This window comes from Triticum aestivum, chromosome 5B, assembly GCF_018294505.1.
Source record: "Triticum aestivum cultivar Chinese Spring chromosome 5B, IWGSC CS RefSeq v2.1, whole genome shotgun sequence".
Taxonomy (NCBI): Eukaryota; Viridiplantae; Streptophyta; class Magnoliopsida; order Poales; family Poaceae; genus Triticum; species Triticum aestivum.
In genome coordinates, this window is record NC_057807.1 from 156,542,375 (window position 1) to 156,614,463 (window position 72,089).

The 72,089-nt window shown below is 46.6% G+C and overlaps 1 protein-coding gene across 1 annotated transcript; it reads right to left on the reverse strand.

Annotated features, from left to right (window-relative positions):
• Positions 1 to 4,557: 4,557 nt before the first annotated feature.
• Positions 4,558 to 14,121, reverse strand: LOC123110904 (nuclear pore complex protein NUP1). The gene is made up of 9 exons (XM_044531540.1): positions 13,761 to 14,121; positions 13,375 to 13,418; positions 12,564 to 12,679; positions 10,659 to 10,821; positions 10,088 to 10,360; positions 9,073 to 9,156; positions 6,872 to 7,414; positions 6,428 to 6,777; positions 4,558 to 6,102 (listed from the first exon to the last, which is right to left on the reverse strand). The coding sequence occupies exons 1-9, from the start codon at positions 14,047 to 14,049 to the stop codon at positions 4,878 to 4,880; spliced, it is 3,087 nt and encodes a 1,028-aa protein (XP_044387475.1). The 5' UTR covers positions 14,050 to 14,121; the 3' UTR covers positions 4,558 to 4,877.
• Positions 14,122 to 72,089: the final 57,968 nt, after the last annotated feature.

Here is a 72,089-nt window from a genome sequence, read left to right on the forward strand (position 1 = left end):
ATATAACACATCACACTCGCGGCATAATGTTACTCAAATATTTTGCTCCTGCAAAGCTCCAAAGCGAACACTCCTCTTTGATCTTAGCGACCAACACTCCCACCGGGACTACAGTTTTGCGGAAAACTCGAGCATTTCGTTCCTTCCATATTTCCCAAGAGATGAGCATCATCAGCGAGATAAGCGGCCTTCTCGACGAAGTTTGCTTTGTGGCATTCTGAGTCCACCAATCCTTAACCGAGTCCAGAGCAATCCACTCATCGAGTCGAACATGATGAAGCGCCAGCCAACCTTTGATCATGCCCCAGACTCGAATGGTATACCGACATTGGAAAAGGAGGTGGGCCGCCGATTCCGGAACTTGTTGGCATAGCGGGCAGAGATTGCAATTCGGCCACCCACAGCGGAGGAGTCTGTCAGCCGTCCAAATTCTATTGTTGATAACAAGCCAAGCGAAAAACTTACACTTTGGGGGCGCCTAGTTCTTCCACACATTTTGATTCATATCCGTGTCCACCAAGCCAAGAAACTGAGCCCTGTATGCCGAGGCTGCAGAATAGTGGCCATTGGTAGTGAGTTTCCAAGTGATGGAATCTGGCATGTCTGGGTTTAACTGAATGTGGGTGAGTCCGTCCCAAAGCGCAACAAACTGGACGATGTGCTCAGAGGCCTGGGAGATCCAGAAGCCATTGAGCAAAGCCTTATGAATGGAAGAGTTCTTCTTTTTGGAGATGTCGTAAATTTTGGGAGCAATATCTTTGGGTCTGATGCCATCTAGCCAAGCTGACTCCCAGAAGGAGGCACGAAGACCGTCACCCACCTGAACCTTGGAGGTCGACGCAAAGATGTTTTGACCATTCTTGCCGCAAGGGATGCCCAAGCCCGACCAAGGCCTGATCGGGTCCTGCCAGTCAAACCACAACCAACGGAGACGAAGAGCAGTTGCAAACTTCTGAAGATTTAGGATCCAAGACCCCCATGCAACTTTGACTTGCAAACTTGATCCCAGTTGACCTTACATTTCCCACCCGTGACCTTGTCACAACCAGCCCAGAGATAAGCACGTCGGAGGGCATCGATCTTTTTCACAACTTCAACCGGAAGATTTAGAGCCGTCATGTAGAAAATGGCGATGGCCGTGATGACCGACTTAACAAGAACCATCCTTCCAGGGGCTGCAACATGCTTTCCCATATAAGGAGTGAGCTAGGCCGCGATCTTGTCCTCTAAAGGCTGAAAGTGAATTCTCTTTAGGCGCTTCACAGTCAATGGTAATCCAAGATACGTCACCGGGAAGGTGGATCATTGAGCCGGAAAAGATTGGAGAATATCCGGAAGGTCCACATTGTCGCATCTAATTGGGGCGACCAAGCTTTTGGAGCAATTTGTCATCAAGCCCGAAATATCTCCAAAGCTCTTAAGGGTAGCAGCAAAGAAATTGACGTCCTCCTAGAGTGGGGCAATGAAAACAGCAGCATCATCTGCATAAAGAGAAGCCCAGATCGGCATATGTCCGCCAATAGGATGAAGGTGACCTTGCGAAGTGGCCTTCTCCAGGATGTGATGTAATGGATCAATGGCCAACACAAAGAGAATGGGGGGATAGAGGGTCCCCTTGTCTGAGCCCACGTCCAAGTCTGAAGGGGTCGCCCGGCACACCATTTAGCAGAACGCGCGACGAGGCTGTAGACAAGAGGGCAGACACCCAGCCACGGAACCGGGGTGGGAAACCAAGATGGTTCAGCAAGTCCAGGAGATAGTCCCACCGCACCGAATCAAACGCTTTCTTGATGTTGAGCTTGAACAAAAGAGTCGGGGTCTTGTTGCGGTGCAAGCGTTTGACAAGGTTGCGCACGTACATGAAATTGTCATGGATACATCTCTTTTTAATGAAAGCACTTTGAGCTTGAGAGACCAGATCATTCATATGAGGTGCCAGCCTTTTGGATATCATCTTAGCAATGATCTTTGCAATGGCATGAATTAGGCTTATAGGGCGGAAGTCGGAAATATCATCGGCACCATCCTTCTTCGGAGTGAGAGCAACATCAGCCGAGTTCAACCAGTGAAGGTGAGCAGTCTGAAGATTGGAGAAATGATTGACTGCCAACATGATGTCTGGCTTGATTGTGTTCCAGCACGCTTTGAAGAAAGTGGATGTGAAGCCATCCGGTCCGGGTGCCTTGTCTCCCGGCAATTGAAACACTGCAGCTTTGACCTCCTCTTCAGTGAATACCTTGTCCAGACCCTGTAGATTGCAATTAGGAGTTGGCAGCAATCCCCCAATTGACGTCAATGTTACGAGCAGGGCCTTTTTTGGCTATGCTCTTGAAGTGGCTATGAACAATCTTCTCTTTATCTTCGTGTGAGGTGACCCGACCCTGATTGTGTTTGAGGCGATGAATGAAGTTTTTCCTCCTTCGATGATTGACACGGAGGTGGAAATAACGGGTGTTGGCGTCTCCTTTGAGGTTTGTGATCCTCGAGTTTTGTCTTTTCCTGGATTTTTTGAGCACTGCCAAACTAATGATCCTTCTTTTTAATCTTTTCCGAAGGTCCCTTTCCTCTAGACTTAGCTCTCTTTGTTCTTGTGCGAGGTCAAGGCGAAGGATAACCTCAAGAGCCATGTGGAGCTGAACCTTGGAGTTCGAGAAAAGGGTCTTGCTCCAGGAGCGCGGTTTTTGGCCTGTTCTCTTTAGCTTGTGAAATAGCCGCTGATATGGTTCGACGTGACAAGAAAATTCAGTCCATGCCTCGAAGATGACACGTTGGATCACCCTGGCATCTTTGTCCAGTAATTTTCAAAACGGAAGGATTCAGGCTTCTTTGGTCCGACATCATTAGCAAGTAGAAGTGGGCAATGGTCAGAAAGTGATGAGGAGAGGGCATGCAGAATGTGCGTGGCAAACTCGATGTCCCAGTCTTCATTGCAAAAGAAGCTATCTAGCTTGCTCATCGTCGGGTTACTTTGTTCATTGCTCCAAGTAAATTTTCTGTTTTGCATGTGTATCTCCTTGAGCTCACATGTGCTGAGGGCGTTGCGGCACCGCACGAGACGGCTACGGTCCATGTTGGCTCGGTTTTTGTCCCTGGCACGATAGATTTGATTGAAATCACCGTTTACTGGCCATTTGGTTCTAGGCGGAGGCTTTTCTGAAGTCAGCTCAAGATAGAAAGCATCCTTGTTAATGCTACGGGTTGGTCCATACACTGTGGTTAGCTTAAAAGTTTTGGCGTCGCCATAGTTGTTGATGGCCACTGTCGCTGAGAGGAAGTAGACACCAATTTGCACATTTGTCACCGTGACCGCAGAGTCATCCCATAGCAGCAAAATGCCACCTTTTGTACCATCAGCAGGTCTTTGGGCAAAGCTCTTTAGGCGCTGTCCACCAAGATACGCCGCTAAGAAGGGGTCAACAGATTGAAGCTTCGACTCTTGGATGCATACGAGTTGATAGGAGGAAGAAGCAATGGTTTCATGGACGGTAGCGCGGCGATCTGGGCAGTTTAACCCACGTACATTCCAGCATAGGATTGATAGATTTGTGTCTAACATAACAACACAGGGGACTGGACTAACATCACCAGGACTAACACAATAGCCATGACAAGCTAGACACGAACAGATCATCTCTGGTCTCGCCAGGACCAACATCAGCAGCGCATAGGTGCCGTTGCAAACAGACGTACATATAGGACTTGGTTGATCTAACATGAGAAACTAGACTACATCTTGGTCAGAGCAGCGGTGCTCAGGCTTCACTTGCAGTGGGCGCGCTCATGTCAGGGCCTCCCTCTCCGCCGTACTGCACAAGGGCATCCTCTACAGCCGTGGCAAGATCACAGTCCAGCATAAAAAGAGCACGCAAAGCAGCAATAGTGATGTCCGGCAAGCGCCCCTGAAACATGTCAGCCAACTTGGTGATGGCCACTTGCCCTTCTTTAGAGACGATGCCCATACGACGGCCATTTCCGTTTGCAGGTTTTAGGTAGCGGCCAAGGGATGGATATAAAGCCTGCTTGATCGAGGCAAGAACTAGTCAGGTATACTATATGTGACACTTCTTTTCTTGTCGATCGTATGCGCATTATTTTCTTGTGAGCAACACAATATGATTCATGCTACAAGATGTGATATTCTGAATTAGAGTTCAACACAGGAAAATCATCCTACTAAGTTATTACCTTTTTCGATAAAGATTAGGCTAGTGCATAGTTAAGTTTTTCCCATATAGTTCTCGTATATGTGCATCTTTCTTTTCTTTGATGCTTTCCCAGTTTCCCTCATGTCCGCAGCGGCCGTGTTTCCTCGGCTTTCCTCGGCTTTGCAGGCGGCAGTTGGACCCTGTAATACGAACAATACAATTGGCGGACGGGAACGTTAGATCAATCTCATTAAACTGGGAAGCTAAAACTCTGGACGAGATGCAACCAACAATAAGTTGTCAGTGTACTGCAACCCGCAAATCTGACCCTTCTCATTACACATACCAAAATTGTGTTTCCCTACAAGAACAATGCATGAATCAACTGAAGAAGGTGCAAGGATCATAGGACTGAGCAGTAACAAGAACAGATACCCCGAAACATTACTTCAATATACAAATGTTTTTGTAATGGTACATCAGGGAACAAAATCATGCAACAAAATTCAGTTCAACAAAATAGACTAGAGAGAGTCCACCATAGGTACTGTGCCAAAAACGACACGGGCAATCTCATGCCATATCAGTCAATATCAAGTGAACAAATGTGCTGCACTACACTCGCCAATCGCCAGAGCCCTGGAAGCCAACCATGCAATTTGCAATGTAGGCTGGTCCACAGGCCAATTTGACTGCAAGTTCTGAGCCTCAATCAACTTTGAACAGAGTAGCCTATTTCTTTCTCTTTACCTTGACAATTCTTCTGCCAGACTTGTCATTGTCGCGGACCGTGCCCATTGAAAAGACACCTGACGAAGCTTGACTCTGCTGGCCAAACTGGAAAATGCCAGGTGAGGTGGTTGAGGTGGAAGCAAATTGAGTAGCTGGCGTGCTGAAAGCTGGAGTTGACAGTGAATTGCTCTGAAAGCCGCTGAAAGCTGGAGTTGACAGTGAATTGCTCTGAAAGCCAAATGGTGGGGTCGTAGCAGAAAGAGTCTGGTTATTCCCCACAGTCATCTGATCAGTTCCTGTACTGAAGCCAATAGTTGGGATCGTGCTACCAAATAGTGGTGTTGAGGGTGGTGGATCTGGTATTGTAGGTGCAGCCGAAATGAATGAAAATACAGCGCTAGAGGGGCTAATGGGCATAGCTGAACCATTATTCGGCATGCCAAACGAGGATGGAGCAGTCGTGATTGGACTGCTGCCAAATATTGGTGACACCAAGAATGCTTTACTAGACCCCAAAGCAGAAGAAGCCATAGATGGCAGAGGCAGTGGAGTAGTTGTAGTCACAGAGGTCGTGCCAGAGGCAGCTGTGGAAGAAACTACAGAGCTCGAACTGAAAGGGCTAGGGCTCAGAGGTGCTGAACCAAATGGTAAACTTCCCATGTTTGATTCTTCCGGAGACATCATATCCGACTTACTTGCTGAACTCTGTGTGCACAATGAATTGTTATTTCCTGGTTGGGCGAACTGGTTTCCAGACAACAACGTTGATTCAGGTGAGGTTACTTTGGACTTATCCAGAGAAGCAACCAAATTCACACTACCAAACTGCGGAGAGAAATTAAATGGGGCACTGCTGCTTCCTGCCTTGGATTTGTTCTGGGCAGCTAACAAACTTGCACCACCAAACTTTGGTGAGAAATTGAAAGGTGCATTGGCACTTCCAGATGTTGGTGCTCTAGCAGATTGGGAAGAGGCAGTATTTGTAGACAAAAATGAGTTGTTCGGTCTATTAGAAGCCAGAACAGCAGAGGCAGTTGATTTTGATGTATGTTCTAGCCCATTACTTAAGGTTGTAGGGTTGGAATTGGCAACAGTAAATACAGGGTTACTAGTGAATGATGCAACATGTCCAGCACCCTTGGAAGAAACCGGCGGAATTTCTCCATTTAACTTCTTATTGAGCTTGTCTGAATTTGAGCTTTCTTCTGAAACTCGTTTCAAAATCCTGCAAAGACAAATAAAATAATGTCCAGGCTTCAACAATTTTTGAATAAATGGAGAGGTGAATAAACATGGCAAGCTTCAGAATTACAGACCAACAGTTTGAACATCAACTGAGCAGATACCCTTCTAACTGGAGAAGTGGAACCAAAAATGGCACAAGACTAACAAGCTAATAGTGCTCTAACATAAATGGAGGAAACAAAAGTAGCATTTCTTCATTGCAGTATCTACTGGATAACTGATGGTTGTTCCAATTTTATTAAGCAGGAAAATACAATAACACTTCAGAGTAAAAAAAATGCCTTCTAGCTCGATCAGAATCTGACCTTGGAGCACTTTCCGGGGAAGTAACTGGCACACTGGGTAGTGCAGAAGATTTGTGCTTTCCAACATGTAGTGCAGGTGGAGATGCCATATTAGGCGTTGGAGGGGCCTGTGAGTGGGCACCCGGTGCAGCCATGACAGGGAATGAGAAGCCATTTGATGAAGCCAGCATTTTGGTTCGTTTTATTTCACTAGATAACACCAGATTGGAAGGAGAATAGCTTCGCAAAGAGGCTGTTGGGGGATTCTCCTTATTTGTTGTTCCCGAGTTGTTAGCAGTATGTTCCTGGATTGGTGAGTAGCTTTTCTCAATTTCAATACTTCCACTGCAGTGGTCCACCTCCAGAGAATCCTATAAGAAAAACATTAATCGCTACATATATATCTCAAAAAGGTAGCTGCAGAGTATAGAAGATAGTATCATATTTTTAGTCATATGGTCCTACCTTGGGTGAAGTTATTAATTCCGAGGATGATTTACTTTCTAGGAGGGCAGAACCGTTTGACATAGCATCAACAGTCTTGCCATCTATTGCAGCTGGGATGAATGACGAAGAAGATTCCAAAAGGCTGCCCTGAGATGGTATTTCCTTTCTCCGAGAAATAGAATCCTCAACATCCAGGGCATTTCCATGTTTTTGCTTCGTTTCTGGTGTGCTTTCCTTCTCTGGAGGTGAAGGGACTAATGTATCAAGCTGTTTCAATATCTTTGCGGCCATCTCAGTTGATTGAGCTGGTGCTTGAACAAAACTGTTGCCACAGATACGTAGAGTGCCATCATCAACTTCAGCCAGACGCAGACGCTTTTGAGTTTGTGTGGAGTGTTCGAAACCTTCATCCAGTTTGCTTGCATCACTAGCAGGATACTCACGATAACCAGGCCATGTTTCCGAGAGTGATGATACTCTGTTATATCTTTGGTGCATTTTGCGTATGGGGCCAACACACACAGTCTCATTGTTGAGAGCAATATTCTTCCTCTTCAGGAACTGCTGATTTATAAATAATTACTAACAGCACAACGCAGCGTACAAAATAAGCCAGTAATATTGGTAGAACATCAAAAGGCACATAAATTAGATAACTTAATTGCATAAGATTGGGAAAATAGCACAGTAGCCACGTAGTTCAAAACTGCCAACATAGGCTCATGAATTGAATCGCAGTTGCTATATCTGGCCCATGAACCTCATGCAAATCTCTAACAAAACCATTTTGTACAGGATGCTAGGGCTCTTAATATTTTTCGCCTATCCCACACTGATGGATTTTTAACCTTTTCACGAAAACAAATTGCTGAATGTAAATGCAATGGATGTTACTGTATTCAATGCTTATATATGGTTCAGGACAAGGTTTACGAGTCGACTTGTCGTTCCGAGGTAGAGACTCATAGACTAATCGAGACTAGTCTAGACTAGTGCTAGACTAGTCGACATGGTACTGTAGTACTCAGCTACTAATACCTAGTGGTAGTATGTAGTATATACTAAGTTACTAACAGTACAGTATGCAATAAAACCAGCCACTGTCTAAATCATTGAGCTATGTAGTGTTCTGGCCCAAGTGGGTATGGAATAGGACCAGCCACTGTCTAAATACTAGCCCAGCACCACGCATCACCCCCCAGCTGGCCCATTTGGGCCCAAATGGCCAGCCTACTTAGCCCCCAGCCACTGGAACCCTAGCTCCCGACCTCTCCAATCGCCGCCGCCAGCGCCATCACGCACGAGAGCACGCGCGCACGCGACCCGCGCCTCCTGCCGCCTTCCGCCGGTCCCGGCCACTGCCGCCGCGAGCCCGCCGACCACCACCATGCCTCCTCCTTTCCTCTCCTCTCTCTCTCTTCCTTCTCTCCCGTCTCAAGGCCGCGTGCCCCTACGGGTCACGGCCATGGCCGCCGCCTGAGCACAAGCTCCAGCCGGCCGCCGCACCTGGCTGCGCCATCCGCCGTCCCTGCGGTGGGTGGCGGCGGCGGCGGCAGGGCAGTGGGTGCTGGCGGCGCCTCGTCCCAGCTGAGGCAGCTCTCTTTTTTGAGTCGCTCGACTCATATATGTCGACTAGTCCAGACTAGTCGTCGACTAGTCCATCCACGGCTCGACTCGTATTTGTAGTCTACACGAGAAAATGAGTCGACATCCACTCTGCGACTCGTAGACTAGTCGAGCGACTAGTCTAGACTAGTCGTTCGACTCGTAATCACTGGTTCAGGAACGCAAAACCAATACAAAATTAGTGTTGGAATTGAACATGTTATTGGACAATGAAGCACGGATTAACATTATTTATGTAGAATCATGCTTGTGTCGAAATACCTGGTGTCAACTACTGACAGCAAAGATAGCATTTTAAAACCTGAATGAGCTTATTTTACACAGGAAGATAGGTAGGGTGCAGTCAAGAAAATCTGAAAGCATGGTTTATGGATGTATCATCCTGCAGCTTTAAGGGGAGGAGTTAACCGGTGATAAAAATAAGCATGTACGCTTAAATTGCTGAATCCAGATTCTAAGATTTCATCTCATGGCTAATCCCTATGAAAAATTTAGAATGTAGTACACTATCAACTCAATGTAATAGCACAGAAACTAACAACCAACACAAAGTAAATATACTACAAAACAAGTTGTGCTTCACCAATGAGTACCTGCCTGCCAAATGTATGAACGCTGTTTGCAGTCTGATATGATGAAGATACAGTACCACATATGTCCCTAGAAGAAACAGGACCCTGAACAGATTGATTGAACACAAGTTAGAAAGACTAGACCTACTAGAGATGGATATTATGCTTGAGCAAGGAAAATATGTTAGGCGTTTTGCCACTGCCTAACGCTTAACTCACTTAGGTGTCGCCCAGGCGTGCCTGGGCATTCTGTACTGACGCTGCACGAAATGGTTATAGTGTGAAGAATGTATAGGCTGTAGTGTGGTATTCAATTCTTTCAGCTGTTCTGCAAAGTAAGTATTTCTGCCATCTTATCTCCCCTAGCACTTGACTACAACACAAGATAGAGACAACAACGCACTCGGTTTTTCTATTCATGAATCTCTTGTTGGCTGCAGTACACATGGACCCTAAGCTGAACACTTTCTAGTCTTTATTCTGGATACAGCTGCATTCTACTACAAGCGCATATATACACAGCAAATTAGGGAGCCTCCCTCACGCCACCTCCTCACTGCAGTGATGCCAACCAGCCACAGCGAAGCTCGATTCCTTGCCAGAATAGGTCAATTTGTCGTCAGAGTGGCTGAATCCTCGCCAGGGAGGATACATATACATACTTGCTGGGAAGGTCAAATCTGGCCGGGGAGATTCATATCTCGCCGAAGAAGGCTTATTCCTCACCGGGGGACCTTGACGGCTGATTTTTTTGTACTGCCAAGTGCCAAAGCAAAGCACGCCTAAGCGAGCGCCTAGGGGCGCCTTTTTTTTCCTTGCTCGAAACAAGGATAGAAATAGATATTACGTGCATTGGAACCAGACAGGACATCATTCTATGACACAGCAGAAAGAGTAATGCATGTGGTTTCAATACTGCTCGAGGGATTGATCAAAGGTACAATACATAATTAACTTGCACTTCCGATATTCCAAGTAATCATACCATAAGCATAAATTAATAATATACTGAATAAATAAAATGAGGAAATGAAACCTTAAAATAAGGAGATGATGACATTTTGTGTATTGCTGATTTATTTGGAGTCCTATAGTTGCTTCCAAGGCGATCAAAGGGTGTGGAAGCAGACAATCTTGAAATTCCGCGAAGTGGGTCCTTTGGAGATTTAGCTATTTGTATTGTGCCAGATTCTATTGATTTGACAGAAAGGGAGGAGGGTTCATGCAATCTAAGGCGTAACGGTGCCCCCTCTGAACATCGTGAACCCATATATGCTTTTGCAAGTTCTGCAGGTGAAGCAACTTGATCCTGCAGGAATGCATAAGGTTAAATTAATCATGTGATCAGAAGGAGCATATCGACAGTACAAGTAACAAATGCGTCAAGATATAAAAACCTATTGAGTCAATAATATGATAGAAGTATCTGGTAAAGTCCAAATAATGATATGTTTACTTAACTTCCAAATAGCAAATAGTAGTAGTTCCAAACTTTTAAGCAAAATTATATTATATAGTATACGGTTAATTGCAAGAAAGTCTAATTTTTCATCAGTGAGTCAAAAACACTTTGAACATTTAAAAGAAAGCATGAATTGCATACTCACAGCGATACTGTATGATTTAATGGAGAAATCAACAGGTAAGTCTCTAGATCCCTTTTCCTTCTCGGGAGACAATGTTTGCTTTATATTATTAACTTCTGACTGCATTGTATTGGATCCAACAGTTCTGGATCGCAACAACCCAGTCAAATATTCAAACTCACTCCTACAGAACATACAGACAGTTATTCCGGAGAGATCTTTTAGGGCTACATTTCAGAGATAAGCAAAACAATGTGGAACACAGAACTTAAGCCAAATCTCTATCTCTACCTACTAATAAACCAGCGATTGCTTCTGGTCGTACGTCATTGGCAGTTTTGCATAAAAGCCCCTCCGTTTTAGAGAATTTAACCCGCGGTCTGAGAAAACGCTTCGATTTTGCAAAGACACCCCTACATTGATCCCATCCCTCTCACTCTGCGCTGCACGGGGCAGGTGGAACAGGGCGACGGCGGCGGCGTGATCTCCGGCAAGCGGTGGGAGCGAGCGGTGGGGCCGGGATCTGGTGGCGGCGGCAAGCTCCTATAGATCGGCGGTGAGCAAGGGAGAGGGATTAAGAGAAAGAGAGGTGCAGAGGTGAGAGAGAGAGGAGGGGGAGTAGGAAGAAGATGAGCAGGGGGCGGTGGGGCGTAGGAGAGAGGGCGGAGGGAAGGAGAAGGAGATATCGTAAGGGGGCGGCCTGTGTGGTTGCTCCGGTGATGGCGTCCGGCAGTGTTGGGCGGCGGTTATCGCCCTTGCCACGGTCGGGGAAGTGGAGCAGAGCCGTTGGTGCGGCTACAACACGGGCGGCCGGGGGGAGCATGGGGGCGTGCGGCAACAATCGCCCTTGCCACAGTCGAAGAAGAGGAACGGAGTTGTGGGTGCAGCTGGAATGCGGGCTGACGTCGTGGACTGAGGGTGGAAAGAATAGGACACATATATGCATCACCAATCGAAAAACATCTCTCAGGAGGAAGAAGGCCAGGCTGGTTCCATCGAGGAAGGAACCAAAAAGAGAAACAACAAAGAGTCTACGTTGCCCAGATTAACAAAAGGGTCGCAGCCGATCCTGAAAAAAGGGATCATCGCAACTAACTAAATTGGTGGCCGGCTTGTGCAGCAGCGGAGCAGCCTAAAGACCCCTGTGACACTACTAGCGGCGGGGTGACCTGCACAGCAGGGCCATTCACACGATGGTCAGAGAAGGACGAGGACAGGACAGGGGGGAAGGGGAGGAAGGAGGAGCGAGTAGTGGTTGCGACCGCCGGGTCCAAGTCGGCGAGCGCATTGGCGGCGTTGCCGAAGCCCGGCTTGACAGCCGCGCCTCCCCGTCCCCACTGCCGAGGCCGTCAAAACGCCACCGACGCCGTCGCCGCCACAGTCATGGCAGCGCGCGACTCCAAAGCGACCGCCCCTGCCTTCCCTCCGCCGCTTGCGCACTCGGAATTGGTCAAGAAACCTTAACAGAAACATTCTTCCTCATGTACTATTAGTGCATTTCATCAGGACAAGGTGATGTGAATTTCCTAAATATCATATCCTTAGCTAGCAGAACATTGAACATTTGAAAAGTTCAGAACGAACTGAGGCCCTGTTTGGTTCATAAGTCCTAGGACTTTTTTTAGTCCCAACTTATAAGTCCCAAGTCCCTAATAAGTCCCTACCTGTTTGGTTCCTGGGACTTAACATGGACTAAAAGACCATATTACAACTATAAGTCCCTATAAGTCCCTCCTTGAGAGTCTTATTTCATAAGTCCCAAATGCCCACTTTAAGTCCCTATAAGTCCCTCCTGTTTGGTTTAGATGGGACTTAAAGGGACTTATTTAAGTCCCTACACCAATAAGTCCCTGTAACCAAACACCCCCTGAGGTGAGTACCACACTAACACTGCTCAAATGCTATATTAAACTATCCAATACTTGCCTTGTAAAGGTTTTCTGCTTCAACAATTCTTCTAGATCCATACTACCATTGAAACAAGAACTTAGAATGTCATCTCCATCAATGGGAGAATTTTCAGGATTATCAGTAGACAGATTCTGCATGGACAGCAATAATGCTTGGAAACTCAGTATTACAGGAAATTATGAAGTCCAATAGGCCAGACAAGTAAAATAATTAGCACAGGAACAGTGTAAAAGTGTAACCTTAGAACAATAAGAAAATAGAGAAATGTGTCCTAAGGTTGGGCACGCTATTAACTGGTCGAAGAAGTAATAATTAATAAATGGGAGAATATCTGGTGATAGATACCACACCTTAGTTGTGCTGCCGTGCTACCAACAAACGGTAGCACCTCTAAGAAGTTTCGAAAAATTCTGAAAAAAATTGAAAATATATATGTTTTTTTTTGGTTTTTCTGCAGGTAGATCAAATATGGATTTGAAGTTTTGTGGGACTGTAGACATATATTTTGTCATCAATATTCTAAAAAAATCAGAACTTTTTGCAGGTACTACCTTGCCATGGTAGCATAGTACCACCTAAGGTGTGGTATCACTGCTTTTTGTCTTTTGAGAACACTTGTGAGATACTGCTGAAAGATAGGCGGTTTAAAGAGCTTAAACTCGGTGTCTAGGCAGGATAAATGGTAAATTTAGTATACAAGCCATTTAAAAGAGCTTAAATTCAGCGTCTAGTCAGGATAAATGGTTAAACAGTTCACTAGTACCCAACAAAATAAAGAATATTAGAACAACGACGTGTACAACATGGAGTTACAGAATCAGCTTACGTTAGCAGTCCCTCCTCCGTTTTCTTCTTCTAGAATGTCGTTCTCTACATTCCAAAACCAGCTTGTGTGAGTTTGGTGGAAACCACTAACAATAAAATGAGAATTATCTCCCATTTCACAGGATAGATTGAACTAGCATCTTATTTACTGATTGCTGGTAAATAAATCGCTAATCTGATAAAAACAGTAACCATGGTTCACACCATCGACTTCACCTATCGGCCGCCATGTGCATTGGCAAGCTATGATGATAAGCTGGAAAAACTTAGATGATTTGATCTTTACAGGATGATAGAAAACACTTCGCTCTAGTCGCAGATCAGACAAGTCAAACCGCCAACACAGCTATCGGAGAATGCACGCAAACAAATCAACAAGGCACCAACCTAAAGGCGGCGGCAGCGGCGAGCAAGGAGCGTCGACCAACTCTGGTTCCGAAAGCGTAGGCGCGGCGAGCTGAGGAGGCGGCTTGCGAAACACAGAGGAGAGGAGGCGCGATGCGCCACCGGAGATGAGACGGGCGAGCCAGCCGCTCCCTTCACCGCCGCGTGACGCAGGATGAGTAGGAGCAGCCGGGCGCGCATAGGGTGAGGCAGCTGCGACGCGGGAGGGAGGGCGCCTACGGATCTTGCCTCCCGTGGCGGAGCCGCCGTCGTAACCTCCCCGAGACGCCATGTTACGGCGCCGATGTGGGGCTAGGGTTTTGGAGAAGAGAGGAGAATTCGAAGAGAGGAAAGGGTAAAATAGTGATTACAAGGGCTCAGAGGGTTTAAGGCTGCCAAGAAAAGCGTGGTAGTAAGTATCAACCGAGCAATAATAATGATTATTATGATGACTTTGATCGAAAATACCGTTGCATAGCCCTAGACCAGAGTGCGAGCTCTCGGGTGCTACGCCCCTCTATATTCAAAAATAATTTAGTAATTCAAAAAAAAATCCCGAAACTTTTTATGGAATCAAACATGATCAAGTATTGCACTCATATAAAAAGATTAAACAGGGAATGACTTTTATTGTATCCCGGGTCAAAGATTTCCCAAAAACACTAGATACTAATACTATTCATGTTATATTGTCGTCATAAATTTGTTTTATTCTTGAAGTCAACGGGAATTATTCCTTGGTCAAACTTTTTATACAAATACAATACCTTAGTCATATTTGATTCAAAAATATTTTTAGGATTTTTTGACTTTTTTTAATTACTAAATTATTTTTGAATATAGGGGGTGAAGGAAATATGCCCTATAGGCAATAATAAAGTTATTATTTATTTTCTCATTTCATGATAAATGTTTATTATTCATGCTAGAATTGTATTAACCGGAAACTTAGTACATGTGTGAATACATAGACAAAACTTAGTGTCCCTAGTATGCCTCTACTTGACTAGCTCGTTAATCAAAGATGGTTATGTTTCATAACCATAGACATGTGTTGTTATTTGATGAACGGGATCACATCATTAGGAGAATGATGTGATGGACATGACCCATCCGTTAGCTTAACATTATGATCGTTACAGTTTCATTGCTACTGCTTTCTTCATGACTTATACATGTTCCTCAGACTGAGATTATGCAACTCCCGAATACCGGAGGAACACCTTGTGTGCTATCAAACGTCACAACGTAAATGGGTGATTATAAAGATGCTCTACAGGTGCCTCCGAAGGTGTTTGTTGGGTTGGCATAGATCGAGATTAGGATTTGTCACTCCGTGTTTCGGAAAGGTATCTCTGGGCCCTCTCGGTAATACTCATCACTATAAGCCTTGCAAGCAATGTGACTAATGAGTTAGTTGCGGGATGAAGTATTACGGAACGAGTAAAGAGACTTGTCGGTAACGAGATTGAACTAGGTATGATGATACCACGATCGAATCTCGGGCAAGTAACATACCGATGACAAAGGAAACAACGTATGCTGTTATGTGGTTTGACCGATAAAGATCTTCGTAGAATATGTGGGAGCCAATATGAGCATCCAGGTTCCGCTATTGGTTATTGATCGGAGATGAGTCCCGGTCATGTCTACATGTTCTCGAACCCGTAGGGTTCGCACGCTTAACGTTCGATGATGATATGTATTATGAGTTATGTGTTTTGATGACCAAAGTTTGTTTGGAGTCCCTGATGAGATCACGCACATGACGAGGAGTCTCGAAATGGTTGAGACATAAAGATTGATATATTGGACGGATATATTCGGACACAGGAAGTGTTCCGAAAAGTTTCGGATAAAACCAGAGTGCAGAAGGGGTTACGGGAACCCCCCCCCCCCCCCCGGGGAACTAACGGGCCACATTGGGACTTGGTGGAGAGAGAGAGGGGCGGCCAGGGCAGGCCGCGCGCCCCCTCCCCCTTGGGTCCGAATTGAACTAGGGAAGATGATGTAGAGCGGAACCCTAGGGGCCGATCTTTCACGTTTGGAGAGGATCCTACGGGGAAACACGAAGAACGCGCGGAAAACGCAAGGGAAAACACGGCGAGAAATGAGAGAATCACTCAACCGACAAGTAATTGATCACACAAGGGCTAGATCACCGAGATCATAAGGTAACACATGATCCAAAATCAACAAAGGAAGGATACAAGAGTAGCCGTTCTTCTTCGTGAGGAGGTCTTGATTGTCTTCTCGGATGGAGGCCTTGAATCCGAATGGCTCTTCTCCGAAGAGGCACAGTCCCTCACGTGGAGTAGATCCGGAACGGATGAGCAGAGCTCTATCTCTAAATGAGCTATCACAATACTAAACCTAAAGCGTAGGTGGGGATGGAGTATATAGTCTAGGGGCGAAGAGGGATACATGGGCCTCAGCTCTACACTGTGCACAGACAGGGAAGGCCGGATGTCCGGGCGTCGGGCCAGATGTCCGGTGGCTCGCGAGGGGCCGGATGTCCGGGCTGGTGCAGCTGCCCGTTCTATTCTCTGGATGGGCGACGCCGGATGTCCGCTCGGATGGGTTGGATGTCCGCTGCTTCGGGAGGCGCCGGATGTCCGGGCCTCTGGCCGGATGTCCGGGCTGACGGGGCAACCTTTTGTGCTCTCTGGTCCTGGTGCCAGATGTCCGGGACTTTGGCCGGATTTCTGGTGAGGGGGGCCGGATGTCCGGGCTGGACGCCGGATGTCCGGTCGCTGTAGTTTCTTCTACAGAGGGTTGTCCGTGTAGATCTCAAGGGGCCGGATGTCCGGGGTCCTGGTCGGATGTCCGGTGCCTGGAGGTTGTTCTTGCCTTCTTCCATTGGTTCTCTTCTTCCATGGACTTGGGGTCTTGACCATCTTCATGTGCATCCTCGGGAGGGTCCTCTTGGTACCTAATCATGCACAACATTCCGGGTTGAGGTAGTAGCCATGTTTCGAGAGAATCGTGTGATATATCACTAAGGAGAGAAGTCACCTCGGTCTCGAGAGCTCTAGCTCGTGCTCTAGTCATGGGTCCTCTTGGTGCTTGGTGAGACGATGGAAGGTCCATGGGGATGACCGAAGAATGCTCCGCATCATCTCCCCCCCCCCTTGGGAAAGATCTGACCTCGGATCGAAATCCTCATCACCATGGTACGGGGAGAGATCGGAGACGTTGAAGATGTCGCTCACGATGTACTTGTCGCGTGGGAGATCGATCTTGTAAGCGTTGTTGTTGTAGCGTGCTAGCACCTTGAAGGGTTCGTCGGCTCGAGGGAGAAGCTTGGACTTGCGTTCGTTGGGGAAGAGGTCCTTGCGAAGGTGTAGCCACACGAGGTCTCCAATGTTGAATATCATGGGATGCTTGTTGACGTTGAGCATGGCCGCGAGTCGTTGTACTAGGCGCTCGATGGTGTGCCTTGAATCTTCATGCATCTTCTTGATGTAGCTTGCACGGTCACTTGCGTCGAGGTTGGTGCGCTCTTGTAGAGGAAGAGGTAGAATGTCCAATGGGGACAATGGGTTGAAGCCTTGGACGACCTCGAAGGGGGACTTGCCGGTCGTCGAATGTCTTGCACAGTTGTCGGCGTACTCGGCGATGGGTAGACACTCGTCCCACTCCTTGATGTTCTTCTTGATCAACACGCGAAGTAGAGTGGAGAGTGTACGGTTCGTCACCTCCGTTTGGCCGTCGGTTTGAGGATGGTATGCGGATGAGAACAAGAGCTTGATTCCGAGCTTGGTGCATAGGGTCTTCCAAAAGTAACTCAAGAACTTGACATCGTGATCGGAGACGATTGTCTTTGGTACTCCATGGAGACGCAAGATTTCCCTACAAAAGAGTTTTGCAATTTGTGAAGCATCGTCTATCTTGTTGCAAGGAATGAAATGTGCCATCTTAGAAAATCGGTCCACAACAACAAACACGGAATCCTTGCCATTTTGAGTTCTAGGCAAACCAAGTACAAAATTCATGCTAATGTCTTCCCAAGGTTTATAAGGAATAGGAAGAGGCATGTAAAGACCATGGGATTGAGCTTTAGACTTAGCTTTGCGACATGTACAACATCGGGTGTTGAAGCGTGAGACGTCTCGGAACATCTTGGGCCAAAAGTAGTTCTTGGAGAGCGTGGCGAATGTCTTGTCGCGTCCAAAATGTCCCATGAGTCCGCCTCCATGAGCCTCTTGCAAAAGGAGCAAACGAAGAGAAGACTCGGGAATTGCATAGTTTGTTAGCTCTCATAAGATAACCATCCTTGATGTAATATTGTTCCCAAGATGTATGTGTCAAACATTTAGCATAAGGAGTCGCAAAAGATGGATCATTAGCATACAAGTCTTTTATGTGCTCAAAGCCAATAACATTCAACTCAAGTTTAGTGACAAGCGTGCATATGCGTGAAAGTGCATCCGCAACTACATTTTCCTTACCTTTAATGTACTTGATCACATAGGGGAAATGTCGTGGTTTTGTTACGGCAGATGTCCTTAGTGTGAGGACTTAGTCGCGAGGCCAACGCATCTATGTGATAGCTTGAGAGGGGTTGAGCGGAATCGAGAGACGCAACACAAGACAGGGATTTAGACAGCTTCGGGCCCCGGGAAACATCATCCGGTAAAAACCCTACATGCTGTTTGAGGCTAGGTCTCATTATCATCACGAGGGAGTCGCCGTAAACCGGCTCTCCTCTTTGTGTCTAGCCCTAGAGATTATTGATTGTTGTCTGTCCCTCTTTGGGGAGCCCTGCCCCTCCTTATATATGTTGAAGGGGCGAGTTACATGTGGAGTCCTATTAGGATTAGGACTAGTCTATCTCTAATACAAACCGGATACAAGTCCTGGTCTTAACTCTTTGTAAGGTAAATATTCCTTTCCTCTTAAACCGGCCCACCATAATATGAACCGGCCTTCATGAACCGCCAGACGGGCCATCGGGTCTTGTCGCTCCTCTGGCCCGCCTGCCGGATTACCAATGAACTGTAAACCGTCTGGTCTGTGCAGGTCACCGGTGAATCGCCAAGTCCGGCCGGCTTATCCTTCCGTCCGGTTTACGCCGCGGGGCATATCCCCGACATTAGCCCCCAAGTTTAGCTTGGATTTATCCATGGTAAACTTATGCTGCAAAAATAAACACAAGAACAAATTTGACAGGTTGTGCTCTGGATTAAGAATTCTTGTAAACCGGCACCTGATCGTCCTTAAGTCCTTGTCATTTCCTCCTTCTAAAAAATCCGGGTTAATAACCAGCTTCATACTCAAATTGCTGATGTTGGTTTCTTATAGAAAAAATATTGTGAAGAATAATCCACTTGAGTCGGCTTCCAAAGCGCCGGTTTAAGAGATATTGGTCTTTGAAATACTCATCTGATATTCAACCGGTTTGAAGATGTAAAAACTTGCCGGTTTAACATTACCAAAATGGCCGGGTTATAAAACTGATGATTCCGGATTATGACCGTTTATAGACGCCGGGTTATGATTGTTGATGATGCCGGGTTGCAGCCACAGGGTCATAATGATTAATTGGTGACACCGGGTCAATCTGGTTTGCTCAAAACTGAGAATTTGAAAATATTTCTCCTTATATGCATATTACCTGTAGCCCCCAAGTCTTGAGCAGAACAAAGTGATGGTTTAAGACTTGCTTCAATATGAATACTGCCTCGGATGAAGAAATCCATGTTGTTCATCCCAGTCACGAATAAAAACTGAACACTCCATATTATGTAGCCCCCAAGTGTCGGGTTGTCATGCTTGCAGCAACCTGGGACTTGTAATTGCCTGATGCTCAAAAAACTTCAACCAGTGTAGCCCCCAAGGGCCGGGTCATTATGCAATAATGAGCAGGGACTTTTGAAAATATGATCATGTAGAATGTAACAGCAACGTGTAACCCTCAAGGGCCGGCTCAATAAGATAATTATTGAGCTGGGACTTTATATATACTTCAATGAAAATAACATCTTATAATGTAGCTTCCATCGTAGGGCTTGAACCCACGTCCACAAGGTTAAGAGCTTTGTGTTTTACCAACCGAGCAATGAACCCTTTAATATAATGGATTAAGTCTTGTATACCTTGAATGTTTGACAGGAGCAATTGGTAGCCCCCAAGGGCCGGCTCATTATGATATGATGAGTCGGGTCTTCAATAAAATGAGCAAAAAATGACTTTGCATTAGCCCCCAAGTGTCATGGTGCATGCTTGCAGCGACATGAGACTTGCATATAACCTCAATTTGAATAATGTAGCCCCCAAGTGCCGGGTCGTAAGCCTGCAGCGACTCGGGACTATTCCTTCAATTGTAGAATAAACCATATCCTTTGATAAAATAATATCCAGTGCGCTAAAGCGACTTTGAAAACCTCAATAATATCGGTTATTAATAAAAATCCAGCCATGTTGGCTATTCAAGATAATATAATCCGGTATGAAAACCATATTCATTCAATATCATAATGAAAATTCAGCCAAGTTCGGCTATTTGAATAATATAACCCAATGATTTATAAGCGCATGATTCCAATGTCACAATCCAAATATATACTGGTGACTTATATTCAAAAGCCAGGCCGGTTTAATAAACGCCAACGATTTATAATCATGCTTTATTCAACCTGTTTCTGCATACAACAAGTTTAAAGTGTCCTGGCGGTTTACCGCCGGACGGGTCATAATGCCCAACATATAACCTGGGTTTATAACCAAGGCTGCACTTAAGAATAATCAAATATGAAATATATCATACCTGTGATATTGAATCACATTGCTGGTTTTACCAACTTTTTGTAGTAAGAGTGATAACCCCAATCTTGAGTAATGATAACTCCTTTCATACTATGCCGGTTGATGATAAACCGTACCGGGTTGTGATAAACACCGGTTTAACCATATATAATACTGGCGACTCATAGTCAAACCAGACCGGGCTGATAGTCTCCGGATTATGACTTGATCCTGTATTGACAACTTGTAATTGAAAGTCAAGCCGGGTTAATGAACGCCGGTTTACTCCATAATAGGATGATAATAGAAAATCAAACCGGGCAGATGGCCGCCGGATTAGGACTTGACCGTGTTCCGTCAATTTGTAATTGATAGTTGAACCGGATTAAAACGTTGTCGGTTTAAAAAACGCAACAAAAATCAAATAACAGTTATGAAAAAAATATGGAAGCAAAGGCAATGATAAAAACCGTTTGCAAAAATATGCTATACTGAGCTGATCAGATGGTATTACCATGGTCGGACAGGACCAAGCCCCCAATAGGAGTGACAATGATTCAAGTCAGCCAGGTCCCCAAATGATTCGTGGCATATATGCCAGATCAAGAGGCGTGGCAATGGTTCGGGTTCGACCAAGCCCCAAGTGATTTTGTGGCCTTAGGCCGACCAAGAGGCGTGACTGGTTCAGACTTGACCATGTCCCCAAGTGATCTGGTGGCTGTCGCCTATCAAAAGGTGTCGCGTTGGTTCGGACACGACCAAGGCCCCCAGTGATGTATAAAAAGCAAATGTCAAGGGGTAAACCGGAGTCCGCTTTAAAAACAGAGCCACTCCATGTAACCACGCATGATAAGAAAGACAGAGACCCCGCTTTATGAAGCAGAAGCCCCCATGTGATCAATAATATGTTAGGCCAATAAGGCAGGATACCCATGTTTGAACCGCGCATCATGGCAGCAGGTCCTCTTCGGTAATTTTTAACTTTTTTGCAAGAGATAAATTCTTCTTGAACCGGAATTTTGAACCGGATATTGAGAGCTTCAAAGCTTTGTGGGAGAACAAATTTTCCTTAAACCGGATTGCAAACCGGAATCTTCATTTTCAGCCGGAAATTTTCTGATGGCCTTTCAACTCGAACTTGCGAGAAGTTAATTCCTTTTTGAACCGGACATTTTCAAACCAGATTTGAGAGCTTCAGAGCTTTGTGGGAGAACAGATTTCCCTTGAACCGGATTGTAAACCGGATATTTGAGAGCTTCAGTGAGACTGACTTCCCTTGAACCGGATTTTAAACCGGAATCCTTTCTGATGACCCGGAACTTCTTCATTGAGCCGGGATTTTGTAACTGTCATATACTTTCTAAGCCGGAAATTTTCTGACGGCCTTCAAATAACAGTAGCCTCCGGGACCGGGTTATCTTTCCCTCCATCGTCCTGGGGTTCTTAAATTTGCTGAAACTGGCAAGATTTGCTGAGTCATGTCATCGTAGCCCCCGAGTCTCAAGGTGACTCGAGGAGTTGGCTTGAAACTCTCCATATTTGACCGTGATATAAACCGGCATAACTTGTATATCATTGGTGTTGATAGCATGATGTGAATCCACAGAAGGTTGAGGTGACTGCGGTGGGTTATAAATGATCCCGTATGAGCCGTGTCAGCAACTCGGCCAATGGTTCCTTCCAACTGGCTCTTTGAAGTTTAACCAAACTATAGTGGCGGCGACTTGTGTGCCCCTCCATTGAGCCATCCAATGCAGACGACGGTTGATGATAATTCGCCTCCAATTTGTTGAAAAGAACCGGGCTACCCAAGTTGTGACTTGCTCATACTCAATAAACAGCTCATGCAGACAGGTGCTGCCCGGTATGTTGATGTAGACCAGGCCGCGAGAGACGGACGGAAAATACGACCGCAGCATCAGAGGCGGCACAGACAAATGAGTCGGCTGCGGCGTTGTAAACCGGTTCGGACGGGCGAGTCAAACGCAGGCACGGTCCCGGCAAGCTGATGTAAACCGGGCTGTAAGGGCGGCGTCTTGTACGCGTCCATTCACCGCGTAATGTGGCACGGACGAACACCGGGCAGGACGTTGCCAGCGCGTGCTTCGTACCCATGGTATAAACCACGTCTATAATGAATAATTGTCCTGCATACAATATTGCAGACCAAGGCAAAGATAAACTGCTCTTTGACAAAAATAATATGTACTAATAAAATATATTCTAGATGGACATCACCTGATGCGCCGGGCCGGAAATAATCCGCCATGAAATTGATGATCGCTAGGTGAAGTTGAAGTCGCTCACGGGTGAACCGGCCGCGGCGTGGTAAACCGGTGCGTACGGGTGAGTCGGCTGTGACGTTTGTAAGCTGGCGCGGATACGTGAATCGGCCGCGAGGGCGGACGGGTAAGTCGTCCGTGGCGTTGTAAGGCGGTGCTTACGGGCGAGTCAGCTGGCGCATTTGATGTAAACTGGACCGCGACACGCGTGCCTGTGAAGCCATGCAGCACCGCCGAACATGCATCCGTGGTATAGCACCGCCCCTTTTTTCTTTTAATAGTGGTCCTGCATAAAAAAATATTACACGCCAGAGTAATTTGTTCCCAGGCGAATTACTACATGCTGATGAAATAGATAGAGTAAATAACACCTGATGTCTCCACGTGACCTTCTCCTCCTTTGTCCTGTTTTTTTTCTTTGTCTTCATGTGATGAAGAAAACAGCAGCTGCCTTTGATCTCCTCGTAGAGAGATATCCAAGTTTACCTCACCTCAGCCCCAGATTAGACCGGCTAATTAGGCAGCTATCCGATTTGGTTTTGTCTTGCTGAACTTGCACCAGTACTGAGTAGAATTCGGATATGATAGCTGATCTGAACGTAAAGTACTATTTCTTTTTTGTCTTGTCGTACTGATATACTTGTTTAATATTCCTTCTGATCCACGCGCACGCACAGTCCTAGGGCGCTCCACAAGTCCCTATTTTTTTAATCTGGTCTTCGGGTCTTCGAAGAATATGGCCGGCTTTGATTTTCTTTTGCTTGATCCCTTTAAACATCCTCTCAATCGATGCAGCAGCCGTGCACGCATACGATCCATCGGCGGCCGTCGTATTTTTTTTTCTTTCACTGCAACAGCAGTGTCTCAGATTGGCAACTTGTGGCGGTCCACGAAAACGATCTGACTGGCGGATCACCACGGCGCTTCCGGCGACCGTACGCAGCCCTTAGCTCTTGTCTTGATCCTGTAGAATTAATCACAACTTCTGATTATAAACAATGAACACGTCAGCTCTGCTAAAAAGCTGTCCCATGCCGAGTCATCTTGCGCGATTCTTCCGCATCGGTTCTTCTTCATCCGGCTAATCGCAAACTTCTCGAAACCTTAGGGAGATCCCTTCAAGAACTCAACACCACCGTGCGCAGGCCCCACGGTGGGCGCCAACTGTCGTGGTTTTGTCACGGCAGATGTCCTTAGTGTGAGGACTTAGTCGCGAGGCCAACGCATCTATGTGATAGCTTGAGAGGGGTTGAGCGGAATCGAGAGACGCAACACAAGACAGGGATTTAGACAGCTTCGGGCCCCGGGAAACATCATCCGGTAAAAACCCTACATGCTGTTTGAGGCTAGGTCTCATTATCATCACGAGGGAGTCGCCGTAAACCGGCTCTCCTCTTTGTGTCTAGCCCTAGAGATTATTGATTGTTGTCTGTCCCTCTTTGGGGAGCCCTGCCCCTCCTTATATATGTTGAAGGGGCGAGTTACATGTGGAGTCCTATTAGGATTAGGACTAGTCTATCTCTAATACAAACCGGATACAAGTCCTGGTCTTAACTCTTTGTAAGGTAAATATTCCTTTCCTCTTAAACCGGCCCACCATAATATGAACCGGCCTTCATGAACCGCCAGACGGGCCACCGGGTCTTGTCGCTCCTCTGGCCCGCCTGCCGGATTACCAATGAACTGTAAACCGTCTGGTCTGTGCAGGTCACCGGTGAATCGCCAAGTCCGGCCGGCTTATCCTTCCGTCCGGTTTACGCCGCGGGGCATATCCCCGACAGGAAAGATTCAATAAATTCACTCCATTTGGTATGACGCTTGTTCAACTTAGTTTGACCTTTTAAGTACTTAAGAGTTTCATGATCGCTATGTATGACAAACTCATGAGGTCTAAGATAATGTTCCCAAACATGTAGCACGCGCACTAAAGCATACAATTCTTTGTCATAGATGGGATAGGTAAGTTGAGCACCGAAGAGTTTTTCACTAAAATATGCAATGGCTCGTTTTTCTTGCATAAAAACTCCGCCAATTCCAGTACCACTTGCATCACAATGAACCTCAAAAGTTTTGTCAAAGTTGGGCAAAGCAAGAATTGGATCATGAGTAAGCAAAGACTTGAGCTCATCAAAAGCGGTGGATTGCAAAGATCCCCAAACAAAAGGAGCATTCCTCTTACTCAAAGCATGCAAAGGAGCGGCAATAGTGCTAAAATCTTTCACAAAGCGATGATAAAAACCTGCTAGACCAAGAAAACTACGCACTTGTTGCAAAATGGTGGGTTGGGGCCAAGTTTTAATTGCTTCAATTTTAGATTCATCAACATGGACACCCTTGGAAGATACAACAAAACCCAAGAAAACCACTTTGTCAACACCAAATGTGCACTTTTTCATGTTGGCATAAAGACGTTCCTCGCGAAGGGTTTGCAAAACAGCCCTAACATGATTTAGATGCTCTTTCATGGTTTTGCTAAACACAAGAATATCATCGAAGTAAACCACAACAAAGACTCCAATATAAGGGCGAAGTACATAATGCATAAGACACACGAAAGTACCGGGAGCCTCCGATAAACCCATAGGCATGATTAACCACTCATATAAGCCAAATTTTGTTTTGAAAGCAGTTTTCCATTCATCACCCTCTTGAATGCGGATTTGGTAATAGCCACTTTTAAGATCAATTTTTGAGAAAAAGTTGGCTCCGCTAAGTTCATCAAGCATATCATCTAAGCGGGGAATGGGATGCCTATAGCGAACGGTAATAGCATTTATAGGTCTACAATCGAACGCAAGCGGAAACTTCCATCGGGCTTAGGCACAAGTATAACGGGAACGACACCAGGGCATAAGCTTTCACGTACATGACCATTGTCGATGAGTTGTTGTACTTGTCGTTGAATCTCCTTAGTTTCTTGGGATTGACACGGTATGGAGCTTTGTTTGGAAGTGGTACTCCGGGGATTAGGTCAATTCGATGCTTAATGCCTCGTAGAGGAGGTAGACCCAGAGGTAGCTCATCGGGGAAAACATCTTGGAATTCCTGCAAAAGAGATTGAAACACTAAAGGTAGCTCGTGAGAGGTGTTAGTTTTTGGTTCTCCATCCTTGCACACAAGGACAAAGTGCATAACACTAGATGGGTTCTCACACACTTCTCTCATCTCACTTTTTGTGGCAAATAGGACTAGGTTTTTCTCTCTAGGCGAAGAGGCGCTCAAGTTTGGCTTGTGGCTCTCACTCACTTTTTGGTGGATCACTTTCTCACTCTTCTCTCCATGATGGGTGGCTTGCCTGTCGGCTATCACTTGACTAGGAGACATAGGTCGTAGAACATATTCCTTCCCTTTCATATTGAAGCTATAGTGATTGGTGCGCCCGTTGTGGATGACACCACGGTCGAATTGCCATGGCCTACCAAGAAGGAGGTGGCAAACGGTCATGGGGACCACATCACACTCCAAAGTGTCTTCATATGCACCAATTTTGAAGGAGACTTGGACCGTATGCTCAACTCGTATAGTGCCGGAGTCACTTAGCCATTGAACCTTGTAGGGGTGCGGGTGCTTCCTCTTGACCAATTGAAGCTTGGAGCATAGTTCTTCACTTGCCAAGTTGTGACAACTACCTCCATCAATGATGACCTTGACGGACCTTCCATTGATGTCGGTCTTAGTGTGGAAGATGTGGCATCGTTGGTCTTCTTCTTGTTGATGTTGAAGAGTCAAGACCTTGGAGACAACGAGAGCGGGGCTCGAATCCTCATCACAAAAGACTTGATCATCTTCGTCCTCGTTCACTCGCCGGTGCATGGCCACTTGCTCAAGAGATTCCATCTCCTGATCACTCATGGAGTCGTAGGTGCCATCGTCGTTGAGGATCATGGTGCGCTTGTTTGTGCATTCATAGGACTTGTGGCCTCGGCCGCCGCAAGTGAAACACTTGAAGGAGCTTGTCTTGACGGTCTCATCGGTCGGAGTAGATGAAGAAGCACGCGGCTTGAAGTTGCTTGTAGTAGGAGGAAGACGACTTGAACTTGCCGAAGTTTTCTTGTAACTTGACTTGTCGTCGTTGCTTGGAGAAGGTTTGGTTGATGTAGATGTTGGATGAGTTGTTGAAGCTTGGATGTTGGAGAAGCCGTAGGTCTTGGATGAGTACTTGGCGTACTTGAAGTCATCTTGCACTTGATGTTCCGCCTTGGTCACTTGATGCACGAGCTCAATGAGGTTGGAGTAGGGTTGGAAGTCGGCGATCTTCTCGATGGGATGATTGGGTCCATTCAAGAATCGTGCCATTGTTTGCTCATCATCTTCCGTGACATTGGCTCGAATCATGGCTATCTCCATTTGCTTGTAGTATTCTTCAACACTCTTTGTTCCTTGCTTGAGGAGTTGTAGCTTCTTGAAGAGGTCGCGGTAGTAGTAGGTGGGCACAAAACATGCTCACATGACATCCTTCATTTGAGTCCAAGTGGTGATAGGAGGTTCACCTCTTGCTTCTCGACGCTCAAGGACTTGTTCCCACCATATGAGCACATAGTCTTGGAACTCTAGTGATGCCATAGCGATCTTCTTCTCTTCCTCATAGTTGTGCAAACGAAAGATTTTGTCGTCCTTCAATGCCCATGAGAGGTATTCTTCGGGATCATTGCTTCCATTGAACTTGGGCATTGTGAATTTGAGCTTGCCATAACGTTGCTCTTCATTGTGTTGTAGGCGATGATGATGATGACGCCCTTAACGGTGAGGGTAATCATCCTCATGTTGCTCTTGGCGTGGAGGAAGTCCATGATCAACTTGCTCTTCTTGAACTTGAGGTTGAGGTGGAGCTTGACGAGCTTGTGGAGGAGCTTGTGGAGCTTGACGTTGCACACACGGTTGGTAGTTCCTCTCTTGGATTTCTTCTCGAAGGGCTTCCTCTTGATTGTGTCGTTCGCGATTGCGGTTGGCGATAGCTCGACTTGATTCTTGAAGGGCACGTTGCGCCTCAATAGCCTGCGCTTCTCGTTGTTGTTGTTGAAGACATTGAGCCTCGGCGTCTTGTTCCTCTTGATGTAGACGCGCTCGTTCTTCTTCTCGGCGATGAAGACGTTGTCGTTCTTGAGCTTGGGCAAAAGCGTCTTGGTTTGAGTGAGGACGAGGGACTTGCTCATCGACTTGCTCTTGTGAATGCTTGACGAGTAGCGGGTTGTGAGATGCATGACGGTCTTGACGCGCAGCTCGTCGAAGAGTGTTCGATAACGGTGTACTTGAGCCGGAGAAGGAGTCATCAAAGTGTCGACTTGAGTGGCTCCGTCTTGAGTATGACGATGTAGAAGGAGGCCGGTTCACTAACAACGCGCGGATCTCGTCCATTCTTGCATCATTCTCTTGCTTGTGGCGTCGAGCTTGTTGTCGAAGTAGTCTTGTGTACGTTGCTCGGAGAGTCGCAAGTCGGTGGCGAGGTTGTCGATGCGGTCGTTCATTGCTTGTTACTCTTGATGCAACGCTCGTTGTGCACCAAAGAGGTGGCTCTTGGTGACGTATGATGACATGTCGTCGTCTTGCTCGATGAAGAGTAGGTTTGTAGAAGTACTCGGCCTATCCATCATTCCAAGCAAAATGTGAGTGGTAGAAGGAGAAGAACCTATACCAATGTACCTTGACCGATGTTGATGATGAATCAAGTTCACTCAAATGCGGACAATGAAATAGCACTATTGGTACCAATTCTTGTCAGTTCTCACACCTACACAAGTAAAAGCTTATGGTGGAGCTTGGTTAGGATGGTGGCACAAAATTTGATGCAATTGAAAGTGAGATTCAATAATGTTGGAAAAGATTCACAAATTTGCAAATGCAACAAGTAGACCAAGCAAGTAGGGGTACACGGAAACACACACGCAAATAGATAAGTGGGATTGTGCAAACCAAAAGTGAGCCAAAATGTGGAATCCACGAAAATGCTCTTGTTGCACAATACTAGAGAGACGCTAGCACGATTGCACAATATGCGGATACGGTGCTTGTGCACAACCTACTAGGCAAAAATGCAACGATCTCTATCCCAAGTATGCTACATGTATGGTATTTCGGTGTTATGATCTAAGATGATCTTATATGACAATCTTAATGTAGTATGATGCTATGGTTCTTGCTTATAAGCTCTTTGCTTATCTTTCTTCTTTGCTTAAAAGCTTTGGCGGCTCTTTCACTTTTGAGCTCTTTTCTCATGCAAAACTTCACGAACCAAGGTAGCAATTGTGTATGCGATGACAACTTTGTGACACACAAGTTGATGACAAGATATGCACCACGGTGGCATGGTATGTATGCTATGGAGTATGATCACTAATGTGCACAAGTCACGTTGCCGGCAATACTCAATGGCTAGTCTCGATGGGTAAGCTACGCAAAAGTAAGGCCATGTAGGGTATCAATGCAATTGCAAGGTATGTCAAAGATGTCGTCGAAGTTACCGTCCTTGGCGATGATGAGTAGTCGATGGAGATGAGCGGTGGTGATGTTGACGTCGAACCATACCTATATAGCCGAAACACAATAGGACACGTGAACCACAACCCAAAATCTCAAGGACCAAAACGTGTCAAAATCGACATAGGAGGTGGCGGTGAGTGGTGGTGGTGCTTGTGGGAAGCGGTGTGGGTATGCGGAAGTAAGCGTGGGCACCGGGGCAAAATTGGGTGAAAGTATGCGAATATTGGTGCGGGGAATGGAGTTGCTGCACCTAGGGGTCGGATGTCCGGGCCAGCTGCCGGATGTCCGATGGACACGGGGCGGATGTTCGGGCTCCTGGATCGGGGACGAACACGAAGAACTCCACGGGAAAAATTGCAACTCCGGGGCAAAATTCGGACGAATTGGTGGATGGAAATCGCGGTAGAGATGGGGGAAAGCTAGATCAACTCGAAGCAAAGCAGATCCGTGGATCAAATCCAACAAATCAGAAAAAAATTAGGCTATTTTTGGTGGGGAATTTTCGGATTTAGGACGAAATCAACAAAATCAAGCTAGAAAACAAAGGGTAGGGGCTCCAAAAACATGATCAACGTGGCTCATGATACCAAGATGATGTAGGGCGGAACCCTAGGGGACGATCTTTCACGTTTGGAGAGGATCCTACGGGGAAACACGAAGAACACGCGGAAAACACAAGGGAAAACACGGGGAGAAACGAGAGAATCACTCAACCAACAAGTAATTGATCACACAAGGGCTAGATCACCGAGAGCATAAGGTAACACATGATCCAAAATCAACAAAGGAAGGATACAAGAGTAGCCGTTCTTCTCCGTGAGGAGGTCTTGATTGTTTTCTCCGGATGGAGGCCTTGAATCTGAATGGATCTTCTCCGAAGAGGCACGGTCCCTCACGTGGAGTAGATCCGGAACGGATGAGCAAAGCTCTATCTCTAAATGAGCTATCAGAATGCTAACCCTAAAACATAGGTGGGGATGGAGTATATATAGTCTAGGGGCGAAGAGGGATACATGGGCCTCGGCCCTACACTGTGCGCAGGGAAGGCCGGATGTCCGGGCGTCAGGCCGGATGTCTGGTGGCTCGCGAGGGGTCGGATGTCCGGGCTGAGGGGCCAGATGTCTGGGCTGGTGTAGCTGCCCGTTCTGTTCTCTGGATGGGCGACGCCGGATGTCCGCTCGGATGGGCCGGATGTCCGCTGCTTCGGGAGGTGCTGGATGTCCGTGCCTCTGGCCGGATGTCCGGGCTGACGGGGCAACCTTCTGTGCTCTCTGGTCGCTGGTGCGAGATGTCCGGGACTTTGGCCGGATTTCTGGTGAGGGGGGCCGGATGTTCAGGCTGGATGCCGGATGTTTGGTCGCTGTAGTTTCTTCTGCAAAGGGCTGGCCGTGTAGATCTCCAGGGGCCGGATGTCCGGGGTCCTGGCCGGATGTCCGGTGCCTGGAGGCTGTTCTTGCCTTCTTCCATTGGTTCTCTTCTTCCATGGACTTGGGGTCTTGACCATCTTCATGTGCATCCTCGGGAGGGTCCTCTTGGTACCTAATCATGCACAACATTCTGGATTGAAGTAGTAGCCATGTTCGAGAGGATCGTGTGATATATCACTAAGGAGAGAAGTCACCTCGGTCTCGAGAGCTCTAGCTCGTGCTCTAGTCATGGGTCCTCTTGGTGCTTGGTGAGACGATGGAAGGTCCATGGGGATGACCGAAGGATGCTCCGCATCAGAAGGGGGGCGGCGGCCCCCTTTCCTACTCCCTCTCCCTCTCCTTACTTCCCCTCTCTCCCTCTTGGTGGAATCCTACTAGGACTAGTAGTCCTAGTAGGACTCCCCTCTTGGGGCGCGCCTTAGGGGCCGGCCGGCCTCCCCCTTGCTCCTTTATATATGGGGGCAGGGGAGACCCTAGAACACACAAGTTTCTCTCCCAACAGTGTGCAGTGCCCCCCTCCACAGTTACACGCCTCGATCATACCATCGTAGTGCTTAGGCGAAGCCCTGCGCTGATAGCATCATCATCACCGTCGTCACGTCGTCGTGCTAACAGACTCACCCTCGTCCTCAACTGGATCAAGAGCACGAGGGACGTCATCGAGCTGAACGTGTGCTGAACGCGGAGGTGCCGTACGTTCGGTACTTGGATCAGTTGGATCACGAATAAGTTCGACTACATCAACCGCATTATTGAAACGCTTCCGCTTTTGGTCTACAAGGGTACGTGGACACACTCTCCCCTCTTGTTTTTATGCATCACCTAGATAGATCTTGCATGATTGTAGGATTTTTTTTGAAATTGCTGCGTTCCCCAACAGTGGCATCTGAGCCAGGTCTATGCATAGATGTTATATGCATGAGTAGAACACAAAGAGTTGTGGGCAATAATAGTCATACTGCTTAGCACCAACGGCTTACTTTGATTGGGCGGTATTGTTGGATGAAGCGGCCAGGACCGATATTACATGACCGCATTCATGAGACTGGTTCTCCCAACATGCTTTTGCACATAGGTGGCTGGCGAGTGTCTGTTTCTCCAACTTTAGTTGAATCGAGTTTGACTATGGACGGTCCTTATTGAAGGTTAAAACAACACACTTGATGAAAAATCGTTGTGGTTTTGATGCATAGGTAAGAACGGTTCTTGCTAGAAGCCCGTAGCAGCCACGTAAAACTTGCAACAACAAAGTAGAGGACGTCTAACTTGTTTTTGCAGGGCTTGCTGTGATGTGATATGGTCAAGGCATGATGTGATATAATTTGTTGTATGAGATGATCATGTTTTGTAACAAAGTTATCGGCAACTGGGAGGAGCCATATGGTTGTCGCATGGTGTCATGACATGGCACCAACATGCTATGGTAATTTTTTTGGCTGAATCAGGACAAGCTTTGGTATAAGCTTCTTGCAAAGCGGAGCTTCTCTCAAGAAGGCTCGTGGTTCCGAGAGGGAACATGTCACCTCCGTGTGTGAAACGACATACGTACACTGCCCTGTCCCGCCTTAATTTTTCTACATAGGCAGATTAGACCAAATAGAAGTATACATTAGTTGAATTTCTGGGAATTTAATGTGCATAATTCAAATTTGAACTACAAGCACATGCTCCAATGCACCAAAGTTAGTTGAAAAATCACATGTGTGTCCTTAGGTGAATTTGTAGGTCCCATGCAAGAAATGGGAATGAAATTCAAACATCTGGGCATCGTGGCTCGACCGAAAATATTGAGAAACTTGGTTTTTAATTTCCTGTAAATCCAAAACATGTCTGAAAATCATGAAACTTGGCATGGTGTCATGACATGGCACCAACATGCTGTGGTAAATTTTTTGGCCGAATTGGGACAAGCTTTGGTATAAGCTTCTTGCAAATCGGAGCTTCTTTCAAGAATGCTCGTGGTTCCGAGAGGGAACGTGTCACCTCCATGTGCGAAACGACATATACTGCCTTCTCCTGCCTTAATTTTTTTACACAAGCAGATTAGACCAAATAGAAGTATCATGCTAAATTTTCGAATTATTCCGGGTTCGTTTGGCCTGTTTATACATTAATTCAATTTCTAGGCATTTAATGTGCATCATTCAAGAACTACAAGCACATGCTCAAGTGCACCAAAGTTGGTTGAAAAATCACATGTGTGTCCTGGGGTGAATTTCTAGGCCCCATGCAAGAAATGGGAATGAAATTCAAACATCTGGGCGTCGTGGCTTGGCCGGAAAGATTGAGAAACTTGATTTTTTTAATTCATGTAAATCCAAAACACGCCTGATAATCATGAAACTTGGCATGGTGTCATGACATGGCACCAACATGTTGTGGTAATTTTTTTGGCCGAATTAGGACAAGTTTTGGTATAAGCTTCATGCAAACCGGAGCTTCTCTCAAGAAGGCTCGTGGTTTCGAGAGGGAACTTGTCACCTCCGTGTGCGAAACGACATACACCGCCTTCTCGCGCCTTAATTTTTTTACACATGTAGATTAGACCAAATAGAAGTGTCGTGCTAAATTTCCGAATTATTCCGGGTTCATTTGGACTTTTTTATAAATTAATTGAATTTCTTGGCATTTAATGTGCATAATTCAAATTTGAACTACAAACACATGCTCCAGTGCACCAAAGTTGGTTGAAAAATCACATGTGTGTCCTTGGGTGAATCTGTAGGTCCCATGCAAGAAATTGGAATGGAATTCAAACATTTGGGCGTCGTGCCTTGGATGGAAATATTGAGAAACTTTGTTTTTTAATTCCTGATAATCTGAAACACGCATCAACATGTCCTTGGATGAAAATAATGAAACTTGGCATGGTGTCATGACATGGCACCAACATGCTGTGGTAATTTTTTTGGCCGAATTGGGACAAGCTTTGGTATAAGCTTCTTGCAAACCAGACCTTCTCTCAAGAAGGCTCATGGTTTCGAGAGGGAATGTGTCACCTCAGTGTGCGAAACGACATACACTGCCTTCTCCCGCCTGATTTTTTACACAGACAACTTAGACCAAATAGTAGTTTCGTGCTAAATATTCTAATTATTCCGGCTTTGTATGGCCTTTTTATACATTAATTCATTTTCCAGGCATTTAATGCACATAATTCAAATTTGAAGTACAAGCACATGCTCTAGTGCGCAAAAGTTAGTAGGAAAATCATTTAGCAAACGTCTAGGTCCCATGGAAGAAGTGGGAATGGAATTCAAACATCTGGGCGTCTTGGCTTGGCCGGAGACATCGAGAAACTTGGTTTTAAAATCCCCGTAAATCCAAAACTCGCGTGAAAATTATGAAACTTGGCATGGTGTCATGACATGGCACCAACATGTTGTGGTAATTTTTCTGCCCGATTTGCGAAGGCGCACGCATTAAGCATCAACAACGTCATTTTGGAATAAGTGTTGTCACGTTACGAATCGGAAACACAAGTATTATTGAAACCGTGGGCGTTCTACTTACCAATTACATGCCGCCACGCGTCCTCTTTTTTTATTGGCTAGGAGGTGCCATGTGGGGTAGCTATTTGAGTACGGGAGGCGTGCGATCAGACCCCTGCGCATGCTCATTGGGAGGAGAGCCCTTTGACATATATCCGCCGCGCACCTCCCTCCCAACGTCTCCATTAATGGCGCCCGAGCCCCTGTTTCACGGCGTGGCTATGTCTCACTAGACTGAGATTTAAGAGAGAAAAATGCAAATCTAAAAAGAAAGTTTTGCACGGATCTTGATGTAAGATCCAACAGACCTATATAGCATCGACTGCGACTTATAGCAAGCATGATGAATATAAGGACGATGCCAGTGGATAATAATTGTCTTGCATATTTAGGAACATAATTAGAAAAAGCCACTTGCGGCAACGCCCGAAATACACAAGGGCAAAAGAAGAAGGAAGTCACCGATTTGGCTCGCTGATCTCTACTTTCTTGATGCGTTGCTGCAGGCCGCGGGAACTAGTTGATACGTCTCCAACGTATCTATAATTTATGAAGCATTCATGCTATTTTATTATCTGTTTTGAATGATTATGGGCTTTATTATACACTTTTATATTACTTTTGGGACTAACCTATTAACCGGAGGCCCAGCCCATATTGCTGTTTTATTGCATGTTTCAGTATTTCGAGGAAAAGGAATATCAAACGGAGTCCAAACGGAATGAAACCTTCGATAGCGTGATTTTCTGGAAGAATATGATCCTGGAGACTTGGAGTTCACGTTAGAAGATCCTCGAGGCAGCCACGAGATAGGAGGGCGCCCCCCTGTAGGGCGCGCCCCCTGTCTCGTGGGCCCCTCGAGCACCTCCTAACCGACTTCTTTCGCCTATATAAGCCTATGTACCCTAAAAACATCGAATATCAAGAGAGATTGGGAGTTCCGCCGCTGCAAGCCTTTGTAGCCACCAAAAACCTCTCAGGAGCCCGTTCCGGCACCCTGCCAGAGGGGGAACCCATCACCGGTGGCCATCTTCATCATCACGGCGTTCTCCATGACGAGGAGGGAGTAGTTCACCCTCGGGGCTGAGGGTATGTACCAGTAGCTATGTGTTTGATCTCTCTCTCTCTCTCGTGTTCTCTCTATGGCACGATCTTGATGTATCGCGAGCTTTGCTATTATAGTTGAATCTGATGATGTTTCTCCCCCTCTACTCTCTTGTGATGAATTGAGTTTCCCTCTTGAAGTTATCTTATCGGATTGAGTCTTTAATTTGAGAACACTTGATGTATGTCTTGCCGTGTTTATTTGTGGTGACAATGGGATATCACGTGCCACTTGATGTATGTTTTGGTGACCAACTTGCGGGTTCCACCCATGAACCTATGCATAGGGGTTGGCACACGTTTTCTTGACTCTCCGGTAGAAACTTTGGGGCACTCTTTGAAGTACTTTGTGTTGGTTGGATGAATTTGAGATTGTGTGACGCATATCGTATAATCATGCCCATGGATACTTGAGGTGACAATGGAGTATCAAGGTGACTTTAGGGTTTTGGTTGATTTGTGCCTTAAGGTGTTATTCTAGTACGAACTCTTGAATAGATCGATCCGAAAGAATTACTTTGAGGTGGTTTTGTACCCTACCATAATCTCTACGTTTGTTCTCCGCTATTAGTGGCTTTGGAGTGACTCTTTGTTGCATGTTGAGGGATTGTTATATGATCTATCTATGTTATTATTGTTGAGAGAACTTGCACTAGTGAAAGTATGAACCCTAGGCCTTGTTTCCTATCATTGCAATACCGTTTACGCTCACTTTTATCATTAGTTACCTTGCTGTTTTTATTATTTCAGATTACAAATACCTATACCTACCATCCATATTGCACTTGTATCACCATCTCTTCGCCGAACTAGTGCACCTATACAATTTGCCATTGTATTGGGTGTGTTGGGGACACAAGAGACTCTTTGTTGTTTGGTTGCAGGGTTGTTTGAGAGAGACCATCTTCATCATACGCCTCCCACGGATTGATAAACCTTAGGTCATCCACTTGAGGGAAATTTGCTACTGTCCTACAAACCTGTGCACTTGCAGGCCCAACAACGTCTACAAGAAGAAGGTTGTGTAGTAGACATCACTAGTCTCCGTGGCGAGCGGCGATGAGCTCTTTCCTATCCTCGGTATGCTGCTTGAGAGCATCCACAGATTCCTCCACCAGCCTTTTGCGCTTCATGCGCAGCACGACATTCTCGTCCATAAGTTTCTCGACGATGACACTGGTCCTCTTCAATAAGGCAGCGGTCTCCTCCTACTGCTTCGCACTTCCAATGATCTTCGCCCTCAGCAGGTAGCGCTCGGCCTGGAGCTTCGCATTGCTCTCCCTTAGTTGTCGAATGACGCTGGTAGCCTCTTCAAACGAGGCTTTTACATCTTCCCACAACCTCGCCCAACCGGAGATCTGATCCATCTGGCTATGGATGATCGCATGCATGCGCCTGTAATAGTCCCCGCCTACCCGCGAGACATTTTCCCAGGCCGCCATGGTGAGAGAGGTCATCTCTGCTGCATTCACGGTGCGGTGGGACATATCTGCTGCTTCCGAAGCGCGGCCGGACCAGTCTGCTGCATCAACGGCGTGGCAGGACCTCCGTGCTGCTTCGGCGGTGCGGTGGGACCTCTGTGCTGCTACGGTTGCACGACAGGACATGTCGGCTGCTTTCGCGGCGAGGCAAGACATCTCTCGTGCTTTCGCTTCCATGCTTGCCTCTCCCTGGTGGCAATCTATCGACCCAGAACTCATGCTGGCCATGGCAGACGCAAGGGAACGATGATGCAAGACTTGTTTGTTTTTGTGGATGAGGAGTTGAGGAGGAATATGCAGTCATCTTGGAGTAGTAGTATTTATAACTGAGTACTAATACGCTCCTAAGTGGACCGTTTAGGTTTTGATCGGTGTGAACAGGTTTGCAATTTGGAATGTGACGGGACGCAGGCTCAAAATTTGTTGACAGTTCTATAATTTCCAAGTGCAGCACTATTCCCGGACAGCGTAACGTGGGAACGCTTTCTCGGACGCGTACGTGGCGTTTGCACCATAGGGTGCACCACAATAGGCAATGTCAGCACACGTCTTGTTCCAACAACCGTGCATGCTTGTTATTACCATCACGCATGCCTCTTTTAATTAGAATGTGTGCCCGTCTAGCGCACACACGTTGATCTATCTAACTGTTTCTGTTTGTTGTGGCTAATCGCAAACAGTTCATCCGTGTGAAGTGTATGCCATCAATTGCAGACACTTTGATCTGGCTGACCATTTTTGTTCTGTTGCCTAATCGCAAACAGTTAATCCTTCTGAAGCGTATGCCCTCAATCGCACACACCTTCATCTGGCTGCCCGTTTTTGTTGTTCCGCCTCATCACAAATAGTTAATCTGAGTGAACCGTATGCCGCATATCGCACTCGCCTTCATCTGGCTGCCCATTTCTGTTCTTCTTCCTCATCGCAAACAGTTCGTTGAACTGAACCTTATGCCCAGCGTCGAACCCGCAACCAGAATCTAAACCGTGTTGGATGCATCTATCATCGCAAACGTTTTGCACCTTTTTTGACGGTTTTTTACACCATCGTTTGCGATTATTGCATCGCACACATTTTCATCAAAGGGTCTCTGATTGTAGTTGAGGGAGTCCTCGATTAAGGGGTCCTCGGACAGCCAGACTATATGCGTATGCCGGACTGTTGAGCTATGAAGATACAAGATAGAAGACTTTGTCCCGTGTCCGGATGGGACTCTCCTTTGCGTGGAAGGCAAGCTTGGCGATTCAGAATATGAAGATTCCTTTCTCTTTAACCGACTCTGTGTAACCCTAGCCCCCTCCGGTGTCTATATAAACCGGAGGGTTTAGTCCGTAGGACGACAACAATCATAATCATAGGCTAGCTCCTAGGGTTTAGCCTCTACGATCTCGTGGTAGATCTACTCTTGTAGTACTCATATCTTCAAGATCAATCAAGCAGGAAGTAGGGTATTACCTCCATCGAGAGGGCCCAAACCTGGGTAAACATTGTGTCTCCCGCCTCCTGTTACCATTAGCCTTAGGCGCACAGTTCGGGACCCCCTACCCGAGATCTGCCTGTTTTGACACCGACATTGGTGCTTTCATTGAGAGTTCCACTATGTCGCCACCATAAGGCTTGATGGCTCCTTCAATCATCCACAACAACACCGTCCAGGGTGAAGTTTTTCTCCCCGGACAGATCTTCATATTCGGCGGCTTCGCACTACGGGCCAACTCGCTTGGCCATCTGGAGCAGGTCGACAGCTACGCCCTGGCCATCAGGTCAGGTTTGGAAGCTTGAACTACACTGCCGACATCCGCGGAGCCTTGATCTTCAACGGATTCGAGCCTATGACAACTGCGCCCCGCCGCCACGATGAACATGACCTAAATCTATCATCGGATGGTGTGCGGGAGATTGCACCTGTAACCGCACTGGCCCTAGATCTAGAGCGGAGCGCGCCATCCGAGGGTGGGAGGCTCAACCTCGCCACGGAAGACACGAACTCAACAGCGCTAGAGCCGGACACAGATCTGGCCTCCAACGAGGCCCGTGTTATTGGAGCCTCGGACTCATCTCCGGCCATAGGCTCCGAACCCCGTGTATCCGCACCCATCAAATCTGACCAGGCGCCGATCTTAGAGTTCAACTCTGCGGACATCTTCCAACACTCGCCCTTAGGCAATGTGTTGAACTCATTAAAGTCTCTCTCCTTGTCAGGAGATCCTTGGCCGAACTATGTCCGGCTTGAGTGGGAAGCGGACCGCGAAGAACTTCGTTACCCACCCACCACCCACTTGATGACCACTATCGATGATTTGACCGACATGCTTGATTACGACTCCGAAGACATCGACGGTATGGACGAAGATTCCGGAGAAGAACAGGAACCACCGCCCATAGGGCGCTGGACAGCCACCTCCTCATACGATATATACATGGTGGATACATCCAAAGAAGACAATGGCATGACATAAAAGATCCAGTTGAGGATAAGCTTCCTGAGAAGCAGTCTAAGCGCCGACGTCAGCGGCGCCGCTCCAAATCACGCCATGGTAAAAACAACGATGCCGACACAAGTGAGAATAGCTCTTCGGACGATGCCGAAGCAACGAAGACCCCGTCAAGCCAAGTTTTGAACAGGCTGGACGGGAAGATGGGTGAGCCAGCCCTGACGAACAGGCCGTGAACAACGACTCAGAAGACAACAATTATATGCCCCTCTCTGAGGATGAGGTGAGCCTCAGCAACGAAGAATTTATCGTGCCTGAGGATCCCATTGAGCAGGAGCGTTTCAAGCGCCGGCTTATACCCACTGCAAAAAGCCCGAAGAAGAAGCAGCAGCAGCTTCGAGTTGATCAAGATCTGCTCACTGATAGATGGACTGAGGTCCTGGCAGCTGAGGAATACGGACTCGAACGCCCAACAAAAAGTTTCCCGAAGCGCAAATTGCTACCTCAATTCGATGACGAGGCATTGGAGCCAGCACTATCAGCGCATAATGCGGCTGACAAACCACCCCATGGTCGAGATAAAGCGGCAATTCAGCCCGAACATGAGCCGGCACCACGTCGCCGAACAAACAGACACACAACAGCTCGGGGACACACACATGACCCGCGGTACGATTTGGAGAACAGGGCAGGCCAGACCAGATCGATCTATGGATCGCAGGGGTGTGCTCCAACGCGCAACAACTGCACCACGCCGGATACGACAAATACGCACCTGTCCAGGCCGAATACCGCAGACCGGCTCCATTTGAGCTGCGTTGCGACGTAGCCCGACATAGAGGCGCCGTGCACCCCCTATGCTTCACTAATGAAGTAATGGAACTTGAATTCCCAGAAGGGTTTAAACCCGTAAACATTGAATCATATGATGGAACAACGGATCCCGCGGTGTGGATCGAGGACTTCCTTCTCCATATACATATGGCCCGTGGCGATGACCTCCATGCCATCAAGTATCTCCCGCTAAAACTCAAGGGACCAGCTAGGCACTAGTTCAACAGTCTGCCCGAAAACAGTATTGGCAGTTGGGAGAACCTGGAAGATGCATTCCTTGACAACTTCCAGGGCACTTATGACCGACCTCCGGATGCTGATGACCTAAGTCATATAGTCCAACAGCCCAGAGAGTTAGCCAGGAAATTCTGGACTCAGTTCTTAACTAAAAAGAACCAAATCGTTTACTGTCCAGACGCTGAAGCCCTAGCGTCCTTTAAGCACAACATCCGTGACAAATGGCTCGCCCGACACCTTGGACAAGAGAAGCCGAAATCCATGGCAGCCCTCACGATGCTCATGACCCACTTTTGCGCGGGTGAGGATAGCTGGCTAGCTCGTAGCAATAGCTCCTCAAGTAAGCTTGGCACTTCCGAAGCTAGAGACAGTAACGGCAAGCCCCGACGCAGTAAACACAAGCGTCGAAACAATGGCAAAAACTCTAAAGACGCGGCCGTCAATGCTGGATTCAGTGGCTCCAAGTCCGGGCAGCGAAAAAAGCCATTTAACAGAAACAATCCGGGCCCTTCCAGCCTGGACGAAATACTCGGTCGTCCATGCGAAATCCACGGCACCGCCGATAAGCCAGCCAACCATACCAACAGAGAATATTGGGTCTTTAAACAGGTCGGCAAGTTAAACACCGAAAATGGAGCAAAAGGATTGCAAAGTGACGACGACGAGGAACCCCGGCCGCCGAACACAGGGGGACAGAAGAAGTTTCCTCCTCAATTGAAAACGGTGAATATGATATATGCTACCCATATCCCCAAAAAGAAGCGGAAGCGCGCACTAAGGGACGTCTACGCGATGGAGCCAGTCGCCCCAAAATATAACCCATGGTCCTCCTGTTCGATCACCTTCGATCGAAGAGACCATCCGACCAATATCCGTCACGGTGGTTTAGCTGAACTGGTGCTTGACCCTATCATTGACGGATTCCACCTCACACGTGTCCTCATGGATGGTGGCAGCAGCCTGAACTTGCTTTATCAGGATACAGTGCGCAAAATGGGTATTGATTTGTCAAGAATCAAGCCCACCAAAACCACCTTTAAAGGTGTCATACCAGGTGTAGAGGCCTCCTGTACGGGCTCAATCACACTGGAAGTGGTCTTCGGATCCCCGGATAATTTCCGAAGCGAAGAATTACTCTTTGATATCGTCCCCTTCCGCGGTGGTTATCACGCACTGCTCGGACAAACCGCATTTGCTCGTTTCAATGTGGTGCCGCACTATGCCTACCTTAAGCTCAAGATGCTCGGACCTCGCGGTGTCATAACAGTCAATGGAAACACGGAGTGCTCCCTCCGTACCGAGGAGCACGCCGCGGCCCTTGCGGCAGAAGTACAGAATAGCCTTCTTCGGCAAAACCTCAATTCGGCAATAAAGCCCCCGAACACCGTTAAGCGGGTCCGCGCTACTCTGCAACAGGACCACCCTGCTCGTCCAGAGCTCAGCTAGCAATCCGGCCTTTGTCCCAGCCCCAACAAAGCGGTAAAATTCGTGCCGCGTGCACATAACTACGCACTTAAAATACCATGGGCAGGGACGGAGGCACAGCCAGACTGCGGTCCACAATGCAGCTCAAGCACTCTTGGATCTGCATACCTTCACTTTTTCTCTTTCTTTCAGGTTTTTTCTCTTCGCGAGGCCTTTTCTGATAAACCTGCTCATCAGACCCGTAGCAGGACGGATACGCCAAGAAAGCTAGGGGCTCGGACGTACATGGGAATACCCAGGTGGTCTCTGCTAACGATCATCATACCTGTTATAAAATACCCGCACGCAGCTCGCTCTTGGTCATGGCATGCTAAATAGCCTTATTTGCTTATGGCACTACTTGTATACGTACGCCTTGACGTATTAATTACATTACAATGAAAAATAATTGGCAGCGTCAGCTCATTACATAATTTTTTCCTTGTCTCTTTATTTATTATAAATCGCATCTGTATGTTCTGGTATGCCTTAATTTCCCGGGGGCTCAATTGTACCCCATAACACGGCAAGAAAGTCCAAACACTTTTATAGTGCAGTTCGGGACTCGAACTTAAAACATTATATGTGTTGGCTCCGAATGATGTCTTTGGTCAATAGTTGGGTTGCCCGGCTCCTGTGCTTGCTACCTTAGGTTCCGCTATATCGGCTAGGGTAGTAAAGGGAGAACTACTGCGATTGTGTCCCGGTTCTTCCGGACGAGCACCTCAGTAGAGAAAGCCGAAAACTGACTGTCATGAAGCGGCAAGAGCTGGTCAGCTGTTCGAGAGGTCACAAAATCTTTAGCGATTTCTTCCGCATCATGCGATAACTAATGCATCGTGCGACAGATTGGTTTTTATCCGATCAGGTGTTTTACAATATCCCAAGTTCGGTCTTCCGAACACTAGGGGCTATGCCTACCTTCCTTTTATCAAACTTCTATGGCTAAGTGAGGGTGGTAAAGCCTTATAGTTCGATTGCCTGGTTCGTCGTGCTAAACACCTCCTTTAAGGATCAAAAATCTGGAGTAAAGAGTGTTTAGATTTATCCCAAACACCCCTGTAATTCCTACGTGGGGGCAAAAGCTGACGACTGGCCAACTCTCAGAATTAATTTAAAAACGGCCGCACAGGAGGTAATAGTCCAAATAACAAGCATTATTTTACATAACTTGTTTCATATTACAACATAGGATAACATGCATACATTCATGGGAAGATAATATCCTTGGAACATTGCTCCGCCACAAGGCGGGATCCCTTCAAGACACTGTCATAATACAGCTCGGGCTTGCGGTGCTCTTTTCCTTCGGGCGGTCCTTCGGTCATCAGCTTCACAGCATCCATCTTCGCACAATGCACCTTGGAGCCGGCAAAAGCCATTCGCGCACCTTCGATGCAGACCAACCTCTTGATGGCGTCAAGCCGAGGACAGGCACTAACCATCCGCTTCACGAGTCCGAAGTAGCTACTGGGAATTGGTTCGGCAGGCCATAACCGAATAATCAAATCCTCGAGGGCTAGTTCGGCCGCCCTATGCAGCTCGACCAACTGCTTCAGCTGGTCGGTAAAGGGTACTGGGTATTCTGGTGCAAGATATTGCGACCAGAACAACTTCTCCGTAGAGCTCCCCTCTTCGGTTCGGTAGAATTGTTCGGTGCCAGACACCCCTGCGTGGCAGATCTGCAAACACCCCTGGAGAACTTCGAATCCGGGTCAGTAAACGAAATCTTTCCTTCGCGTATTTGCTCTGCATAATAAAGGCCTTACCCATGGCGATCTTTCGGGCCTCCTAGATTTCCTGGATGGCGCCTTGGGCTTCAGCCTGGGCATCGCGTGTGGATTGGCAAGCCTTGGTGAATTCGGATTCTTGATCCTTTATACTCTGCTCCAAGGTCTCGCACTTCCCTATGGCTTCTTGGAGCTCTTGTTGAACTTCAATGACCTGGGCCTCGTGTTTTTCACGAGTGGCCTGCTCCTTGGCCGCCCTTTTCTCGGCCTCAGTTACCGCCTTCTTCAGAGCCTTGACTTCGATCGTCGCTCCTATTACATCACACGACATTTTTTAGTCAAAATAACTATTCACTTGTATTTAAATACAAAGAAAGTTATCCCATACCTTGGGTATTCTCCAATTGCTTTTTCACTTGGCCAAGTTCCCTTTTAGCCCGCTCCAGTCTCTGCCTCAGTCCGGAGACCTCCGCAGTATGAGCAGTTGCAGTCAATAACGACGCCTGATCATTCACATAGGTATTTCCTATTAGTCTCCTGCGAAATATATTTGTTCCTCTGTCCGGCTTTCTTTTCGAAACACTGAACAGTGCATCAGGGGCTACTATCTATATTATGACATTCTTTTAACTTCATTCGTTACCTCAAAGCCTGTTAGAAGCTAGTGCAGGCTTCGGTCAGCCTGCTTTTGGCGGACTGAACCTTCTCAATCACCGCACCCATAAGGGTATGGTGCTCGTCAACAATGGAAGATCTTTGCAGTGCTGCCAATAAAGTATCCGGCGCCTCCGGGTGGACGGAGGTTGCCGGTGGAATAGGCGTAGCGCCCCCTGTTGAAGAAGGTTCCGGGCCCGATTTCGGAGCCGTATTGGTCTCTAGAGTTATCTCTGGTTGGGGGCCGAATTTAGGATGGCCCCCGCCTTCAGCATCCATGGGGGTCTGCTCCCCCATGTGTCCGGTTGCCGGGGTTTGGCCCTCCGGCGCCGCCTCCACGGTCTCCCGAGCTTCGCCCTGGCCTGGGCCCCTTTGGGACGACACCTCAGTGTTGTCCATAACTTTGGGGGAAGAGGCCGTCGGGAGAGTCTCGCTGTCCATCGCATCTGGGTCCAACGAATCTTCTGACGAAGATCGCCCGATGTCGGACCCAACCGGACTGCAGAATATGAGACTCGATATATTAATACTATGCAAAAGTGAGACTGGATATATGAAGATGTCCGAGTTTTCTTTGTACTCACGATTTGGCCAGGGGCTTGACCCTGGGTTCGCACTCAGGGCTGCTGACGGTGGCTGCGTTGGGTTCGTCTGGAAGGGAGGCTTTCCCCTTCTTAGACATTTCGACCTCCAAATGTGTGGAGGCCGTCCTCTTCTTCCCCCCCCTCGTGGGGGGGGGGGGGACTGGCTTTCCTCTTCTTCCTCGTCTTTTTCGGCGGAGGAGTGGGCTTTGGTGTCTTCGGACACTACATCCGAAGTACCCTTGCGACGGAGCCCGCCCTTGATCTCCTTGGCCTCCTTCTTGGCCTTCTTCTTCGGCGCCTTATATGGCACCGGGACCAGCATCTTCATCAGAAGTGGGCCGACTTGTTCTTCAGGCAGCGGAGCCGGACAGTAGATCCGCTCTGCCTTCTCCGTCTAGGCCTGGGAGAATCATCAGGGAATATTAGATGTTTTCCCCAGGGTATACGAATAGAGGATACACCTTGAAAACATAAAGACTCACCGAACTTGCGGGGCGGGACGCTTTGTGCCCGCGATCCTCGGCGGAGTCCGGCCACGACTTGCCGGGCTTGAATAGCACCTTCTAGATGTCTTTGTGCGTCGTGCCGAAGAACTCCAGCAAGGTTTGGTGCTTGGCCGGATCAAACTCCCATAGATGGCAGGTCCGACGTTGGTAGGAAAGGATCCGGCGAACTAGCATCACCTGGACCACATCGACAAGTTTGATATTCTTGTCCTCCATGCTCTTGATACGTGCTTGGAGTGCCGTCAGCCCGTCGGACGAAGGCCGGTCTAGGACGTTTTCGGGCCAGGACATGAGCCGCAGCGGGGCTCCGGATCGAAACTCAGGGGTGGCGGCCCATTTGGCGCCGCGTGGGTCGGTAATATAGAACCACTGTTGTTGCCAACCTTTGATGGACTCGTTGAATTTACCCGATGGCCATTTGATGTTGGGCATCTTGCTCACCATGGCTCCTCCGCACTCGGCGTGTTCGCCGCCGACCACCTTGGGCTTCACGTTGAAAATCTTTAGCCACAGCCTGAAGTGTGGTGAGATGCGGAGGACGGTTTCGCACACGACGATGAACATCGAGATGTTGAGGAAGGAATTGGGGGATAGATCATGGAAATCTATCCCGTGATAGTACATGAGGCCGCAAACAAATGGGTGAAGGGGAAACCCTAGCCCGCGGACGAAGTGAGAGAGGAATACAACCCTCTCATGGGGTTCCGGAGTAGGGACGATCTGTCCCTCCTCTGGGAGATGGTGTGCGATCTTCTTGGCCAGGTATCCGGCCTACCGGAGTTTCTTGATATCCTTCTCCTTGACGGAGGAGGCCATCCACTTGCCTTGCATTCCGGATCCAGACATGATTAGAGTGCTTTTTGGGAGGAAGAGATGGGTGCTTGGGCGTTGGAGCTCAAGAATGAATGAGCAGAGGAAGAAGAGGGTGTGAGTGGAAGAGGGGAATCCTGATCCCTTTATAAAGGCAGTAAAAATCGTGCGCCTCCCCGTTCGCCCTAAAACTCGCTTATTTCCCAAGCGCTGTGCTGATGGCATGGTTGGGTTACCCATGCCCGCATTGATGAGAATCCCGTGATAAGGGGACACGGTCTCTGCTTCGACAAGACGTGCCAATGAAACCGCACCTCGAAATACGGAGGGGCAGGATAAAAATGGTTCGAATAAAGACCGGGCCATGGCGTGGTGTCACGTTATGAGTTTTCAGCAGATTGGACTCGTGGGATATTGTACTCTCTATCGTGGTGTGTGGAATTTCTTTTGCAGAGCCGGGCATGATTCTTGTGTTCAAGATCTATTTTGGAGTATTCGGGGAAGGAACCCGCCTTGCAATGTCGAAGACAATCTGCGCACCGGACTCATCGTCATTGAAGCCCAGTTCAGGGGATACTGAGGGAGTCCTGGATTAAGGGGTCCTCAGATAGCCGGACTATATGCATATGCCGGACTATTGGGCTATGAAGATACAAGATAGAAGACTTCGTCCCGTGTCCGGATAGGACTCTCCTTTGCGTGGAAGGCAAGCTTGGCAATTCGGTATATGAAGATTCCTTTCTTTGTAACCGACTCTGTGTAACCCTACCCCTCTTCAGTGTCTATATAAACTGAAGGGTTTAGTCCATAGGACGACAACAATCATAATCATAGGTTAGCTCCTAGGGTTTAGCCTATACGATCTCTTGGTAGATCTACTCTTGTAGTACTCATATCTTCAAGATCAATCAAGCAGGAAGTAGGGTATTACCTCCATCGAGAGGGCCCGAACCTGGGTAAACATTGTGTCCCCCGCCTCCTATTACCATTAGCCTTAGGCGCACAGTCCGGGACCCCCTACCCGAGATCCGTCGGTTTTGACACCGACAGTAGTATCGCGTTAGCAGCATCCTGCAGTAGTGGGTCATCGACAAAGAGAAGGCTAACGCTCGAGATAACCAGCTGACGGAGCGCGGGGCGCTTCTCAATGCTAGAGAAAAGGACATCCTTGCCCGGGAAGAGGCTCTCGTAGCCACACTTCATGACAAGGACGCCGAATTAGAAGCCCTCATTCAACAGCGGACCAAAGGATCTGGAGGACGGCCACAACAAAGCCATCAACACGCAAACTCAAGATGCGGCTGCGAAACTCAAGGAGATCGTTGATGACCTTACCGCTGCTTCCAAAGCCAAAGCGGAGCTCGAGAGCCAGTGGGAAAGGTGGAGGGAGAGCTTTCCGGGGGCAAAAGGGAGACCGAGACTCTCCGGGAAGAAGCGCGAAAGGCAACCACCACCCTAGAGAGGCTGCAATTGCAGCTCACATCCAAGAGCTAGGATCTGGATGCTGCCACCAGTACCATCGAGGACCTAAACACCAAGATCGCCACTTTGGAAAAAGACCTTCAGCTAGCCAAGGATCGGGAAAAGTCTTGTCGGAGGAGGTTAACACTCCAGGGGCTCTCCGGACGGAGGCAGAGCTCAAGTTAAGCACCAGGTGGATTTATACGAACTCTAGTCGAAGAGCCCGATCAACATAACTAAGCGCACCTCCTCCCAGATCGCCACCATGAACATGAAGAGCTGGACCTTCTCCGTCAACGACCATGAAGCCTCGGGCGGTAAGCTGATGCATTTCTTCGAGGGCCTCATTGACAGCCTGAAGATGTATGAAGATGACAGATCTGCTTGCTTCGCCAACGAGTCCCAAATTTTTTCTCAGGATGCTATCTTCACGGTTCTACTCAACTTTGCCCAGCGCCACCGTGACGTCGTTCTCTCCGATGGCGTCAGAAAGTTGTCAGTGGGAGCAGATACTTCTGCTGCTGCGAAGGTTGTCGGGCCTCTTGCTGACAGAGTGCTTCGAGTGCCCCGGTTCCAAGGAGGGCACTGAGATTAAACTTTTATGCTTCATCTGCCGTAGCGCTGCCATGTAAAAAGACACAATTCGACCTTATGTTAGGTTCTTGCTACTGTCATGGTATGATAGTACCTCTAAGTAGTTCTAAGAATTTATGTTATCCCTTCGCTTTACTCTGCCTTTTGGTCTTTGTATAATTTGAGCACCCTACGCATGCCAGAGTCCTACCGGGGCTAACCACTAACCGTGAGCGCTTTGAGGACGGATCCTTAGCAGCTTGCTAGCAATGTTGCCACCGGCAAGTGACCCTTCAATGCTATCAACGCAGCCACCTGAGCTGTTGAGCAGACTCGAAACAGACAAGGGCGCAGATGACCACAATGGGGTTCCTTCGCACGCAAGTTTCTTATACAATCACCAGGTTTAAGCGAAGGGAATTGCCAAAAAGGCAAACTAAGGAACTAGAAATTGAGAAGTTTTTCAACTTAGTTTTTCCTTCTGTCGCAATCTCCGCTGTACAAAAATAGAAGGCTCTTCCTCCTCCCTCCCTTGGAAACATTGTATGCAAAGATCTTTCTCCTCTATGCATGGGGTGTATATGAAGGATCTTGACGGGCCAAGAATTCCATTAAGAGAAAGTGAGGTGGAACCTTGCCATGACGCCCCGGCAGTGTCCCCTAGTTGCCGGGATTAAATTGGTGTTTGGTGAACTTGCCGCGGACCGCATTGTTGCTGGGTCCCCGCCCTTGCCGGGCGGGTTATCATGTTGGTAGGTGCTCGCCTACCAATGACTGGGCGAGCCACGCGTGTATCGCTATCAAGTGCATCTTTTGTCATAGTTTTCGCAACGCTCGAGCCCCTGGCAGGCGCAACCAGAGGATCTTGGCTGGCGCTGGAATGGGTGCCACTGCTGCAGTAACGGCACTCACTAGTGCGGCGGGGAGGCAGAAGTTGGGCGTTGATACGTCTCCAACATATCTATAATTTTTGATTGTTCCATGCTATTATATTACCCGTTTTGGATGTTTATGGGCTTTACTTTACACTTTTATATCATTTTTGGGACTAACCTACTAACCTGAGGCCCAACCCGAATTGTTGTTTTTTTGCCTATTTCAGTATTTCAAAGAAAAGGAATATTAAACGGAGTCCAAACAGAATGAAACCTTCGGGGTGATCTTTTTGGAACAAACGTGATCCAGAGGACTTGGAGTGGAAGTCAAGAAACAAGCGAGGCGGCCACGAGGGTGCCCGGCGCACCCCCTACAGGTGGGCGCGCCCCCACCCTCGTGGGCCCCTCGAGCATCCACCGACCTACTTCTTCCTCCTATATATACCCATGTACCCCGAAAACATCAGATGGGTCCACGAAAAACTATTTCCACCACCGTAACCTTCTGTATTCACGAGATCCCATCTTGGAGCCTTCGCCGGCGCTCCGTCGGAGGGGGAATCGACCATGGAGGGCCTCTACATCATCTCCAAGGCCTCTCCGATGAGTTGTGAGTAGTTTACCACAGACCTTCGGGTCCATAGTTGTTAGCTAGATGGCTTCTTCTCTCTCTTTGAATCTCAATACAAAGTTCTCCTCGATCTTCTTGGAGATCTATTCGATGTAACTCTTTTTAAGGTGTGTTTGTCGATATCCGATGAATTGTGGGTTTATGATCAAGTTTATCTATGAGAAATATTTGAATCTCCTCTGAATTCTTTTATGTGTGATTTAGTTATCTTTGCGAGTCTCTTCGAATTATCAGTTTGGTTTGGCCTACTAGATTGATCTTTCTTGCAATGGGAGAAGTGCTTAGCTTTGGGTTCAATCTTGTGGTGTCCTTTCCCAGTGACAGCAGGGGCAGCAAGCACGTATTGTATTGTTGCCATCAAGGATAAAAAGATGGGGTTTATATCATATTTCATGAGTTTATCCCTCTACATCATGTCATCTTTCTTAATGCGTTACTCTATTCTTTATGAACTTAATACTCTAGATGCATGCTGGATAGCGGTCGATGTGTGGAGTAATAGTAGTAGATGCATGCAGGAGTCGGTCTACTTGTCACGAACGTGATGCCTATATAAATGATCATGCCTAGATAATCTCATAATTATTCGCTTTTCTATCAATTGCCCGACAATAATTTGTTCACCCACCGTAATACTTATGCTATCTTGAGAGAAGTCACTAGTGAAACCTATGGCCCCCGGGTCTATCTTTTATCATATAAGCTTTCAATCTACTTTTATATGTATCTTTACTTTTCCAATCTATATCATAAAAATACCAAAAATATTTATCTGATCATATTATCTCTATCAGATCTCACTTTCGCAAGTGGTCATGAAGGGATTGACAACCCCTTTATTGCGTTGGTTGCGAGTTCTTGTTTGTTTGTGTAGGTGCGTGGGACTTTTGAGGAGCCTCCTACTGGATTGATACCTTGGTTCTCAAAAACTGAGGGAAATACTTACGCTACTTTGCTGCATCACCCTTTCCTCTTCAAGGAAAACCAACGCAAGCTCAAGACGTAGCAAGAGGGATTTCTGGCGCCGTTGCCGGGGAGGTCTTCGCTCAAGTCAAGACATACCAAGTACCCATCACGAACTCATCTCCCTCGCATTACATCATTTGCCATTTGCCTCTCGTTTTCCTCTCCCCCACTTCACCCTTGTCGTTTTATTTGCCCTCTCTTTCCCAATCTCCTCTCTCTCTTTTGCTTGCCTTTTTGTTTGCTTGTGTGTTTGATTGCTTGCCGTGATGGCGCAAGACAATACCAACTTGTTTGATTTTTCCAATACCAATAATAATGATTTCCTTAGTACCCTGATTGCTCCTCTTAATTATGTTGAGTCTTGTGAAATCAATGCTGCTTTGCTGAATCTTGTTATGAAAGATCAGTTCTCCGGCCTTCCTAGTGAAGATGCCGCTACCCATCTAAACAACTTTGTTGATTTGTGTGAGATGCAAAAGAAGAAAGATACCGATAATGATATTGTTAGATTGAAGTTATTTCCGTTTTCACTTAGAGATCATGCTAAAGTTTGGTTTTCATCTTTGCCTAAGAATAGTATTGATTCGTGGAATAAGTGCAAAGATGCTTTTATCTCTAAGTATTTTCCTCCCGCTAAGATCATCTCTCTTAGGAACGATATTATGAATTTTAATTAACTTGATCATGAGCATGTTGCCCAATCTTGGGAAAGAATGAAATTGATGATTCGCAATTGCCCTACTCATGGCTTGAATTTATGGATGATCATACAAAATTTTTATGTCGGATTGAATTTTGCTTCTAGAAATCTTTTAGATTTGGCCACGGGAGGCACGTTTATGGAAATCACCTTAGGAGAAGCTACCAAACTCCTTGATAACATTATGGCTAATTATTCTCAATGGCACACCGAAAGATCTACTAGTAAAAAAGTGCACGCTATAGAAGAAATTAATGTTTTGAGTGGAAAGATGGATGAACTGATGAAGTTGTTTGCCTTTGTCTACTTTGATTGAGAATAATAATGAATCTATGGATGTGAATTTTGTTGGTAGGAATAATTTTGGTAACAATGCTTATAGAGAAAACTTTAATCTTAGACCATTCCCTAGTAATTCCTCTAATAATTATGGAATGTCCTACAATAATTCTTATGGTAATTTTAATAAGATGCCCTCTGATTTTGAGAATAGCGTTAAAGAATTTATGATCTCTCAAAAGAATTTCAATGCTTTGCTTGAAGAAAAATTGCTTAAAGTTGATTATTTGGCTAGGAACATTGATAGACTTTTGCTTGATGTTGATTCTTTGAAACTTAGATCTACTCCTCCTATGCATGATATCAATGAGTCTCTCAAAACTATGAGAATTTCCATTGATGAGTGCAAAGAAAGAACCACTAGATTGCGTGCTAAGAAACATTGCTTTGTAAAGGCGTGTTCTTCTAGTTTCCATGAAAATGATGATGAGGATCTAAAAGTTATTGATGTGTCCCCTATTAAATCTTTGTTTTGCAATATGAATCTTAATAATGATGGGACTGGAGATGAGTCAACTTTAGTTAAAAGGCGTCCCAATGATTCGGAGTTCTTAGATCTTGATGCTAAATATGGTAAAAGTGGGATTGGAGAGGTCAAGACTTTAAATAGCATTGAACCCACTATCTTGGATTTCAAGGAATTTAATTATGATAATTGTACTTTAGTAGATTGTATTTCCTTGTCGCAATTCGTGTTGAATTCTCCTCATGCTTATAGTCAAAATAAAGCCTTTACCAAACATATTGTTGATGCCTTGATGCAATCTTATGATGAAAAACTTAATTTGGAAGTTTCTATACCTAGAAAACTTAATGACGAGTGGGAACCTACTATAAAGATTAAAATTAAAGATCATGAGTGTTATGCTTTATGTGATTTGGGTGCTAGTGTTTCCACGATTCCGAAAACTTTATGTGATATTCTAGGTTTCCATGATCTTGATGATTGCTCTTTAAATTTGCACCTTGCGGATTCCACCATTAAAAAGCCTATGGGAAGGATTAATGATGTTCTTATTGTTGCAAATAGGAATTATGTACCCATAGATTTTATCGTTCTTGACATAGATTGCAATCTTTCATGTCCTATAATTCTTGGTAGACCTTTCCTTAGAACGATTGGTGCAATTATTGATATGAAGGAAGGAATATTAGATTCCAATTTCCATTAAGGAAAGGCATGGAGAACTTTCCAAGAAAGAAATTCAAATTACCTTATGAATCTATCATGCGGGCTACTTATGAATTGAGAGCCAAAGATGGCACTACTTAGATCTATCCTCGCTTTTATGCCTAGCTAGGGGCGTTAAACGATAGCGCTAGTTGGGAGGCAACCCAATTTTATTTTTGTTTTTTGTTTTTTCTTCTGTTTAGAAATAAAGTTTTCATCTACCTTCTGTTTAGATGTGTTTTCATGTTTTACTTAGTGTTTGTGCCAAGTAGAACCTATAGGATAACCTATGGTGATAGTTAATTTGATTCTGCTGAAAAACAGAAACTTTACACGCACGAAAATAATTTTAGTAATTCACAGAAACGTGCTTTTGCGTTGATTATTTTTTCTGTAGATCAATAGACAAATTTCCCAGGACTTCCTATTTTGGTATGATTTTTAGAGTTCCATAAGTATTCGAGAGTTACAGATTGCTACAGACTGTTCTGTTTTTGACAGATTCTGTTTTTCGTGTGTTGTTTGCTTATTTTGATGCATCTATGGCTAGTATGTAGGGTATGAACCATAGAGAACTTGGAATACAGTAGGTTAAAACCAATATAAATAAATAATGAGTTCATTACAGTACCTTATGTGGTTGTTTTTCTTTCTTGCACTAACGGAGCTTATGAGATTTCCTGTTGAGTTTTGTGTTGTGAAGTTTTCATGTTTTGGGTAAAGATTTGATGGACTATGGAATAAGGAGTGGCAAGAGCCTAAGCTTGGGGATGCCCATGGCACCCCAAGATATTCACCAAAAGCCTAAGCTTGGGGATGCCCCAGAAGGCATCCCCTCTTTTGACTTCGTCTATCGGTAACTTTACTTGGAGCTATATTTTTATTCGCCACATGGTATGTGTTTTGCTTGGAGCATCTTGTATGATATTAGTCTTTGCTTTTTAGATTACCACAATCATCCTTGCTGTACACACCTTTTGGGAGAAGCCCACTTGATTTGAATTTATTAGAATACTCTATGTGCTTCACTTATATCTTTTGAGCTAGATACTTTTGCTCTAGTGCTTCACTTATATATTTTAGAGCACGGCGGTGGCTTAATTTTGTATAAATTGTTGATCTCTCATGCTTCACTTATATTATTTTGAGAGTCTCTTAGAACAGCATGGTATTTGCTATGGTTATAAAATTGGTCCTAGAATGATGGGCATCCAAGTTGGGTATAATAAAAACTATCATATAAAGTGAATTGGATGCTACGATCAATTTGATGCTTGGTAATTGTTTTGAGATATAGAGGTGGTGATATTAGAGTCATGATAGTTGGGTGATTATTAATTTAAAGAATACTTGTGTTGAAGTTTGTGATTCCCGTAGCATGCACGTATGGTGAACCTCTTTGTGATGAAGTTGGAGCACAATTTTATTTATTGATCGTCTTCCTTTTGAGTGGCGGTCAGGGACGAGTGATGGTCTTTTCCTACCAATCTATCCCCCTAGGAGCATGCGCATAGTACTTTGTTTTCAATGACTTGTAGATTTTTGCAATAAGTATATGAGTTCTCTATGACTAATGTTGAGTCCATGGAGTATACGCACTCTCACCCTTCCGCCATTGCTAGCCTCTCTTGTGCCGCGCAACTTTCGCCGGTACCATACACTCACCATATACCTTCCTCAAAACAGCCACCATACCTACCTATTATGGCATTTCCATAGCCATTCCGAGATAAATTGACATGCAACTTTCCACCATTCCCTTTATATGACACGCATCATCATTGTCATATTGCTTTTGCATGATCATGTAGTTGATATTGTATTTGTGGCAAGGCCACCTTCATAATTTTCATACATGTCACTCTTGATTCATTGCATATCCCGGTACACCGCCGGAGGCATTCATATAGAGTCATATCTTGTTCTAAGTATTGAGTTGTAATCTTGAGTTGTAAGTAAATAAAAGTGTGATGATCTTCATTATTAGAGCATTGTCCCAGTGAGGAAAGGATGATGGAGACTATGATTCCCCCACAATTCGGGATGAGACTTCGGACTTTACAAAAAAAAAGAGGCCAAAGAGCCCACCAAAAAAAGAGAAAGGTCAAAAAAAGAGAGAAAGGCCAAATAAAATAAAAAAATGAGAGAAAAAAAGAGAAGGGACAATGTTACTATCCTTTTTACCACACTTGTGCTTCAAAGTAGCACCATGATCTTCATGATAGAGAGTCTCCTATGTTGTCACTTTCATATACTAGTGGGAATTTTTCATTATAGAACTTGGCTTGTATATTCCAATGATGGGCTTCCTCAAAATGCCCTAGGTATTCATGAGCAAGCGAGTTGGATGCACACCCACTTAGTTCCTTTTGTTAAGCTTTCATACATTTATAGCTCTAGTGCATCCGTTGCATGGCAATCCCCACTCACTCACATTGATATCTATTAATGGGCATCTCCATAGCCCGTTGATACGACTAGTTGATGTGAGACTATCTTCCTCGTTTTTGTCTTCTCTAGAACCACCTTTCTATTCCACATATAGTGCTATGACCATGGCTCACGCTCATGTATTGCGTGAAAGTTGAAAAAGTTTGAGATTACTAAAGTATGAAACAATTGCTTGGCTTGTCATCGGGGTTGTGCATGATTAAATACTTTGTGTGATGAAGATAGAGCAATAGCCAGACTATATGATTTTGTAGGGATAACTTCCTTTAGCCATGTTATTCTGAGAAGACATGATTGCTTTGATTAGTATGCTTGAAGTATTATTATTTCTTATGTCAATATGAACTTCTATTCTGAATCATTTGGATCTGAACATTCATGCCACAATAAAGAAAATTACATTGAGAATTATGCTAGGTAGCATTCCACATCAAAAAATTTGTTTTTATCATTTACCTACTCGAGGACGAGCAGGAATTAAGCTTGGGGATGCTTGATACGTCTCCAACGTATCTATAATTTTTTATTGTTCCATGCTATTATATTACCCGTTTTGGATGTTTATGGGCTTTACTTTACACTTTTATATCATTTTTGGGACTAACCTACTAACCCGAGGCCCAGCCCGAATTGCTGTTTTTTTGCCTATTTCAGTATTTCGAAGAAAAGGAATATCAAACGGAGTCCAAACGGAATGAAACCTTCGGGAGCGATCTTTTTGGAACAAATGTGATCCAGAGGACTTGGAGTGGAAGTCAAGAAACAAGCGAGGCGGCCACGAGGGTGCCTGGCGCGCCCCCTATAGGTGGGCGCCCCCCCACCCTCATGGGCCCCTCGAGCATCCACCGACCTACTTCTTCCTCCTATATATACCCATGTACCCCGAAAACATCAGATGGGACCACGAAAAACTATTTCCACCACTGTAACCTTCTGTATCTGCGAGATCCCATCTTGGAGCCTTCGTCGGTGCTCCACGAAGCGCCGGCGAAGGCTCCAAGATGGGATCTCGTGAATACAGAAGGTTACGGTGGTGGAAATAGTTTTTCGTGGACCCATCTGATGTTTTCGGGGTACATGGGTATATATAGGAGGAAGAAGTAGGTCGGTGGATGCTCGAGGGGCCCACGAGGGTGGGGGCGCGCCCACCTGTAGGGGGTGCGCCGGGCACCCTCGTGGCCGCCTCGCTTGTTTCTTGACTTCCACTCCAAGTCCTCTGGATCACGTTTGTTCCAAAAAGATCACCCCGAAGGTTTCATTCTGTTTGGACTCCGTTTAATATTCCTTTTCTTTGAAATACTGAAATAGGCAAAAAAACAACAATTCGGGTTGGGCCTCAGGTTAGTAGGTTAGTCCCAAAAATGATATAAAAGTGTAAAGTAAAGCCCATAAACATCCAAAACGGGTAATATAATAGCATGGAACAATCAAAAATTATAGATATGTTGGAGACGTATCAACGCCCAACTTCTGCCTCCCCGCCGCACTAGTGAGTGCCGTTACTGCAGCAGTGGCACCCATTCCAGCGCCAGCCAAGATCCTCTGGTTGCGCCTGCCAGGGGCTCGAGCGTTGCGAAAACTATGACAAAAGATGCACTTGATAGCGAGACGCGCGTGGCTCGCCCAGTCATTGGTAGGCGAGCACCTACCAACATGATAACCCGCCCGGCAAGGGCGGGGACCCAGCAACAATGCGGTCCGCGGCAAGTTCACCAAACACCAATTTAATCCCGGCAACTAGGGGACACTGCCGGGGCGTCATGGCAAGGTTCCACCTCACTTTCTCTTAATGGAATTCTTGGCCCGTCAAGATCCTTCATATACACCCCATGCATAGAGGAGAAAGATCTTTGCATACAATGTTTCCAAGGGAGGGAGGAGGAAGAGCCTTCTATTTTTGTACAGCGGAGATTGCGACAGAAGGAAAAACTAAGTTGAAAAACTTCTCAATTTCTAGTTCCTTAGTTTGCCTTTTTGGCAATTCCCTTCGCTTAAACCTGGTGATTGTATAAGAAACTTGCGTGCGAAGGAACCCCATTGTGGTCATCTGCGCCCTTGTCTGTTTCGAGTCTGCTCAACAGCTCAGGTGGCTGCGTTGATAGCATTGAAGGGTCACTTGCCGGTGGCAACATTGCTAGCAAGCTGCTAAGGATCCGTCCTCAAAGCGCTCACGGTTAGTGGTTAGCCCCGGTAGGACTCTGGCATGCGTAGGGTGCTCAAATTATACAAAGACCAAAAGGCAGAGTAAAGCGAAGGGATAACATAAATTCTTAGAACTACTTAGAGGTACTATTATACCATGACAGTAGCAAGAACCTAACATAAGGTCGAATTGTGTCTTTTTACATGGCAGCGCTACGGCAGATGAAGCATAAAAGTTTAATCTCAGTGCCCTCCTTGGAACCGGGGCACTCGAAGCACTCTGTCAGCAAGAGGCCCGACAACCTTCGCAGCAGCAGAAGTATCTGCTCCCACTGACAACTTTCTGATGCCATCGGAGAGAACGACGTCACGGTGGCGCTGGGCAAAGTTGAGTAGAACCGTGAAGATAGCATCCTGAGAAAAAATTTGGGACTCGTTGGCGAAGCAAGCAGATCTGTCATCTTCATACATCTTCAGGCTGTCAATGAGGCCCTCGAAGAAATGCATCAGCTTATCGCCCGAGGCTTCATGGTCGTTGACGGAGAAGGTCCAGCTCTTCATGTTCATGGTGGCGATCTGGGAGGAGGTGCGCTTAGTTATGTTGATCGGGCTCTTCGACTAGAGTTCGTATAAATCCACCTGGTGCTTAACTTGAGCTCTGCCTCCGTCCGGAGAGCCCCTGGAGTGTTAACCTCCTCCGACAAGACTTTTCCCGATCCTTGGCTAGCTGAAGGTCTTTTTCCAAAGTGGCGATCTTGGTGTTTAGGTCCTCGATGGTACTGGTGGCAGCATCCAGATCCTAGCTCTTGGATGTGAGCTGCAATTGCAGCCTCTCTAGGGTGGTGGTTGCCTTTCGCGCTTCTTCCCGGAGAGTCTCGGTCTCCCTTTTGCCCCCGGAAAGCTCTCCCTCCACCTTTCCCACTGGCTCTCGAGCTCCGCTTTGGCTTTGGAAGCAGCGGTAAGGTCATCAACGATCTCCTTGAGTTTCGCAGCCGCATCTTGAGTTTGCGTGTTGATGGCTTTGTTGTGGCCGTCCTCCAGATCCTTTGGTCCGCTGTTGAATGAGGGCTTCTAATTCGGCGTCCTTGTCATGAAGTGTGGCTACAAGAGCCTCTTCCCGGGCAAGGATGTCCTTTTCTCTAGCATTGAGAAGCGCCCCGCGCTCCGTCAGCTGGTTATCTCGAGCGTTAGCCTTCTCTTTGTCGATGACCCACTACTGCAGGATGCTGCTAACGCGATACTACTGTCGGTGTCAAAACCGACGGATCTCGGGTAGGGGGTCCCGGACTGTGCGCCTAAGGCTAATGGTAATAGGAGGCGGGGGACACAATGTTTACCCAGGTTCGGGCCCTCTCGATGGAGGTAATACCCTACTTCCTGCTTGATTGATCTTGAAGATATGAGTACTACAAGAGTAGATCTACCAAGAGATCGTATAGGCTAAACCCTAGGAGCTAACCTATGATTATGATTGTTGTCGTCCTATGGACTAAACCCTTCAGTTTATATAGACACTGAAGAGGGGTAGGGTTACACAGAGTCGGTTACAAAGAAAGGAATCTTCATATACCGAATTGCCAAGCTTGCCTTCCACGCAAAGGAGAGTCCTATCCGGACACGGGACGAAGTCTTCTATCTTGTATCTTCATAGCCCAATAGTCCGGCATATGCATATAGTCCGGCTATCTGAGGACCCCTTAATCCAGGACTCCCTCAGTATCCCCTGAACTGGGCTTCAATGACGATGAGTCCGGTGCGCAGATTGTCTTCGACATTGCAAGGCGGGTTCCTTCCCCGAATACTCCAAAATAGATCTTGAACACAAGAATCATGTCCGGCTCTGCAAAAGAAATTCCACACACCACGATAGAGAGTACAATATCCCACGAGTCCAATCTGCTGAAAACTCATAACGTGACACCACGCCATGGCCCGGTCTTTATTCGAACCATTTTTATCCTGCCCCTCCGTATTTCGAGGTGCGGTTTCATTGGCACGTCTTGTCGAAGCAGAGACCGTGTCCCCTTATCACGGGATTCTCATCAATGCGGGCATGGGTAACCCAACCATGCCATCAGCACAGCGCTTGGGAAATAAGCGAGTTTTAGGGCGAACGGGGAGGCACACGATTTTTACTGCCTTTATAAAGGGATCAGGATTCCCCTCTTCCACTCACACCCTCTTCTTCCTCTGCTCATTCATTCTTGAGCTCCAACGCCCAAGCACCCATCTCTTCCTCCCAAAAAGCACTCTAATCATGTCTGGATCCGGAATGCAAGGCAAGTGGATGGCCTCCTCCGTCAAGGAGAAGGATATCAAGAAACTCCGGTAGGCCGGATACCTGGCCAAGAAGATCGCACACCATCTCCCAGAGGAGGGACAGATCGTCCCTACTCCGGAACCCCATGAGAGGGTTGTATTCCTCTCTCACTTCATCCGCGGGCTAGGGTTTCCCCTTCACCCATTTGTTTGCGGCCTCATGTACTATCACGGGATAGATTTCCATGATCTATCCCCCAATTCCTTCCTCAACATCTCGATGTTCATCGTCGTGTGCGAAACCGTCCTCCGCATCTCACCACACTTCAGGCTGTGGCTAAAGATTTTCAACGTGAAGCCCAAGGTGGTCGGCGGCGAACACGCCGAGTGCGGAGGAGCCATGGTGAGCAAGATGCCCAACATCAAATGGCCATCGGGTAAATTCAACGAGTCCATCAAAGGTTGGCAACAACAGTGGTTCTATATTACCGACCCACGCGGCGCCAAATGGGCCGCCACCCCTGAGTTTCGATCCGGAGCCCCGCTGCGGCTCATGTCCTGGCCCGAAAACGTCCTAGACCGGCCTTCGTCCGACGGGCTGACGGCACTCCAAGCACGTATCAAGAGCATGGACGACAAGAATATCAAACTTGTCGATGTGGTCCAGGTGATGCTAGTTCGCCGGATCCTTTCCTACCAACGTCGGACCTGCCATCTATGGGAGTTTGATCCGGCCAAGCACCAAACCTTGCTGGAGTTCTTCGGCACGACGCACAAAGACATCTAGAAGGTGCTATTCAAGCCCGGCAAGTCGTGGCCGGACTCCGCCGAGGATCGCGGGCACAAAGCGTCCCGCCCCGCAAGTTCGGTGAGTCTTTATGTTTTCAAGGTGTATCCTCTATTCGTATACCCTGGGGAAAACATCTAATATTCCCTGATGATTCTCCCAGGCCTAGACGGAGAAGGCAGAGCGGATCTACTGTCCGGCTCCGCTGCCTGAAGAACAAGTCGGCCCACTTCTGATGAAGATGCTGGTCCCGGTGCCATATAAGGCGCCGAAGAAGAAGGCCAAGAAGGAGGCCAAGGAGATCAAGGGCGGGCTCCATCGCAAGGGTACTTCGGATGTAGTGTCCGAAGACACCAAAGCCCATTCCCCCCCCCTTGGGAAAGATCTGACCTCGGATCGAAATCCTCATCACCATGGTACGGGGAGAGATCGGAGACGTTGAAGATGTCGCTCACGATGTACTTGTCGCGTGGGAGATCGATCTTGTAAGCGTTGTTGTTGTAGCGTGCTAGCACCTTGAAGGGTTCGTCGGCTCGAGGGAGAAGCTTGGACTTGCGTTCGTTGGGGAAGAGGTCCTTGCGAAGGTGTAGCCACACGAGGTCTCCAATGTTGAATATCATGGGATGCTTGTTGACGTTGAGCATGGCCGCGAGTCGTTGTACTAGGCGCTCGATGGTGTGCCTTGAATCTTCATGCATCTTCTTGATGTAGCTTGCACGGTCACTTGCGTCGAGGTTGGTGCGCTCTTGTAGAGGAAGAGGTAGAATGTCCAATGGGGACAATGGGTTGAAGCCTTGGACGACCTCGAAGGGGGACTTGCCGGTCGTCGAATGTCTTGCACAGTTGTCGGCGTACTCGGCGATGGGTAGACACTCGTCCCACTCCTTGATGTTCTTCTTGATCAACACGCGAAGTAGAGTGGAGAGTGTATGGTTCGTCACCTCCGTTTGGCCGTCGGTTTGAGGATGGTATGCGGATGAGAACAAGAGCTTGATTCCGAGCTTGGCGCATAGGGTCTTCCAAAAGTAACTCAAGAACTTGACATCGTGATCGGAGACGATTGTCTTTGGTACTCCATGGAGACGCAAGATTTCCCTACAAAAGAGTTTTGCAATTTGTGAAGCATCGTCTATCTTGTTGCAAGGAATGAAATGTGCCATCTTAGAAAATCGGTCCACAACAACAAACACGGAATCCTTGCCATTTTGAGTTCTAGGCAAACCAAGTACAAAATTCATGCTAATGTCTTCCCAAGGTTTATAAGGAATAGGAAGAGGCATGTAAAGACCATGGGATTGAGCTTTAGACTTAGCTTTGCGACATGTACAACATCGGGTGTTGAAGCGTGAGACGTCTCGGAACATCTTGGGCCAAAAGTAGTTCTTGGAGAGCGTGGCGAATGTCTTGTCGCGTCCAAAATGTCCCATGAGTCCGCCTCCATGAGCCTCTTGCAAAAGGAGCAAACGAAGAGAAGACTCGGGAATTGCATAGTTTGTTAGCTCTCATAAGATAACCATCCTTGATGTAATATTGTTCCCAAGATGTATGTGTCAAACATTTAGCATAAGGAGTCGCAAAAGATGGATCATTAGCATACAAGTCTTTTATGTGCTCAAAGCCAATAACATTCAACTCAAGTTTAGTGACAAGCGTGCATATGCGTGAAAGTGCATCCGCAACTACATTTTCCTTACCTTTAATGTACTTGATCACATAGGGGAAATGTCGTGGTTTTGTTACGGCAGATGTCCTTAGTGTGAGGACTTAGTCGCGAGGCCAACGCATCTATGTGATAGCTTGAGAGGGGTTGAGCGGAATCGAGAGACGCAACACAAGACAGGGATTTAGACAGCTTCGGGCCCCGGGAAACATCATCCGGTAAAAACCCTACATGCTGTTTGAGGCTAGGTCTCATTATCATCACGAGGGAGTCGCCGTAAACCGGCTCTCCTCTTTGTGTCTAGCCCTAGAGATTATTGATTGTTGTCTGTCCCTCTTTGGGGAGCCCTGCCCCTCCTTATATATGTTGAAGGGGCGAGTTACATGTGGAGTCCTATTAGGATTACGACTAGTCTATCTCTAATACAAACCGGATACAAGTCCTGGTCTTAACTCTTTGTAAGGTAAATATTCCTTTCCTCTTAAACCGGCCCACCATAATATGAACCGGCCTTCATGAACCGCCAGACGGGCCACCGGGTCTTGTCGCTCCTCTGGCCCGCCTGCCGGATTACCAATGAATTGTAAACCGTCTGGTCTGTGCAGGTCACCGGTGAATCGCCAAGTCTGGTCGGCTTATCCTTCCGTCCGATTTACGCCGCGGGGCATATCCCCGACATTAGCCCCCAAGTTTAGCTTGGATTTATCCATGGTAAACTTATGCTGCAAAAATAAACACAAGAACAAATTTGACAGGTTGTGCTCTGGATTAAGAATTCTTGTAAACCGGCACCTGATCGTCCTTAAGTCCTTGTCATTTCCTCCTTCTAAAAAATCCGGGTTAATAACCAGCTTCATACTCAAATTGCTGATGTTGGTTTCTTATAGAAAAAATATTGTGAAGAATAATCCACTTGAGTCGGCTTCCAAAGCGCCGGTTTAAGAGATATTGGTCTTTGAAATACTCATCTGATATTCAACCGGGTTGAAGATGTAAAAACTTGCCGGTTTAACATTACCAAAATGGCCGGGTTATAAAACTGATGATTCCGGATTATGACCGTTTATAGACGTCGGGTTATGATTGTTGATGATGCCGGGTTGCAGCCACAGGGTCGTAATGATTAATTGGTGACACCGGGTCAATCTGGTTTGCTCAAAACTGAGAATTTGAAAATATTTCTCCTTATATGCATATTACCTGTAGCCCCCAAGTCTTGAGCAGAACAAAGTGATGGTTTAAGACTTGCTTCAATATGAATACTGCCTCGGATGAAGAAATCCCTGTTGTTCATCCCAGTCACGAATAAAAACTGAACACTCCATATTATGTAGCCCCCAAGTGTCGGGTTGTCATGCTTGCAGCAACCTGGGACTTGTAATTGCCTGATGCTCAAAAAACTTCAACCAGTGTAGCCCCCAAGGGTCGGGTCATTATGCAATAATGAGCAGGGACTTTTGAAAATATGATCATGTAGAATGTAACAGCAATGTGTAACCCTCAAGGGCCGGCTCAATAAGATAATTATTGAGCTGGGACTTTATATATACTTCAATGAAAATAACATCTTATAATGTAGCTTCCATCGTAGGGCTTGAACCCACGTCCACAAGGTTAAGAGCTTTGTGTTTTACCAACCGAGCAATGAACCCTTTAATATAATGGATTAAGTCTTGTATACCTTGAATGTTTGACAGGAGCAATTGGTAGCCCCCAAGGGCCGGCTCATTATGATATGATGAGTCGGGTCTTCAATAAAATGAGCAAAAAATGACTTTGCATTAGCCCCCAAGTGTCATGGTGCATGCTTGCAGCGACATGAGACTTGCATATAACCTCAATTTGAATAATGTAGCCCCCAAGTGCCGGGTCGTAAGCCTGCAGCGACTCAGGACTATTCCTTCAATTGTAGAATAAACCATATCCTTTGATAAAATAATATCCAGTGCGCTAAAGTGACTTTGAAAACCTCAATAATATCGGTTATTAATAAAAATCCAGCCATGTTGGCTATTCAAGATAATATAATCCGGTATGAAAACCATATTCATTCAATATCATAATGAAAATTCAGCCAAGTTCGGCTATTTGAATAATATAACCCAATGATTTATAAGCGCATGATTCCAATGTCACAATCCAAATATATACTGGTGACTTATATTCAAAAGCCAGGCCGGTTTAATAAACACCAACGATTTATAATCATGCTTTATTCAACCTGTTTCTGCATACAACAAGTTTAAAGTGTCCTGGCGGTTTACCGCCGGACGGGTCATAATGCCCAACATATAACATGGGTTTATAACCAAGGCTGCACTTAAGAATAATCAAATATGAAATATATCATACCTGTGATATTGAATCACATTGCTGGTTTTACCAACTTTTTGTAGTAAGAGTGATAACCCCAATCTTGAGTAATGATAACTCCTTTCATACTATGCCGGTTGATGATAAACCGTACCGGGTTGTGATAAACACCGGTTTAACCATATATAATACTGGCGACTCATAGTCAAACCAGACCGGGCTGATAGTTTCCGGATTATGACTTGATCCTGTATTGACAACTTGTAATTGAAAGTCAAGTCGGGTTAATGAACGCCGGTTTACTCCATAATAGGATGATAATAGAAAATCAAACCGGGCAGATGGCCGCCGGATTAGGACTTGACCGTGTTCCGTCAATTTGTAATTGATAGTTGAACCGGATTAAAACGTTGTCGGTTTAAAAAAATGCAACAAAAATCAAATAATAGTTATGAAAAAAATATGGAAGCAAAGGCAATGATAAAAACCGTTTGCAAAAATATGCTATACTGAGCTGATCAGATGGTATTACCATGGTCGGACAGGACCAAGCCCCCAATAGGAGTGACAATGATTCAAGTCAGCCAGGTCCCCAAATGATTCGTGGCATATATGCCAGATCAAGAGGCGTGGCAATGGTTCGGGTTCGACCAAGCCCCCAAGTGATTTTATGGCCTTAGGCCGACCAAGAGGTGTGACTGGTTCAGACTTGACCATGTCCCCAAGTGATCTGGTGGCTGTCGCCTATCAAAAGGTGTCGCGTTGGTTCGGACACGACCAAGGCCCCCAGTGATGTATAAAAAGCAAATGTCAAGGGGTAAACCGGAGTCCGCTTTAAAAACAGAGCCACTCCATGTAACCACGCATGATAAGAAAGACAGAGACCCCGCTTTATGAAGCAGAAGCCCCCATGTGATCAATAATATGTTAGGCCAATAAGGCAGGATACCCATGTTTGAACCGCGCATCATGGCAGCAGGTCCTCTTCGGTAATTTTTAACTTTTTTGCAAGAGATAAATTCTTCTTGAACCGGAATTTTGAACCGGATATTGAGAGCTTCAAAGCTTTGTGGGAGAACAAATTTTCCTTAAACCGGATTGCAAACCGGAATCTTCATTTTCAGCCGGAAATTTTCTAATGGCCTTTCAACTCGAACTTGCGAGAAGTTAACTCCTTTTTGAACCGGACATTTTCAAACCAGATTTGAGAGCTTCAGAGCTTTGTGGGAGAACATATTTCCCTTGAACCGGATTGTAAACCGGATATTTGAGAGCTTCAGTGAGACTGACTTCCCTTGAACCGGATTTTAAACCGAAATCCTTTCTGATGACCCGGAACTTCTTCATTGAGCCGGGATTTTGTAACTGTCATATACTTTCTAAGCCGGAAATTTTCTGACGGCCTTCAAATAACAGTAGCCTCCGGGACCAGGTTATCTTTCCCTCCATCGTCCTGGGGTTCTTAAATTTGCTAAAACTGGCAAGATTTGCTGAGTCATGTCATCGTAGCCCCCGAGTCTCAAGGTGACTCGAGGAGTTGGCTTGAAACTCTCCATATTTGACCGTGATATAAACCGGTATAACTTGTATATCATTGGTGTTGATAGCATGATGTGAATCCACAGAAGGTTGAGGTGACTGCGGTGGGTTATAAATGATCCCGTATGAGCCGTGTCAGCAACTCGGCCAATGGTTCCTTCCAACTGGCTCTTTGAAGTTTAACCAAACTATAGTGGCGGCGACTTGTGTGCCCCTCCATTGAGCCATCCAATGCAGACGACGGTTGATGATAATTCGCCTCCAATTTGTTGAAAAGAACCGGGCTACCCAAGTTGTGACTTGCTCATACTCAATAAACAGCTCATGCAGACAGGTGCTGCCCGGTATGTTGATGTAGACCAGGCCGCGAGAGACGGACGGAAAATACGACCGCAGCATCAGAGGCGGCACAGACAAATGAGTCGGCTGCGGTGTTGTAAACCGGTTCGGACGGGCGAGTCAAACGCAGGCACGGTCCCGGCAAGCTGATGTAAACCGGGCTGTAAGGGCGGCGTCTTGTACGCGTCCATTCACCGCGTAATGTGGAACGGACGAACACCGGGCAGGACGTTGCCAGCGCGTGCTTCGTACCCATGGTATAAACCACGTCTATAATGAATAATTGTCCTGCATACAATATTGCAGACCAAGGCAAAGATAAACTACTCTTTGACAAAAATAATATGTACTAATAAAATATATTCTAGATGGACATCACCTGATGCGCCGGGCCGGAAATAATCCGCCATGAAATTGATGATCGCTAGGTGAAGTTGAAGTCGCTCACGGGTGAACCGGCCGTGGCGTGGTAAACCGGTGCGTATGAGTGAGTCGGCTGTGACGTTTGTAAGCTGGTGCGGATACATGAATCGGCCGCGAGGGCGGACGGGCAAGTCGTCCGTGGCGTTGTAAGGCGGTGCTTACGGGCGAGTCAGCTGGCGCATTTGATGTAAACTGGACCGCGACACGCGTGCCTGTGAAGCCATGCAGCACCGCTGAACATGCATCTGTGGTATAGCACCGCCCCTTTTTTCTTTTAATAGTGGTCCTGCATAAAAAATATTACACGCCAGAGTAATTTGTTCCCAAGCGAATTACTACATGCTGATGAAATAGATAGAGTAAATAACACCTGATGTCTCCACGTGACCTTCTCCTCCTTTGTCCCGTTTTTTTTCTTTGTCTTCATGTGATGAAGAAAACAACAGCTGCCTTTGATCTCCTCGTAGAGAGATATCCAAGTTTACCTCACCTCAGCCCCAGATTAGACCGGCTAATTAGGCAGCTATCCGATTTGGTTTTGTCTTGCTGAACTTGCACCAGTACTGAGTAGAATTCGGATATGATAGCTGATCTGAACGTAAAGTACTATTTCTTTTTTGTCTTGTCGTACTGATATACTTGTTTAATATTCCTTCTGATCCACGCGCACGCACAGTCCTAGGGCGCTCCACAAGTCCCTATTTTTTTTAATCTGGTCTTCGGGTCTTCGAAAAATATGGCTGGCTTTGATTTTCTTTTGCTTGATCCCTTTGAACATCCTCTCAATCGATGCAGCGGCCGTGCACGCACACGATCCATCGGCGGCCGTCGTATTTTTTTTCTTTCACTGCAACAGCAGTGTCTCAGATTGGCAACTTGTGGCGGTCCACGAAAACGATCTGACTGGCGGATCACCACGGCGCTTCTGGCGACCGTACGCAGCCCTTAGCTCTTGTCTTGATCCTGTAGAATTAATCACAACTTCTGATTATAAACAATGAACTGCTAAAAAGCTGTCCCATGCCGAGTCATCTTGCGCGATTCTTCCGCATTGGTTCTTCTTCATCCAGCTAATCGCAAACTTCTCGAAACCTTAGGGGAGATCCCTTCAAGAACTCAACACCACCGTGCGCAGGCCCCACGGTGGGCGCCAACTGTCGTGGTTTTGTCACGGCAGATGTCCTTAGTGTGAGGACTTAGTCGCGAGGCCAACGCATCTATGTGATAGCTTGAGAGGGGTTGAGCGGAATCGAGAGACGCAACACAAGACAGGGATTTAGACAGCTTCGGGCCCCGGGAAACATCATCCGGTAAAAACCCTACATGCTGTTTGAGGCTAGGTCTCATTATCATCACGAGGGAGTCGCCGTAAACCGGCTCTCCTCTTTGTGTCTAGCCCTAGAGATTATTGATTGTTGTCTGTCCCTCTTTGGGGAGCCCTGCCCCTCCTTATATATGTTGAAGGGGCGAGTTACATGTGGAGTCCTATTAGGATTAGGACTAGTCTATCTCTAATACAAACCGGATACAAGTCCTGGTCTTAACTCTTTGTAAGGTAAATATTCCTTTCCTCTTAAACCGGCCCACCATAATATGAACCGGCCTTCATGAACCGCCAGACGGGCCACCGGGTCTTGTCGCTCCTCTGGCCCGCCTGCCGGATTACCAATGAACTGTAAACCGTCTGGTCTGTGCAGGTCACCGGTGAATCGCCAAGTCCGGCCGGCTTATCCTTCCGTCCGGTTTATGCCGCGGGGCATATCCCCGACAGGAAAGATTCAATAAATTCACTCCATTTGGTATGACGCTTGTTCAACTTAGTTTGACCTTTTAAGTACTTAAGAGTTTCATGATCGCTATGTATGACAAACTCATGAGGTCTAAGATAATGTTCCCAAACATGTAGCACGCGCACTAAAGCATACAATTCTTTGTCATAGATGGGATAGGTAAGTTGAGCACCGAAGAGTTTTTCACTAAAATATGCAATGGCTCGTTTTTCTTGCATAAAAACTCCGCCAATTCCAGTACCACTTGCATCACAATGAACCTCAAAAGTTTTGTCAAAGTTGGGCAAAGCAAGAATTGGATCATGAGTAAGCAAAGACTTGAGCTCATCAAAAGCGGTGGATTGCAAAGATCCCCAAACAAAAGGAGCATTCCTCTTACTCAAAGCATGCAAAGGAGCGGCAATAGTGCTAAAATCTTTCACAAAGCGATGATAAAAACCTGCTAGACCAAGAAAACTACGCACTTGTTGCAAAATGGTGGGTTGGGGCCAAGTTTTAATTGCTTCAATTTTAGATTCATCAACATGGACACCCTTGGAAGATACAACAAAACCCAAGAAAACCACTTTGTCAACACCAAATGTGCACTTTTTCATGTTAGCATAAAGACGTTCCTCGCGAAGGGTTTGCAAAACAGCCCTAACATGATTTAGATGCTCTTTCATGGTTTTGCTAAACACAAGAATATCATCGAAGTAAACCACAACAAAGACTCCAATATAAGGGCGAAGTACATAATGCATAAGACACACGAAAGTACCGGGAGCCTCCGATAAACCCATAGGCATGATTAACCACTCATATAAGCCAAATTTGTTTTGAAAGCAGTTTTCCATTCATCACCCTCTTGAATGCGGATTTGGTAATAGCCACTTTTAAGATCAATTTTTGAGAAAAAGTTGGCTCCGCTAAGTTCATCAAGCATATCATCTAAGCGGGGAATGGGATGCCTATAGCGAACGGTAATAGCATTTATAGGTCTACAATCGAACGCAAGCGGAAACTTCCATCGGGCTTAGGCACAAGTATAACGGGAACGACACCAGGGCATAAGCTTTCACGTACATGACCATTGTCGATGAGTTGTTGTACTTGTCGTTGAATCTCCTTAGTTTCTTGGGGATTGACACGGTATGGAGCTTTGTTTGGAAGTGGTACTCCGGGGATTAGGTCAATTCGATGCTTAATGCCTCGTAGAGGAGGTAGACCCAGAGGTAGCTCATCGGGGAAAACATCTTGGAATTCCTGCAAAAGAGATTGAAACACTAAAGGTAGCTCGTGAGAGGTGTTAGTTTTTGGTTCTCCATCCTTGCACACAAGGACAAAGTGCATAACACTAGATGGGTTCTCACACACTTCTCTCATCTCACTTTTTGTGGCAAATAGGACTAGGTTTTTCTCTCTAGGCGAAGAGGCGCTCAAGTTTGGCTTGTGGCTCTCACTCACTTTTTGGTGGATCACTTTCTCACTCTTCTCTCCATGATGGGTGGCTTGCCTGTCGGCTATCACTTGACTAGGAGACATAGGTCGTAGAACATATTCCTTCCCTTTCATATTGAAGCTATAGTGATTGGTGCGCCCGTTGTGGATGACACCACGGTCGAATTGCCATGGCCTACCAAGAAGGAGGTGGCAAACGGTCATGGGGACCACATCACACTCCAAAGTGTCTTCATATGCACCAATTTTGAAGGAGACTTGGACCGTATGCTCAACTCGTATAGTGCCGGAGTCACTTAGCCATTGAACCTTGTAGGGGTGCGGGTGCTTCCTCTTGACCAATTGAAGCTTGGAGCATAGTTCTTCACTTGCCAAGTTGTGACAACTACCTCCATCAATGATGACCTTGACGGACCTTCCATTGATGTCGGTCTTAGTGTGGAAGATGTGGCATCGTTGGTCTTCTTCTTGTTGATGTTGAAGAGTCAAGACCTTGGAGACAACGAGAGCGGGGCTCGAATCCTCATCACAAAAGACTTGATCATCTTCGTCCTCGTTCACTCGCCGGTGCATGGCCACTTGCTCAAGAGATTCCATCTCCTGATCACTCATGGAGTCGTAGGTGCCATCGTCGTTGAGGATCATGGTGCGCTTGTTTGTGCATTCATAGGACTTGTGGCCTCGGCCGCCGCAAGTGAAACACTTGAAGGAGCTTGTCTTGACGGTCTCATCGGTCGGAGTAGATGAAGAAGCACGCGGCTTGAAGTTGCTTGTAGTAGGAGGAAGACGACTTGAACTTGCCGAAGTTTTCTTGTAACTTGACTTGTCGTCGTTGCTTGGAGAAGGTTTGGTTGATGTAGATGTTGGATGAGTTGTTGAAGCTTGGATGTTGGAGAAGCCGTAGGTCTTGGATGAGTACTTGGCGTACTTGAAGTCATCTTGCACTTGATGTTCTGCCTTGGTCACTTGATGCACGAGCTCAATGAGGTTGGAGTAGGGTTGGAAGTCGGCGATCTTCTCGATGGGATGATTGGGTCCATTCAAGAATCGTGCCATTGTTTGCTCATCATCTTCCGTGACATTGGCTCGAATCATGGCTATCTCCATTTGCTTGTAGTATTCTTCAACACTCTTTGTTCCTTGCTTGAGGAGTTGTAGCTTCTTGAAGAGGTCGCGGTAGTAGTAGGTGGGCACAAAACATGCTCACATGACATCCTTCATTTGAGTCCAAGTGGTGATAGGAGGTTCACCTCTTGCTTCTCGACGCTCAAGGACTTGTTCCCACCATATGAGCACATAGTCTTGGAACTCTAGTGATGCCATAGCGATCTTCTTCTCTTCCTCATAGTTGTGCAAACGAAAGATTTTGTCGTCCTTCAATGCCCATGAGAGGTATTCTTCGGGATCATTGCTTCCATTGAACTTGGGCATTGTGAATTTGAGCTTGCCATAACGTTGCTCTTCATTGTGTTGTAGGCGATGATGATGATGACGCCCTTAACGGTGAGGGTAATCATCCTCATGTTGCTCTTGGCGTGGAGGAAGTCCATGATCAACTTGCTCTTCTTGAACTTGAGGTTGAGGTGGAGCTTGACGAGCTTGTGGAGGAGCTTGTGGAGCTTGACGTTGCACACACGGTTGGTAGTTCCTCTCTTGGATTTCTTCTCGAAGGGCTTCCTCTTGATTGTGTCGTTCGCGATTGCGGTTGGCGATAGCTCGACTTGATTCTTGAAGGGCACGTTGCGCCTCAATAGCCTGCGCTTCTCGTTGTTGTTGTTGAAGACATTGAGCCTCGGCGTCTTGTTCCTCTTGATGTAGACGCGCTCGTTCTTCTTCTCGGCGATGAAGACGTTGTCGTTCTTGAGCTTGGGCAAAAGCGTCTTGGTTTGAGTGAGGACGAGGGACTTGCTCATCGACTTGCTCTTGTGAATGCTTGACGAGTAGCGGGTTGTGAGATGCATGACGGTCTTGACGCGCAGCTCGTCGAAGAGTGTTCGATAACGGTGTACTTGAGCCGGAGAAGGAGTCATCAAAGTGTCGACTTGAGTGGCTCCGTCTTGAGTATGACGATGTAGAAGGAGGCCGGTTCACTAACAACGCGCGGATCTCGTCCATTCTTGCATCATTCTCTTGCTTGTGGCGTCGAGCTTGTTGTCGAAGTAGTCTTGTGTACGTTGCTCGGAGAGTCGCAAGTCGGTGGCGAGGTTGTC

Excerpts from the sequence above, each read along its gene's own strand:
- LOC123110904 (XM_044531540.1), bottom strand. The coding sequence starts at position 14,049 with ATGGCGTCTCGGGGAGGTTACGACGGCGGCTCCGCCACGGGAGGCAAG. Across the intron at positions 10,822-12,563 it reads AAGCAGAAAACCTTTACAAG|GAGTGAGTTTGAATATTTGA; the intron begins GCAAGTATTGGA and ends TATGTTCTGTAG. Across the intron at positions 7,415-9,072 it reads TTCATACATTTGGCAGGCAG|TTCCTGAAGAGGAAGAATAT; the intron begins GTACTCATTGGT and ends ATAAATCAGCAG.